Below are 72,089 nucleotides of genomic sequence, written 5' to 3'. Positions count from 1 at the left end.
GTGAGACGCGCGTCTCAGGCGCGGCTCGAGCCGCGCGGCAAACGCTTGCTTGTATGGCAAGCCAAAAGGGTCAGAATTACGCCTAGATTAAACGCGTTTGCATACAAAACGCCGTTTTTTACGGCGTTTAAAACGGTATTAGCGCCGTCAAATACGCCGTCCTTATAGCAGACGCCGTAAAAAACGCGCGTAAACCGTAAAAAACGCCGCAAAAAACGGCGTTTTAGTGTTTGTAAAAAGCGCCGCTTTTAACGCCGTCGGCTTGCCACAGGACGCCGTAAAAAACGCCGTTCTGAATGCACAAAAGCGCGCGTTATTTACGGCGTTTTCCTTGTATTATAATGAGCCACGCCCGCTGATTTCCACAGCCAGTAATAATGAACTGTTCTCACCCAATCAAAGACGAACAGAACCAGACCAGACTAATTTACCACAGATCGTTTAAGCGGAAGAAGTGCCTGTGAACTGATAGGAATATTAAGTAACTTTTTATATATTTTAATCGCTACAAACATTGAACATAGGCCGATTACACATCTTTATCCTACTTGAATGTAACTGTTAATTATTTAACAATTACAAACCCTAGTTTATATATCATTTACTACCCAAATACCTTTTATGTATATACATAAGTGCTGGTTCGAAATATTCAATTAGCTTTGAATCATTTAATTTCCAATACGAGAAATCATACATGATAACGGAAGTCGACCAGAGAGTGTGTAAAAGCTGTGCAGCTACAGAAGTTGGAGGCAATGGTCCTAGTCTTTTTGACCACTATACACCGCTACAACCGCTGGTTCGAGCCCCGCTCCAAACTGATTCTGGTATACAGGGGAGTTTATTTGCTGTTTAACAAACAAATATACGTTGAGGCATTGCTTCCACACATATCATTTTTTTCCGCTCTCATGATAATAATGAGTTGTTTAGTTAAAACGGCATATTTTCTCGTAATAACGAGATGTTACGTCCTTAAAACGACACATTTCTTTCTCAACAACATTTCATAAAAAACAGTATGATTTTCCAGTTATAGATTACATAATGTGAGCAAGCGAAGCGATTGTCCGAGCTGCTGTCGCCGTGGTCCTGACATAAAAGAGCATCTGCACGCTACTGAAATTCGAAGAATACACTGTTTTAAATGTATAGTAATATTTTTACTGTAACGTCATGCTTATTTGGATTAATGTCCAATCTTACTACAATATTCTATCCAATAACTGCATTCAGACCAAGAGGATATGACATGATCAAATCAAACCAGTTACAAAAAGAAAAAAAGAGAAGTGACAGTTTGATTCTATTATTATTACATCACTATTATTAATATTTCGTTCTGTCTGAAAAACGGAAAAACGAAAATGAAGCTATATTTTTCGTATTTTTTTGTTTGTGGATAAAAATGATCTTATGCATTTGTGCGTGAGCGGCCCTGAAACGCCACTTTTCAACTCAGCCTGTCTTCACTGTCTGTCCTAAAGCAGAATAAGAGTTCATCTGATACAGCTCTGCAATTTAGTCACATCGTTTCTTCATATTGTTTGGCTGTTGCGACTATATTTCTTGCAAATATAGATCTCATATAAAGAGCAACACTGCACTTCTAGGGTCGGTGGCGTCTGGGCTTCTTATCTGTATTGTCCTCGCCTCACACACACGCTCAGCGCAGCCTATTCCTTAAAGCCTGGAATATACCCCATGCCCAAAGATTCGATACGACGCACGGCTCGATTCAGGTAAAGATAGCAATGTATAGTCAATAATATATAATAATCGGACTAAAAATGGGCCTAACGCCGCCCACGCATGTGAAAGAAATATTAAAGAATAGTTTATTTGCTTATTTGTTTTTACCCACGAAAAAAACATCTATCTTAATTTAATTTTTCCGTTTCTCAAACAAAACGAAATAACAACAACAATAATAATAGTCTAATAATTATAAAATCAAACCGTTTGTCACTCAAATAAATAAAATATAAAAAAAAACATTTTTTTTAACAGCAGAGAGAAGTGCATGTGGGTGACATAAAACAATTGCATGTGCATGTCAGTGCTGCTATATTGTTAGCTAAAACTTTTTAAAGGCTCAAATGAAATAAAATAAAAATTTAAATAAAAATAAAACAAATCTATTAGATTAAAAACTTAAACTGAAAATAAAGATGCTGCCTCCACAACAAAATAAATTAAATAACTAAATTAAGTAAGTTCTAAACAACAACAAAAAATAAATAAATATTCTGTCAAATACAGAGTTTTAAACAGTATCTGCGCCGCAAAATACGTCGTTGTGATAACAAACGCCGTAAAAAACGTGCGAAAATACGCCAGTGACGCCGTATTTGACGGCGTTTTAGTGTGTATGAAAACGCCGTTTTTTACGCCGTTCATGTTGCCATATGACGGCGTAAAAAACGTCGTTTTGGTTGCACAGAGAACGCGTTACGGCGTTTTGCTAATAGTATAATGAGCCACGCCCACTGATTCCTACAGCCAGTACGTATGAACGGTTTTCCAATCGGCCAATTGTAATGCTGCTCATTAAAACTGCTCGGTCGGTGCCACATTATTTTATATTTGCCCGTTACATTTTTATTTTGAGCAAATCTGAGTCGTTATACTCTGTTCGTGTTTTCTGGATAATCGCAAATGTCAGTACAATTTAAATGAATTAAAGATTGTTTAAAGCAGTGGTTCTCAAAGTGTGGTGCGAGTAGCACTAGTGGTACTCAGGCTCCCTCTAGTGCTACGAAGAGGAATCACTAAATGAAACATTAATGAACGTTAATAAATTTTAATTTGATCTTTATTTGAGTAAAGTTGTTTTTTTTGGTTGTGTTGTTGTTGTTTTACATCTAAGTACAGTACAGTTTTTATTTCACTTTTGGTACAACACATTTTAATTCAATCATTTTTTTTCATTTACCAGTATGTAAGCACAGTACAGTGTTAATGCTCAAACTGTGTATTTACAATGTTGAAGTGGCTGACAACAATAAATAAAACTGCCTCGTGTAAAACTGTGCAGAGCTGTAGCTGAATAGTTAGGCCTACGCTGCTGAAATGTAATGTTGCTCATTATGGTGCTGCTTGGAGAGCCAAATATTTTCTGAAGTGGTTGGTATAAAAAGTTTGAGAACCACTGGTTTAAAGAAATGGTATAAAATGAATTCATGCTTTTTAAGAACTTCTCAGTAAAACATTTATTCTTTCCCCTTGTAGAGTCATCAAGGATCCAACTTATTATGCAATAAATTATGCAAAAAATATTTGGCAGAAGAGCTGGGCCAACAGATGAAACTGGTTCACTTTCATTAAATGGACAAAACATAGACCTAACCTTTTCAAGTTTGTTTAGAGTATGTCCCGTTATACATTATTACTTTCATGTTTTTATTTCTTGACTCCAAAAAAAATTAAAAAACTGTCCCCAAAACATACAAATTTTTTTTTGGGAAAGTTGGTCATGTTTTTACATTTTTATAGACCCAAATAAGTGCTGCTTGTGGCAATGACTTTAATAGTCATTATTTTAATATGTAAATATGTTAAGATGTTGTAGTAGTCATTTTAATTTTAGGTCATGTGAATCAATGTCTGTGTTTAGGTCTTCTGGAATGTTGGTGAAATAAAAGTGCCAAGTTTCCACACCAAATTTGTTTTCTGATTTATTATTTAACAGTCAAATACATTCAGATCTTGCCCCACAATTTTTAACAGAGCTGAAAGGAAAAAAAAAAAAAAGAAAAAAAAAAGGTGACGCTTATACCTTCCCAAATCCGAGAGATCCTTTTATTGCAAGGAGCATTAATTCCCTGAATTCCTCTTCTTCTGACACACCTCTTGGCAGGTAGAGAGTCAGGGCACAGGTTGAAGCATATGGAATCCTTCAGGTAGGCTCCTCTTGGTCATAACATTCCACTTGGCACTTTTGCTAAAAAGCAAATTATTAACCACCACCTCCCACAACTGGCCACAGGAGTTCAGCCCAGAAGTGAACTGCTGGATCATACTAGCCACTCAAAAAACAGTATCTAGATTACTCCAGTGAGTAATCACAAGGGTAATATACTAATATGAAATAAATGCTTCGTTAGTACAAAGAAGTACACAAGAGAAGTAAAAAGCATTATTTACATAATAAATAGGTATATAGTTTATCAACCAAATGTTACACTATGTCACGATTAACTCATGGAAATGAGAGGAGAAAGTTCAGATTTTAGTTTTGCTTTAAATAAGTTATAGGCTTAGCATTTAAAATAAATGTTGTTTGTAAATAATTGCAATATAATTTATTTTATGACATACAGTTAATTAAAACACGAGGAAGAGGGTTTTTCCTAATAGCAGGACCTTTGCAAATGTTTATTGAACTGAATCAATATAAGTAAGGTATTTTGAGTGAGTTTACTATTAATAGTAACTAAAATTGTAACTATTTTCTCATTTTGCTCTATTTTGACAAAAAGAGTCCAAACAAAGCCACAGCAGAACAATATCCTCTTCAAGCAACAGCAGCCTTTGGTATTAAATGATTCACTTTATTCCTCATTGAATGAATCAGCCATTTGAATTAATGATTTAATGTCTTACTCTAACCTCTCTTCTTTGAAAATTTACATTTGTGATTATAAAATTTGGCAAGGTAGTAGTAGCCTTAATTAAGAAGAAATTTAAAATGAGAAGAGTCTAACTTCAAATAGTCGCTAAAGAACATTTTTTGACTTACACAGAACTTTAAGGATAGATACATTTTAACAAAGACTGAAGTCAATCCAGAATAATAGCTATGTAATATACACAAATTTAAACTAATTTAAACTGCCTAACTAAATTAAAATCCTTGCCCTAAAAGGATCTCTTGGCTTTGGGAAGGTGTAGGCTAAGTGTTCTAAAACTTAATTAACATTTTAAAGTCACTAAGCCAGGGCTGTCCAATCCTGCTCCTGGAGGGACACTGTCCTGAGAGTTTAGCTCCAACCCCAATTAAACACACCTGATCCAACTAATCAAGGTTTTTAGACCTACAGGAAATTTCCAGGCAGTTGTGTTGTGGTAAGTTGGAGGTAAACTCTGCAGAACAGTGGCTATCCAGGACAGAGTTTGGACACCCCTGCACTAATTTTGTCATATTCAATAATCCTGAATGATTAAAGGGATGGTTCACCCAAAAATGAAAAATTCTCACATCATTTATTCTAAACCCTTCTATACAGGTTTTTATAGACCTGTATAAATTCCTTTGTTCTGCTCAACACAAGACATTTGAAATAATGTCATTTAACAAACAGATCTCATCCCCCTTTGACTGCCATAGTAGGACACATAAGTACTATGGAGGAATAAGATCTGTTTAGTTTGGTTTCTGACATTTTCAAATGTGTTGTGTTCAGCAGAACAAAGGAATTTTATGAGGGTTGAGAGTAAATGAGAGAATTTTCATTTTTGGACAAACTATACCTTTAAGTAAAATGTTACTGTTCATATCTTTGTAAACAAATCACTGAGTATTTAATGTGATTGACAGATGAAATAGAGGCGTTTAAACCCACCTGCCCAGCCCCTGCACCAAGGAATGCAAGAACTACAGAAGATGAGAGGAATGTTGGCTTTAATAACTCAAGTATACCTTTAGTATTTTATATAAAATGGATGTTCTTATGAAATATAAAAAATAATTTTTAATAATCCAAAAAACTATTTTTACATTTTTAAATGACAATTCCGGTAAATATTTTCTGGTGATGTACAAGTAAATCAGAGGACACTTAATGTGGGAAATAGAAACTTTTATTTTCAAGTTTCAAATGGTGAACATGCTATTGGTGATGTTTCTTTAAAATTTCACACCATCCTAAATGGTTAGTTCACCCAAAAATGAAATTTCTGTCATTAATTACTCACCCTCATAATGTACCAAACCTGTAAGACTTTCGTTAGTCCTCAGAACACAAATGATAGATATTTTAGATGAAATATGAGATTAATTCTAAACAAGATTCATAAAGAATTGAAGCTTCGTGAATTATTGTTCAGAGATCGTCCTTCACTAGATAGTTGAAAAAGTTGTTTTGTTTTTGCGCACCAAAACTATTCACGTCACTTAATAATATTAATGTTGAAACACTATCAATGGCTTTTAATACCCTTCTGGACCTCAAAAGATGCAGTACCGCTGCTGCTTATGTGGATCATCCTTGGATTTTACCAGAAATGTCTTAATTTGTGTTCTGAGGACAAACAAAGGTCTTACAGGTTTGGGGCAACATGAGGGTGAGTAATTAATGACAAATTTCATTTTTGGGTGAGCTAACCCTTTAACCATACTTAAATATTGTAACAGCTACTCAAAATATAACTTCAAGTGGATCTATCCACACCCACGACAAACCTCAGTGGTTGGCTCACCAAAAATTCAGTGTCCATATAATTAGTCAGTGGTGACCATAATCTGTGATTACAGAAATAACCATTTGTTTTTCTTTAATGTTGGGGATTCAGAGACATCAAAAGAGATAAAATGTTTTGAAGGACATCCACTCAGAGTTGTCCCCTTGAACCACCAAGTGGATTAATTTGTGCAACAAGTTGCTCTAAGGCAGCACTCTCCAATGTGAAGTCACTTTGAGGAACAGCTACTCCCTCTGGCCAGTCAAACACTGGTGCCTCCTGCAAGCTTGATTCTGCTGCCGGTGCCTGAAGAACAGGTTCATCTGCTGGTCCAGCTGTTCTGCCAAAGATCTCTTCCATTGCAGTGGTTCGCTGTCCTTGTTGTTCCAGGCAGCCTCGAACAAATATCTGCATGGGTGTCTGGTGTTGTTCTGTTCTCAGCCCATGGTTGTTCCACTGTTGAGTAAAGGCTGATAAACACCTGTTGATCCTCGGCACATAGACAAAGTGAAGAGCCCCATATGTGCATTTCTTTGTCTATGTCAGAGATACCTTCAGCTTCCAGGAAGTGAAAGAGATTGTAATATACGTTAGTCAATCCCCGCCACGTGTCACCCCAGAGCCTCTCAATTCTTTAGTTGTGAACGCTCCTGCCTCTTCTCTCTGAGCCCCTGAAAATGTTCAACATCACACAGACATCATGGTTTTCTCCTCCATGGTCTGTTCTGACCCTAGAAGGCATTACAGTGCTGCTGTGGTTGTTGTTTGAGGCATGCAGAAAGACTATGAGATGACTGTAGCCATCTATAACACCATGAATGACAATTCTCCATCTAAAACATAAGAGAAAAATGGCTTTTAAGTAAATAAATAAATATAAAAGAGACATTAAAAGACAAGTCAACTTTCAAAGTTCATAGTATTTATACTATGGAAGTCAATAGCTACCAGCATTCTTTTTAGTGTATTCTTTTGTGATCAAGGGAAGAAACTCATACAAGTGTTGAACAAATTAAGGGTGAGTAAATGTGACGAATTTCATTTGAGTGAACAATCCCTTTAACATTTGATTGTCATTTGCTGCAAAAACAGCCAAATCCAAACTTTTTTTTTCCAGAAACTCTTTAGTTTATGCAGTACTCACAAAACCCTGTCATTGCCACTGCAATGCTTTTCCTTAGCCTTAGAAGGGGCAGAATCATGAGGTTAATGTATCCCTTTTGCCAGTGACAATCTATGACAGGTTCATCCGTTCAATCATACACAATTTTATTTAGTTAAAAATCTCTTTGAAAGGATAAAAACTAGGGGTGTGCAATATTGACAAAATTACATCAATACTTTCTGAGGTTTTATTGTTAATGATAATTAGAGGATATCTTGCTGTGCGTGTTATTGTGCTGGTACCTTAACAAATAATATTTTCCATTTTCTTAAATTTAATTTGATTCAATTAGTCATAATAGGGTTGTTACCATGTGAATTAAAAAAAAAAAAAAAAAAAAAAAAATCTGATATCTACCTTATCCATTTGTGGTTGCCATCTAGGTGCCACAGGGAGTTTGGACCAGCAACACTGTACAACCTTCTGTGTGGTCTTTGTGACATGTCCCGTAGCGCTGCTGCAATTGGGTTAATTTGAACCAAGCTCCTGCGTACTCTGTGTCTTTGTACACGATTTCCACCTGCCCGTAACTGTGCCCTGACAGCCTCCGATCCCAGCTGGTCATTTCCATCCACAATGTCTGTGATCTACATCGGTTATTTCAGATTAAGTCAGAGAGCGATTCAAATGGAATCTCCTGGAACAAACATGTAAACATAAGTATTATTGCTTAAACTAATTTTGAACAATTCATTCTAAATGCTCTTTTCATGCATGACAAGTCATAAAAAGCTAATTCTAAAACCAAACTTACTTCCATGCGGCGTTTGACGGTAGCCAGAGACACTTGCAGAATCTCTGCTATTGAAGGAAGACTAAAACCACATGTCCTCAGAAAGGAAAGTTGCTCTCTGGTGATGCTGTAATGGGGTGCACCTCGATCAGAGTGGAGCCTGATAACTGGAACTGGCTGCAACAATAAATTATTGTAAATCTATGATCTGCTTTAGGCCACAATAGTTTATACAATATTAGGCCAAAAGAAAAAAAAAAAGGATATTAAAATGTACTAAGATTTTAAAAGATGAGACAATCTCATCAGAGATAATCTATTCAGAATGGCTAATGTAATAAATTCAGTTCACCATTTCAATTAATCTTCACTAAAAGTTAATATTGGATCTTTTATACTTAGAACCTGCTAGACAGACAATTTGAAAGCTATAGCTAGAAGGTTTAAAGAGAAGACAAATAGTTTAGAAATTACTTACCTTGTTGTCCATGCTGCCTATGCTTTTGTACCTCTGCTATATATTCATTGAGATCTTGGAGTAACTCGTCTGCTTCTGGTGCAGTGATCAGCCTTCCTCTCGCCCATTCAATGCTTCTCTACATTGTTTCTAGCCTTAAAAAAAAAGAAAGCCACTTATAAGTACTGAATTTTCAGGATGCAAAATGTTCAGCAATATAATAAAAGAGATAATTAAGAATAGAATAAGAACATTCAACTTAGTGCTAAAGACAGCACACAAATCCAAGGTTCAGAAACAGGGGTGTCTTAACTCAGTCGTAGAAGATCACTGTCCTGCAGAGTTTAGCTCAACTTGCAATACACCGGACTAGAAGTTTCCAGTATGCCGTTGAGGGCTTGATTAGCTGAATCAGGTGTGTTTAATTGCGGTTGGAGTGCAATTGTTCAGCTTCTGCTGACAACGCAAAATAAAGATTCTCCTGGCCATCTTCATATCAACCAACCAACCAATCGAGTGATTAAAATAACAATCGAACTCGGATGTAAACTAGTCTGGTCTGAGTCAGGTCATCATTGATTGGGTGAGAACAGTTCAATATTACTGGCTGTGGAAATCAGCGGGCGTGGCTCATTATACTACAAGGAAAACGCCGTAAATAACGCGCGCTTTTGTGCATTCAGAACGGCGTTTTTTACGGCGTCCTGTGGCAAGCCGACGGCGTTAAAAGCGGCGCTTTTTACAAACACTAAAACGCCGTTTTTTGCGGCGTTTTTTACGGTTTACGCGCGTTTTTTACGGCGTCTGCTATAAGGACGGCGTATTTGACGGCGCTAATACCGTTTTAAACGCCGTAAAAAACGGCGTTTTGTATGCAAACGCGTTTAATCTAGGCGTAATTCTGACCCTTTTGGCTTGCCATATGCTTGCTAGAAATAGAACCGACGCCTATTTTTACCGCAACACGCGCGCGTGTTGGAAGCTTTTCCAGGCTAAATATAATAGGAGAATGTGTTTAAATGTCATTTTGTACACAAATACATATGAATTCCTGATATTTTGATATTTGAAAGTCTATAGGTTGACATAAATTCAGATATAAATGTAATAAAAAAATAATAATAATAATTATCGATTTTCAAATATTGCACCTGTCAAACATAATCTATTTCGTCTTCAATACTGTTGACGGTGTCCTTTATCAGTAGGCGCGTAGGTGTAGGTGTGTAGAAAAAAGTATATATTGTTGTAATGAAGACATGAGCTATGAGGTGTATCTTGTGCAAGTTCTGCTACTCACTAAGCAAACTGAGAGGAGAACTAACGTGTATACGCTCGCCAGCCGTCTGGCCAAAATCCCATAGTATTCAGGCGTCAGACGTAAGATATGAGACGTCAGACGTCACGGTCACGTGTTGGAGCTGCGCTCAAACTGCGCGGCGGCGTGGCGGCGGCGTAGCAAAGAAAGGATTTTTTTTACTTTGCGTCTGGATAACGTACGCGTTGATAAGCGTCTGGATTATGGCAAGCCAAAAGGGTCAGAATTACGCCTAGATTAAACGCGTTTGCATACAAAACGCCGTTTTTTACGGCGTTTAAAACGGTATTAGCGCCGTCAAATACGCCGTCCTTATAGCAGACGCCGTAAAAAACGCGCGTAAACCGTAAAAAAACGCCGCAAAAAACGGCGTTTTAGTGTTTGTAAAAAGCGCCGCTTTTAACGCCATCGGCTTGCCACAGGACGCCGTAAAAAACGCCGTTCTGAATGCACAAAAGCGCGCGTTATTTACGGCGTTTTCCTTGTATTATAATGAGCCACGCCCGCTGATTTCCACAGCCAGTAATAATGAACTGTTCTCACCCAATCAAAGACGAACAGAACCAGACCAGACTAATTTACCACAGATCGTTTAAGCGGAAGAAGTGCCTGTGAACTGATAGGAATATTAAGTAACTTTTTATATATTTTAATCGCTACAAACATTGAACATAGGCCGATTACACATCTTTATCCTACTTGAATGTAACTGTTAATTATTTAACAATTACAAACCCTAGTTTATATATCATTTACTACCCAAATACCTTTTATGTATATACATAAGTGCTGGTTCGAAATATTCAATTAGCTTTGAATCATTTAATTTCCAATACGAGAAATCATACATGATAACGGAAGTCGACCAGAGAGTGTGTAAAAGCTGTGCAGCTACAGAAGTTGGAGGCAATGGTCCTAGTCTTTTTGACCACTATACACCGCTACAACCGCTGGTTCGAGCCCCGCTCCAAACTGATTCTGGTATACAGGGGAGTTTATTTGCTGTTTAACAAACAAATATACGTTGAGGCATTGCTTCCACACATATCATTTTTTTCCGCTCTCATGATAATAATGAGTTGTTTAGTTAAAACGGCATATTTTCTCGTAATAACGAGATGTTACGTCCTTAAAACGACACATTTCTTTCTCAACAACATTTCATAAAAAACAGTATGATTTTCCAGTTATAGATTACATAATGTGAGCAAGCGAAGCGATTGTCCGAGCTGCTGTCGCCGTGGTCCTGACATAAAAGAGCATCTGCACGCTACTGAAATTCGAAGAATACACTGTTTTAAATGTATAGTAATATTTTTACTGTAACGTCATGCTTATTTGGATTAATGTCCAATCTTACTACAATATTCTATCCAATAACTGCATTCAGACCAAGAGGATATGACATGATCAAATCAAACCAGTTACAAAAAGAAAAAAAGAGAAGTGACAGTTTGATTCTATTATTATTACATCACTATTATTAATATTTCGTTCTGTCTGAAAAACGGAAAAAACGAAAATGAAGCTATATTTTTCGTATTTTTTTGTTTGTGGATAAAAATGATCTTATGCATTTGTGCGTGAGCGGCCCTGAAACGCCACTTTTCAACTCAGCCTGTCTTCACTGTCTGTCCTAAAGCAGAATAAGAGTTCATCTGATACAGCTCTGCAATTTAGTCACATCGTTTCTTCATATTGTTTGGCTGTTGCGACTATATTTCTTGCAAATATAGATCTCATATAAAGAGCAACACTGCACTTCTAGGGTCGGTGGCGTCTGGGCTTCTTATCTGTATTGTCCTCGCCTCACACACACGCTCAGCGCAGCCTATTCCTTAAAGCCTGGAATATACCCCATGCCCAAAGATTCGATACGACGCACGGCTCGATTCAGGTAAAGATAGCAATGTATAGTCAATAATATATAATAATCGGACTAAAAATGGGCCTAACGCCGCCCACGCATGTGAAAGAAATATTAAAGAATAGTTTATTTGCTTATTTGTTTTTACCCACGAAAAAAACATCTATCTTAATTTAATTTTTCCGTTTCTCAAACAAAACGAAATAACAACAACAATAATAATAGTCTAATAATTATAAAATCAAACCGTTTGTCACTCAAATAAATAAAATATAAAAAAAAACATTTTTTTTAACAGCAGAGAGAAGTGCATGTGGGTGACATAAAACAATTGCATGTGCATGTCAGTGCTGCTATATTGTTAGCTAAAACTTTTTAAAGGCTCAAATGAAATAAAATAAAAATTTAAATAAAAATAAAACAAATCTATTAGATTAAAAACTTAAACTGAAAATAAAGATGCTGCCTCCACAACAAAATAAATTAAATAACTAAATTAAGTAAGTTCTAAACAACAACAAAAAATAAATAAATATTCTGTCAAATACAGAGTTTTAAACAGTATCTGCGCCGCAAAATACGTCGTTGTGATAACAAACGCCGTAAAAAACGTGCGAAAATACGCCAGTGACGCCGTATTTGACGGCGTTTTAGTGTGTATGAAAACGCCGTTTTTTACGCCGTTCATGTTGCCATATGACGGCGTAAAAAACGTCGTTTTGGTTGCACAGAGAACGCGTTACGGCGTTTTGCTAATAGTATAATGAGCCACGCCCACTGATTCCTACAGCCAGTACGTATGAACGGTTTTCCAATCGGCCAATTGTAATGCTGCTCATTAAAACTGCTCGGTCGGTGCCACATTATTTTATATTTGCCCGTTACATTTTTATTTTGAGCAAATCTGAGTCGTTATACTCTGTTCGTGTTTTCTGGATAATCGCAAATGTCAGTACAATTTAAATGAATTAAAGATTGTTTAAAGCAGTGGTTCTCAAAGTGTGGTGCGAGTAGCACTAGTGGTACTCAGGCTCCCTCTAGTGCTACGAAGAGGAATCACTAAATGAAACATTAATGAACGTTAATAAATTTTAATTTGATCTTTATTTGAGTAAAGTTGTTTTTTTTGGTTGTGTTGTTGTTGTTTTACATCTAAGTACAGTACAGTTTTTATTTCACTTTTGGTACAACACATTTTAATTCAATCATTTTTTTTCATTTACCAGTATGTAAGCACAGTACAGTGTTAATGCTCAAACTGTGTATTTACAATGTTGAAGTGGCTGACAACAATAAATAAAACTGCCTCGTGTAAAACTGTGCAGAGCTGTAGCTGAATAGTTAGGCCTACGCTGCTGAAATGTAATGTTGCTCATTATGGTGCTGCTTGGAGAGCCAAATATTTTCTGAAGTGGTTGGTATAAAAAGTTTGAGAACCACTGGTTTAAAGAAATGGTATAAAATGAATTCATGCTTTTTAAGAACTTCTCAGTAAAACATTTATTCTTTCCCCTTGTAGAGTCATCAAGGATCCAACTTATTATGCAATAAATTATGCAAAAAATATTTGGCAGAAGAGCTGGGCCAACAGATGAAACTGGTTCACTTTCATTAAATGGACAAAACATAGACCTAACCTTTTCAAGTTTGTTTAGAGTATGTCCCGTTATACATTATTACTTTCATGTTTTTATTTCTTGACTCCAAAAAAAAAATAAAAAACTGTCCCCAAAACATACAAATTTTTTTTTGGGAAAGTTGGTCATGTTTTTACATTTTTATAGACCCAAATAAGTGCTGCTTGTGGCAATGACTTTAATAGTCATTATTTTAATATGTAAATATGTTAAGATGTTGTAGTAGTCATTTTAATTTTAGGTCATGTGAATCAATGTCTGTGTTTAGGTCTTCTGGAATGTTGGTGAAATAAAAGTGCCAAGTTTCCACACCAAATTTGTTTTCTGATTTATTATTTAACAGTCAAATACATTCAGATCTTGCCCCACAATTTTTAACAGAGCTGAAAGGAAAAAAAAAAAAAAGAAAAAAAAAAGGTGACGCTTATACCTTCCCAAATCCGAGAGATCCTTTTATTGCAAGGAGCATTAATTCCCTGAATTCCTCTTCTTCTGACACACCTCTTGGCAGGTAGAGAGTCAGGGCACAGGTTGAAGCATATGGAATCCTTCAGGTAGGCTCCTCTTGGTCATAACATTCCACTTGGCACTTTTGCTAAAAAGCAAATTATTAACCACCACCTCCCACAACTGGCCACAGGAGTTCAGCCCAGAAGTGAACTGCTGGATCATACTAGCCACTCAAAAAACAGTATCTAGATTACTCCAGTGAGTAATCACAAGGGTAATATACTAATATGAAATAAATGCTTCGTTAGTACAAAGAAGTACACAAGAGAAGTAAAAAGCATTATTTACATAATAAATAGGTATATAGTTTATCAACCAAATGTTACACTATGTCACGATTAACTCATGGAAATGAGAGGAGAAAGTTCAGATTTTAGTTTTGCTTTAAATAAGTTATAGGCTTAGCATTTAAAATAAATGTTGTTTGTAAATAATTGCAATATAATTTATTTTATGACATACAGTTAATTAAAACACGAGGAAGAGGGTTTTTCCTAATAGCAGGACCTTTGCAAATGTTTATTGAACTGAATCAATATAAGTAAGGTATTTTGAGTGAGTTTACTATTAATAGTAACTAAAATTGTAACTATTTTCTCATTTTGCTCTATTTTGACAAAAAGAGTCCAAACAAAGCCACAGCAGAACAATATCCTCTTCAAGCAACAGCAGCCTTTGGTATTAAATGATTCACTTTATTCCTCATTGAATGAATCAGCCATTTGAATTAATGATTTAATGTCTTACTCTAACCTCTCTTCTTTGAAAATTTACATTTGTGATTATAAAATTTGGCAAGGTAGTAGTAGCCTTAATTAAGAAGAAATTTAAAATGAGAAGAGTCTAACTTCAAATAGTCGCTAAAGAACATTTTTTGACTTACACAGAACTTTAAGGATAGATACATTTTAACAAAGACTGAAGTCAATCCAGAATAATAGCTATGTAATATACACAAATTTAAACTAATTTAAACTGCCTAACTAAATTAAAATCCTTGCCCTAAAAGGATCTCTTGGCTTTGGGAAGGTGTAGGCTAAGTGTTCTAAAACTTAATTAACATTTTAAAGTCACTAAGCCAGGGCTGTCCAATCCTGCTCCTGGAGGGACACTGTCCTGAGAGTTTAGCTCCAACCCCAATTAAACACACCTGATCCAACTAATCAAGGTTTTTAGACCTACAGGAAATTTCCAGGCAGTTGTGTTGTGGTAAGTTGGAGGTAAACTCTGCAGAACAGTGGCTATCCAGGACAGAGTTTGGACACCCCTGCACTAATTTTGTCATATTCAATAATCCTGAATGATTAAAGGGATGGTTCACCCAAAAATGAAAAATTCTCACATCATTTATTCTAAACCCTTCTATACAGGTTTTTATAGACCTGTATAAATTCCTTTGTTCTGCTCAACACAAGACATTTGAAATAATGTCATTTAACAAACAGATCTCATCCCCCTTTGACTGCCATAGTAGGACACATAAGTACTATGGAGGAATAAGATCTGTTTAGTTTGGTTTCTGACATTTTCAAATGTGTTGTGTTCAGCAGAACAAAGGAATTTTATGAGGGTTGAGAGTAAATGAGAGAATTTTCATTTTTGGACAAACTATACCTTTAAGTAAAATGTTACTGTTCATATCTTTGTAAACAAATCACTGAGTATTTAATGTGATTGACAGATGAAATAGAGGCGTTTAAACCCACCTGCCCAGCCCCTGCACCAAGGAATGCAAGAACTACAGAAGATGAGAGGAATGTTGGCTTTAATAACTCAAGTATACCTTTAGTATTTTATATAAAATGGATGTTCTTATGAAATATAAAAAATAATTTTTAATAATCCAAAAAACTATTTTTACATTTTTAAATGACAATTCCGGTAAATATTTTCTGGTGATGTACAAGTAAATCAGAGGACACTTAATGTGGGAAATAGAAACTTTTATTTTCAAGTTTCAAATGGTGAACATGCTATTGGTGATGTTTCTTTAAAATTTCACACCATCCTAAATGGTTAGTTCACCCAAAAATGAAATTTCTGTCATTAATTACTCACCCTCATAATGTACCAAACCTGTAAGACTTTCGTTAGTCCTCAGAACACAAATGATAGATATTTTAGATGAAATATGAGATTAATTCTAAACAAGATTCATAAAGAATTGAAGCTTCGTGAATTATTGTTCAGAGATCGTCCTTCACTAGATAGTTGAAAAAGTTGTTTTGTTTTTGCGCACCAAAACTATTCACGTCACTTAATAATATTAATGTTGAAACACTATCAATGGCTTTTAATACCCTTCTGGACCTCAAAAGATGCAGTACCGTTGCTGCTTATGTGGATCATCCTTGGATTTTACCAGAAATGTCTTAATTTGTGTTCTGAGGACAAACAAAGGTCTTACAGGTTTGGGGCAACATGAGGGTGAGTAATTAATGACAAATTTCATTTTTGGGTGAGCTAACCCTTTAACCATACTTAAATATTGTAACAGCTACTCAAAATATAACTTCAAGTGGATCTATCCACACCCACGACAAACCTCAGTGGTTGGCTCACCAAAAATTCAGTGTCCATATAATTAGTCAGTGGTGACCATAATCTGTGATTACAGAAATAACCATTTGTTTTTCTTTAATGTTGGGGATTCAGAGACATCAAAAGAGATAAAATGTTTTGAAGGACATCCACTCAGAGTTGTCCCCTTGAACCACCAAGTGGATTAATTTGTGCAACAAGTTGCTCTAAGGCAGCACTCTCCAATGTGAAGTCACTTTGAGGAACAGCTACTCCCTCTGGCCAGTCAAACACTGGTGCCTCCTGCAAGCTTGATTCTGCTGCCGGTGCCTGAAGAACAGGTTCATCTGCTGGTCCAGCTGTTCTGCCAAAGATCTCTTCCATTGCAGTGGTTCGCTGTCCTTGTTGTTCCAGGCAGCCTCGAACAAATATCTGCATGGGTGTCTGGTGTTGTTCTGTTCTCAGCCCATGGTTGTTCCACTGTTGAGTAAAGGCTGATAAACACCTGTTGATCCTCGGCACATAGACAAAGTGAAGAGCCCCATATGTGCATTTCTTTGTCTATGTCAGAGATACCTTCAGCTTCCAGGAAGTGAAAGAGATTGTAATATACGTTAGTCAATCCCCGCCACGTGTCACCCCAGAGCCTCTCAATTCTTTAGTTGTGAACGCTCCTGCCTCTTCTCTCTGAGCCCCTGAAAATGTTCAACATCACACAGACATCATGGTTTTCTCCTCCATGGTCTGTTCTGACCCTAGAAGGCATTACAGTGCTGCTGTGGTTGTTGTTTGAGGCATGCAGAAAGACTATGAGATGACTGTAGCCATCTATAACACCATGAATGACAATTCTCCATCTAAAACATAAGAGAAAAATGGCTTTTAAGTAAATAAATAAATATAAAAGAGACATTAAAAGACAAGTCAACTTTCAAAGTTCATAGTATTTATACTATGGAAGTCAATAGCTACCAGCATTCTTTTTAGTGTATTCTTTTGTGATCAAGGGAAGAAACTCATACAAGTGTTGAACAAATTAAGGGTGAGTAAATGTGACGAATTTCATTTGAGTGAACAATCCCTTTAACATTTGATTGTCATTTGCTGCAAAAACAGCCAAATCCAAACTTTTTTTTTTTCCAGAAACTCTTTAGTTTATGCAGTACTCACAAAACCCTGTCATTGCCACTGCAATGCTTTTCCTTAGCCTTAGAAGGGGCAGAATCATGAGGTTAATGTATCCCTTTTGCCAGTGACAATCTATGACAGGTTCATCCGTTCAATCATACACAATTTTATTTAGTTAAAAATCTCTTTGAAAGGATAAAAACTAGGGGTGTGCAATATTGACAAAATTACATCAATACTTTCTGAGGTTTTATTGTTAATGATAATTAGAGGATATCTTGCTGTGCGTGTTATTGTGCTGGTACCTTAACAAATAATATTTTCCATTTTCTTAAATTTAATTTGATTCAATTAGTCATAATAGGGTTGTTACCATGTGAATTAAAAAAAAAAAAAAAAAAAAAAAAATCTGATATCTACCTTATCCATTTGTGGTTGCCATCTAGGTGCCACAGGGAGTTTGGACCAGCAACACTGTACAACCTTCTGTGTGGTCTTTGTGACATGTCCCGTAGCGCTGCTGCAATTGGGTTAATTTGAACCAAGCTCCTGCGTACTCTGTGTCTTTGTACACGATTTCCACCTGCCCGTAACTGTGCCCTGACAGCCTCCGATCCCAGCTGGTCATTTCCATCCACAATGTCTGTGATCTACATCGGTTATTTCAGATTAAGTCAGAGAGCGATTCAAATGGAATCTCCTGGAACAAACATGTAAACATAAGTATTATTGCTTAAACTAATTTTGAACAATTCATTCTAAATGCTCTTTTCATGCATGACAAGTCATAAAAAGCTAATTCTAAAACCAAACTTACTTCCATGCGGCGTTTGACGGTAGCCAGAGACACTTGCAGAATCTCTGCTATTGAAGGAAGACTAAAACCACATGTCCTCAGAAAGGAAAGTTGCTCTCTGGTGATGCTGTAATGGGGTGCACCTCGATCAGAGTGGAGCCTGATAACTGGAACTGGCTGCAACAATAAATTATTGTAAATCTATGATCTGCTTTAGGCCACAATAGTTTATACAATATTAGGCCAAAAGAAAAAAAAAAAGGATATTAAAATGTACTAAGATTTTAAAAGATGAGACAATCTCATCAGAGATAATCTATTCAGAATGGCTAATGTAATAAATTCAGTTCACCATTTCAATTAATCTTCACTAAAAGTTAATATTGGATCTTTTATACTTAGAACCTGCTAGACAGACAATTTGAAAGCTATAGCTAGAAGGTTTAAAGAGAAGACAAATAGTTTAGAAATTACTTACCTTGTTGTCCATGCTGCCTATGCTTTTGTACCTCTGCTATATATTCATTGAGATCTTGGAGTAACTCGTCTGCTTCTGGTGCAGTGATCAGCCTTCCTCTCGCCCATTCAATGCTTCTCTACATTGTTTCTAGCCTTAAAAAAAAAGAAAGCCACTTATAAGTACTGAATTTTCAGGATGCAAAATGTTCAGCAATATAATAAAAGAGATAATTAAGAATAGAATAAGAACATTCAACTTAGTGCTAAAGACAGCACACAAATCCAAGGTTCAGAAACAGGGGTGTCTTAACTCAGTCGTAGAAGATCACTGTCCTGCAGAGTTTAGCTCAACTTGCAATACACCGGACTAGAAGTTTCCAGTATGCCGTTGAGGGCTTGATTAGCTGAATCAGGTGTGTTTAATTGCGGTTGGAGTGCAATTGTTCAGCTTCTGCTGACAACGCAAAATAAAGATTCTCCTGGCCATCTTCATATCAACCAACCAACCAATCGAGTGATTAAAATAACAATCGAACTCGGATGTAAACTAGTCTGGTCTGAGTCAGGTCATCATTGATTGGGTGAGAACAGTTCAATATTACTGGCTGTGGAAATCAGCGGGCGTGGCTCATTATACTACAAGGAAAACGCCGTAAATAACGCGCGCTTTTGTGCATTCAGAACGGCGTTTTTTACGGCGTCCTGTGGCAAGCCGACGGCGTTAAAAGCGGCGCTTTTTACAAACACTAAAACGCCGTTTTTTGCGGCGTTTTTTACGGTTTACGCGCGTTTTTTACGGCGTCTGCTATAAGGACGGCGTATTTGACGGCGCTAATACCGTTTTAAACGCCGTAAAAAACGGCGTTTTGTATGCAAACGCGTTTAATCTAGGCGTAATTCTGACCCTTTTGGCTTGCCATACTGGATAAGCGTCTGGATAACGTACGTGTGCATAAGCGTCTGGATAACGTACGCGTGCATAAGCGTCTGGATAACGTACGCGTGGATAAGCGTCTGGATAACGTACGCATGGATGACGTACGTGTGAATAAGTACATTAATAATAATTTGGCTTTGTCCTATTTTGCCCTAAGGAAGGCTTTAAGGTAATGATAACAGCACCTAAAGTACACATCTGTCTCCTCAGTGGAATAGTCTGGGTCCAGGATATGCAGGTGCATATGAGCCCTGGCAGTTTTGGGACATAGCTGGGGGAGAACTTCTAATTAAAACAAGGGAACGAATAGAGAGCCCTTCATGGGCCCGGCCTTTGTCCAACAGCTTGTGTGAATTCTTTGCCCAAGTCGACTGGATACAGTGACTTTTTTTCTCTCTCTCTTCCCTATTACACATCTATTAAAATAGTTCACTTTTGATTTTTAATAGAAAAGTTGTCATTTCTATTTGTTTCTTTAAGTTAATTTTGAAATATGTTTGGAAAATTTTGGGTTTGGTAAATTCAAGTTTTTGATTTTTAAAGGAACGAGCAAGCTGCAGCTCGTTCAGACAGTAAGTTGAGCATGTTTGATCAATTTAGCCTTCTCAAACCAACAAGACTTACCTAAAATAAACAGACATAATAGGCCTACACTTCATGCATTTCACAGTATTACTTTAAACATTTAACTTAGGTAAATGAGCACTGTTAGGCGCATATTTGTGCGGAGAGTGAGCGCTTTGCAGGACATGGAGGAGCCAGCTTGCATTTTTTTTTTTTTTATGACAGTAAAAATTTAAAAATGCGCCGTCATTTTTGCTCATAAAGGTAAGAGTATGCATCATTCGGAACTCCAAAAGGTCTACTTGTACATGTGTGCACTCACAATATCAACAAAACCTTATGCTTTTGTAAAATAAGGAAAACAAACAGGATGCGATTTCTGTCTTCTTGGTCTTTATAGCAGGAACGCTTCTCCAACATGATAAATATATCTATAGAATGCTTTTTATGTTTTAAATTATTATTTTAAAACGAAATAATTCAAATCGAAAACAAAAACTGTTATATTGTGAAGTAAAAAAAAAGTCTATGGCATCCATCTTTCTTTTAACTTTTTTTTTAACTAACTCTGATCGATTCATGAGACATTCGTTTGCATTAAACTGTTCTGGGCCGGGTTTCCCGTTAACGATTGATCTTAGCGCTTAAGAGCGTTTTCTACGAGTAATTTTACGATCGTTCGTTATTGTTTCACGTGAATTTCCCAACTATGCACGTAAAGCAATCGCAAGTAGCCGTGCTTTAAGTGCTACTTAGGAGTCGCTGTCCGTTTGTCAAGTGCTGAAATCTCACTTTAGAATGGCTCGTAACAGTAGTACACGATTGCTTATTGATGTTAAACTAATGCTGCGTTCCAGACAGACAACTTGGATATAATAATTTTAATTAATTCTAATATCTACAGTACAATATTATATTATATATATAATGTTCTTTATATACAGTATAGAGAGAGAGAGACGTTATTGGTTTTCTGAACTTCAGCAAGTCGTTGACATACCCCCCACCCAGTCTTTGAAGCATTTCCCACATTATTTATTTTATTCGTTTCTTTTAATTATTATTTTCAGTCATTTAATTTAGATGTGTATTTCAATTTTTTAGATGTGTATTTCTTTTAATTAAATCATTTATAAATGTATAAAAAAAAATAAAGAAAACGAGTCATAATGTGTACAATAAAGCACAATCAAATCCTTATAATGATCATTTTTAATGAGCCGAAAAGAACACACGTCACACCGCTGTTTATCAATTTGCACTGGGTACCAATAGCTGCTGGCATGAAATTCAAGGCATTGATGTTTGCTTACAAAACTACCACTGGCTCTGCACCCATTTACCTAAGTTTGTTACTTCAGATTTATATGCCCTCTAGAAGCTTGTGTTCTGCAAGTGAACGTTGCTTGATTGTTCATCCCAAAGAAGCACAAAGTCACTTTTACGGACTTTTAAATTAAATGTTCCCTTCTGGTGGGATGAACTCCCCAACTCAATCCGAGCAGCTGAGTCCTTAGCCATCTTCAAGAATCGGCTTAAAATCCATCTCTTTCATCTTATATCTTTTCATGTATTATGCAATTATATCTGTATGTATGTATAAAGATATAAAGACCTCTAACACTACCTCTAACACTTCTTTTTATTTATTATATTAGTTAAAATCCCATGCTACGTGTACTGTGTTAACCTAACTGAGACTTATTATAGCACTTATATATCATTGCTCTTTTGTTGTTTTTGATTGCTTCCACTGTCCTCGTTTGTAAGTCGCTTTGGATGAAAGCGTCTGCTAAATGAATAAATGTAAAGGTAAATATAATCACATTTCGCTTGAATCAAGTTAAAGGTGTAAACTGCCGACTGTCCTGCATGTGACCGCATAAATCTGTCTTCTTACGATGCACTTAGGGCTTAACGATTAGGCTACTCCAGAGCACCCGTAGATCTACAATGATTTTCAAGTGCTACTTAAATTACGATGCTTTTGGGAAACAGACTGTGATATTAAGATCAGTATGATCGTTTTTACGAACTTCTTAGGCAAATGTATGATGCTACCTTAAATGTTCTTTAGGCTTTTGGGAAACTCAGCCCTGATTTTTTCAACATTCATTAAAATATTAATATTTATTTCGTGCTGAAAATATTGAAGAGGAAAATATAATTGATTCATGTGCAGTTACTGAACGAATTATCTCACTAAATGAATCATAAAAAGCGTAAAAAAAAAGACGTTTATTGTTTGTACATAGAAGTTTTTTGCATATATGTCCGGAACTGACTTGCTATGACAGACTCCCTGTGATGTGTGATCATAAGGCTTCAGTAGACATCAACACAAAAGAAGGCTACTATATAGTACCGACTTATTTTAATAGATATAATAATTGAAAATGAAAATGTGTCAAAACAGTTTCAAAAATGTTCAAATAGGCATATATAAACGTATTAATTAATTATCAATATATAGGCTATTAATTTGAACATGTAGAGTAGACTACAAGAAACTTCTGTTGTAATAAGCAGCTTTAAGACATAAAAAAAAACCTTAACTGTAAAATAATAATCATCTGCTGATCATACAATTATTTCGTTTTCAGAAATGAGGTCTAATGTATAGTGATCGTTTTTTCTTTAGAGACGTGTTGTATGAACTATTACCAGTAAGTTCATATGTGCTCAGATTAAAATTAGCCTATATTACTATTGTATTATTTTATTTAAGCTGTAACTGTGAATACATTTGGACACTCCATGTTAGTCACTGATTAGACTTACATGATTTAAAATGGATTTTTAGGTGATATTGCTTGAAAAGTGATTTATAATGAGCGCTAAAAAAAAAAAACTATGTAATGCAGTTTATTTTATTATCACGTGCTGACATAACCTGAGACTAAAAGCTGTGATATACATTTTGTCCACTAGAGAGAGCCAAATTATATGGACAAGGCCTATTTGAAAGTGAAAGTCCTGACATTTACCAAGTAACCCATCCTTGGAGCTGGTGCTCTGCATTTAACCCATCCAAGTGCACACACACAGCAGTGAGAAGTGAACACACACCCGGAGCAGTGGGCAGCTACAGATCCAGCGCTGGGGAGCAACTGGGGGTTCAGTGCCAGGGTATTGAGTTCAGTCCATGGGTATTGAGGGTGGAAGAGAGCGCTGTTCATTCACTCACTCCCACCTACAACTCCTGCCAGCACCGAGACTTGAACCGGATACCTTCTTGTAAGTAGTCCAAGTCTCTAACAATTAGGCCACAAACTTGTGCGAACTTCTATGTCAAAATCAAATTCTCCAGTCAAAAACCCTTACATGATCTATCAATATCAAACTTTGGCCTCAGATGACAAAACCTACAGTACAAATACACACACTACAATAGTTTAGCTTCCTTAAATATAATAAGTTATCTTTACTTAGTTGTTATACTTACTAGGTTTTATTAAGTTACAAAATTTGCTAATTTTAAGGCAAATAAAACAACATGCTGCAATGAGTAATTCTTTCTTAAAATATTCAAGTAGCTACAACAAAACCGATTACATTAATTCACCAGTGAGAGGCAGCAGTGCGCTAATGTGCAACAGGAACAAAACAACAGAAGAAGAAATAAGGACGGTGCGCATGCGCAGCAAGCAAAGTTTTGAAGCTGCGTCGAATTTGCTGAAACTGAGAAGTAAAAAGACTGTTTACATTTCACCTCTGGACAAAGAATGATTGATTACTTCTACACAATAATAATAAGGTAAGTAAAAAAAAAAATAGTGTGTGGTTGTATCTTTCTGTGTGCTGCTAATTTGAACTGACTAACATTAGCTCCTTGTCAGCACCAGTGTCAGCTAACGTAACAGGTAACGATCTTTGCTATTCTGCTATTAGAACAAAAACTATAGAAATACACAACTTGTGGCACATTTGGGTAAATGTAAAAACTTTTAAAGACTTTTTTTTATTTCATTTCTCAAATTGAAAAATGTTTTACTAGTTAAAAATTAAAGCATGTAAATTCTGAGGAACAATTCAAGAACATGCAAGAATATGTGCCATTTATTAATTGTTAACAGTAATCTTTTGCAAAATTTCCTCTATAATTTTATAACACTGTGAGGCTTTGGCCACTTTGTAGGTTAAAGTCATTTTTCAGTTTACAAATGTATTTTCATCATTTTAATGCAATCATAGTCATTACGTGATCAGACATAAGGTTTAAACTGAATGAGCTAGTTGTTTTGCAGTAATTATTTATTTGCTGTTTTAAAAACACCGAGTACTGTAACAGAAGAAATGCTGCTTTTGAATTGGTTTTATTACTGATGCCTCAAATAGAGATGTATAGAAAATTTATTTCTATTGTAAAAAATGCAAATATCAAGAAATGAATGTGTTCTTGTTCTACAATTCACAACATTAGTGGAACTTGATTTTATATGAAGAATTATTTTTCATATTTAGGAAAAAAGCTTGTGTCAGCTGTCTTCTCTGAGCAGCGGTCTTGTGATCACCGGTCTCAGTATAATAAAGGTGAGATATTTCAACAGCAGTAGAGCAGTTTTTGACTCAATCATGTGCTATGCTTTATTTGCAATTTCAAATAATTTATTGCAGTTCAAGAATACCTGTAACCGTATTTCCGTATTTGTAACTGTGTTTCTTTTCACATATCTAAGAGTACACTTCACATCCTAGAACCCATAAAATGTATGATGCTACCTTAAATGTTTAATAGTTTTATTATATTTATTAATAATATTTAAAATAAACAGCGCTTATTGACTTCAATGACTTCTTTATTGACACTTTGAAAAACATGTTTCTATTGTAATTTTTACATTTCTTAAACTTAGTTTTTCTTTTTAAACTAATTAAAAATGCAGATTTGACAGAACTACACACCCATCTGATGCCTACCTGTTTTAATTCATGATCCCCCCGGATACTTCTACAACTAACCCGCCTTGGTAAGTTCCCATAGTTAGTGACACCATTTTAGAAAACATGCCTGTGTATTTGCTGGTATATTACTGAGATACATTTATAAATATTAATGTTGATTACATACCTAGTTCAATCAAAAATGAAAAATGTGCCATTTAATCTCCCTCCTGTCAATCTATTCCATAAAAAACTGTGCATCTTCATGACACGAATGAAGATATTTATCCCAAATCTCTGACACCCAAGAAACCATCAAATCAATCCATATGAATGGAGCCAATTAATCTACTTTTTGGGCCAAACTGTTCAATGAATTGTAAGGAGCAATTTCAGTTATATTTCCACTTGAACTCTGTTAGGCATGGTCTGATGAACTGTTCTTGATCCAGAACTCTTATCTGAACACACTGAACGTGCTGTAGAAAGCCTAGATGGTAGTCACTGCTCAGGGTTGGTCGTTTGTTTTTGCCTAGCCACCAGTTTCTCTGCAGCTGGGCAACATGCTATTTGAGTTAAGTAAACTAGGTAATATTAAAATCAAAAGTAATATTTAATCTTTCGTAACGTGGGTGCTATTTACATCAGGTTCGATATCTTAACTATTGCATTACTAAGGCAACGACTGACACATTTATGTTGCATTCAAAAGAGCTCTGTTGACAGCCCAACAGTGAAAAATTAAACCATATCCATATTAGCACAGAATGGAATGGTTAAGCATTGAGAATTAAGAATGGTTTGGCCTGACATTGGAAAAGAGGCGCAAATCTTCGAAAGAGACATAATTGCTATATGATCACGTGTCTAAAATTTTGGGTAAATAGACATTCAGTTAAAGGACAGAAATTTATTTAACTGAAAATGTCTTTATTTGTGTTCTGAAAATAACTAAAAGTCATGGGTGAGTAAATGATGATGTGAATATAAATTTTGGGTGAACTAACCCAATGTTATGGCAGTGTAGGCAAGACAGAAAACACTGAAAACTGATCATCCACATTTCCATGCTAATATTGTTTTTATTTGGTTTTATACAGGTGTCTGATGCTGATGCAGTCTGGGCACTAGTATCTGTTGGCTTGCTGACTATCACTGACGATGAAGTACTTCTCCAAATCTTGACCCAGTGTCTTCTGCCATCATTGTTCAGGGTAGTACTGCAAAGAATAGTCTCCAGGGTCTGCCTCCAACATTTGCTTCCCGACCACCATGTGCTACGTTTGCATCACTGCTACATGTGGGTTACCCTGATACTGTGAAGAGCGCCTACAATATGATGCTTGACTTGGGACAGAAAAAAAAACATTGGCAACTTGTGTGGCCAACTCATTGCCGTATTTAAAATCATTGTACTGCTACCTCCATTGTTTAACATAACTAAAAGCAGATTGTTTTTGCTTTGTTTCAAAATTTTTGTAATACGAGTTAAAACTACATTGAAAAAAATATATCATCTTTAACTTTGAACTGTCACTACATTTGATTTAGGGTAATGTGTGTGAAGAATAGAACATTAAAGGCAATTGGTCAACTAGATTTCTGTTCAAGTAAATACAACTTAGAAATTCCAAGTTGCAGGAAATGTTTCTTGATTTAGCTAAATTTAAATTAGTTGTTTGAAATACGTACATAGTATAATGTACTTAATTTAGTTGTTGAAAATAGTAATTCTGAGTTACACGTTTACAACACTTATAAATAAACCTTTGTTAGTACAAATTACTATTCTTATTTCACTTGTTTTTTTCAAGGCAATCGGTTTGCATGCTTTTTTTTAAATAAGGTTTACTCATTATAATTTACAGTGCAGACAACCTCCCTGCTCAGTGCACACTAGTGAGATAAAATCAAAACACTGTAATTGTAATAAAGTACTGTTACTATACTGTACTACACTGTGTGATTCTTTCAGCTCTCTCTCCAGTGCTAGGATGCATTTTTAAAGCAGTCACCTGTGCTCCTGTTCATAATTTCCTGAGATGCTACTGAATGCTTGCTTATGGATAATTGTGTGTTATTTGAGTTCACACTGTGACAATAGAGTTAACTATTTGATGTGTTTGTGTTTTATGAATGAGACTTTGGAGAATGTATATATGAATTTTATAATTTATATTTTATAATTTTATAATTTCTAAACTACAAAATTATTAAAACATTACATGATTGAAGTGTTTACTCCTGGCCCATGGTCCATTGTTAATTTCAAATTTGGCCTTTGGATTTAACTATTAATGCATTAAGCCATTTTTCAATTTATGTTTTCTGGTGGACAAAACACTTAAACCTATACAAATGTTGTTTTTTTGGTTTATACTGTCCTTATCTTGGTGCCATTAGTTATATATGATGCTTACAAGAAAGCTGTGAATTGGTTGTTCCTGGTTGTTGTTTTACATGTGCACTTCTAAATAACATTGTAAGTTCATTGATTAGATATACTGCAGTGTAAATTAAATTTTACTCATATTTTCGTCAGCATTATGAAGATTATGAAATATTTGGGGATTTGGAGGAGCTAATTGTTATAACATGCAAGTTTTTCTTTCTTTTTGCTCCGAACAAAAAAACAAACAAACACTTAACTACAGCACTTAAGACATTTGACAAAATCACACACACAAATGGAAAAAAAAAAAGATATTAAAAATGACAAGGCGCTTGACGTCACGTAGCTTCTCACGCGAGAAGGGGGGCGACGAAAGTGTCGCGCTTCTTATCACACGTCTTTGGTCTATGGAAGGCCAAGAGGGTCAAATTCACGTGAATTTTAACGCGTCAACAACACGTTAAATACGTGTATTTCACGCGTAAACAACACGTATTTAACGCGTTAAATACGTGTTGTTTACGTGTTAAAAATCAGCGCGTACTTAACGTGTATTTAACGTGTATTTAACGTGTATTTCACGTGTTAAATACACGTGAAGTACACGTGAAGTACGCGTTAAAAATCAGTTTGAACGGGTCAATGTCATTGGCTGCTGAGGACTTGGGTCAAACCACTTCTGTGAGCTTAGAGGGGTGTACCATTCACAGACAGGCAACCATCATTTAACATGCTATAGATCAGCTTATTCAGCCTTATTATTTTGTCTTTTTTTTGTATAGACTATAGAAATAATATAATTTAATTGCAGTTTTATGAAATATTTATTTTTTTATAAATATTAATTAACATTTTTTGGTGATAGTATAATGTTTATAAAAGTTACAGTATTTTGTAATGAAACAGGACTTTTTGTTTAGCTCTTGACTCGCCAAAATATACTATTTAAATACTGTTGCTTTCTGAGTGCCATACACAAAAATACCAACTCATAACTCCACGAATATAGCAAGGAGAGTCAAAAGTTATAGTCTGAATCTACTGTGACGATCCAAGGGGCTGTAGTATTTTATTTTGCCCAGCAGGTGTCATGGGGTAACACTTTTTGTGTCTTTAGGTTAAGTGCTGTGATGCAGGTGTGGAAAATTGATTGTGATTAACCATGCTGCCTATAAGATGCTGGCTTTCTTACCCTCTGGAGGGAAGGAGATTGGGGCTTGGTCTTTGCTGGTCTTGCTGTTTGGTGGTCAGGCGGACTTTCTCACGCTCTCCAGTCCAAGGCTTGATGCTGTGTTTTTGTATCTTTATATTTTTTTTATGTTTTACCTCAATGTGGTTATGGCTGTTTTCTGATTAAAACACATATTTGTGCAAATTTGATTATGTTGTATGGACTCTCTATTCATGTTGCTACTCCTTGATCCAAGGGGGTGTAACACTACGTTCTGTCAAATGTTTAATAGAGCTCTCCAACTGATTCATGGGTTTAGGTATTATTTACATATGAAAGATCATCATGGATTGTTTTGATTTTGGACTCATTTCAATCTGGAGAATCGGCTGTAAATAATGATATGCCATTTTTCACAATCAGAGCATGTTTCATGAAGTTATAAAGGTAAATCCATATGTGTGTATTTGGAGTTTTTTTCTTGTTTTGTTATAATTCGATTACGAATATCTTCAAATCTGAATGACAGATTATTGTATAAATGGGCTCATTTTAATTGAGAGAATGTAACATTTTCCACGAGCTATGCATGTTTCATGAAGTTATGAATGGAAACGTAACCTATGTTATTTTCTCAGTTGAATGATTTCATGTGTGTGATAATATCGTAAGTAATATATTTAGATCAAGTGTACAAATTATGATGAATTTGAGCTCCTTTTAATCTGGAGAATTTTCTAAAAAAATGACTTTTTTTGCATGATCTAATGTTTCATGGAGTTATTAATAAAAGCGCAAAGGGAAACTAAAGTTATTTGTTGTGCTGTGCCTGTTGGGTTTTATGTGTTATAGCAATATATTTGGATCTCATCCATGGATTACAGTATCTCTGGGCTCATTTTAATTGGGATAATTTTCTGAAAATAATGATCTATGCATGATTCTTGAAGCTATGAATGAAAATGAAACGTGAAGTATCGAGCTGTTTTTCTTTGCAGCCTCAGTGCGCCAGTCTGCTTTCATGTGTCACAGCTCTATGAACGAAATCTTTCGATCTGATCATAGGATCTATGCATGTTTGGTGAAGTTAAGAGGCACGGGACTGAAACCTCTGATTTTTTTTTCTAAGATATATTACCTAAGTTTTTTTCTATGTGTTATATCTTTATGAAATATATATTTAGATCTAAATGATGTTTTATGGTGAGTTTCGACTGTGTTTAATCTGCAAATAGTGACTTGTCTTTTTTATGATATAGCCTATGCTTTTTCATGAAGTTATCAGTGGAAAGCCTACATGACAGCTAACATAGATTTTTGGCTAAACTACATGCTCTCTGTGCAGTTTTATGTGCATTATAAATTTATGAGGAAAATCTTTGGATATAAATGACAGAAAGTTTTGGGCTCTTTTAAAAAGGAGAATATAATCTAATTGCTGGTGCATAATTTTACACTGAAATCTTGTTTTATGAGGTTACAAGTGAAATGGTGACATAGGCCTATTATTATTATTATATGGGTCTGGGGTTGACTTCTTTTACAAAACTCGCTCTAGTTTATTCAAAGCCTCAAACAATTTCTCAATGGTGCGACTAAAAAAACTCTGAAGTCGCACCGGTGCAACGAGCCATTTAAGGGGAACCCCTCGAGCCGGGCTTCGATTGTTCAGATGTGGGCCGGGCCTCCAGTCTGTTTGACTTCTTCTTACTTTTATATTTTAAAAATGCTGAACAGTTCCGCGTTCAAATAATAGGCTTAAGAAGAAGATATTTTAATTTACTAATAAACTAGTGTTTTCTGAATCTGTATCACAAGAATGAAGTTGCTGTCACGGAACAGAGAGAGAGAGGGAGAGAGAGAGAACCCAGGAGGCTAATGGCAAGTTAATGCTCTTTTAGTAGAAATAAGGCAAAGCCGCAACGGCCAAAAAACAAAGGCAGAGTACAGGGATAATTCCTGGTCAAAACAATGGAGCCTAAAGTGGCTGGTCTGGGAAGCCTGTGATCAGCGAGACAGGGTACAGGTGAGGCAGGGGACCCCTCGTTACTCCTCACGGCAGATAACTGGGGGAGAACAAGACAGGCAACAAACAGTCCATACAAAACTCTCCAAACGACCTGACAAGACTAGACAGGACAGGACTTGACTAGACTAGACTAGACTAGACTAGACTAGACTAATGGTCTGTAGAAAAAGCACAAAAACGTCAGAAACATCTAAAGTGGTTAGTAATAATCTAACAGGGAATGGAAAGAGACAGAGCTAGAAATAGAGAGCCTAATGATAGGAGATAGAGAGCAGGTGAGCGGAAGAGAACGAGGAACAGCTGAAGATGATGAGAGTAGAGATAAGTGAGCGCAAAGGAAAAGAAAGAACCAGCAGATGGAGACCGAACTGGGATCATGACAATTGCAATCCCGACTCGTCATCTCCTCATTAGAAGCGCTTTTAGAGATAAGTACATCTTTATGGGTTATAATTATAATGAAAGAGTTTTTTTTTTTGTTAAGTAGTTATTTAAAGCTATATTTATGTATGTATGTATATATATATGTATATGTTTTCACTGAGTTTCGGTTAATTTTTTTACTCCTATTAAAGACAACACGGCAGAACGAGCAACTGTTTTGTTGATATTGTGTATACAGTTACGAATAATGTATTATTTTTACCTTTTATAAGCAAAAATGATGGTATATCCAAGAAAAAAATTGCAAGTGATCATGCTGCCGTCTCCCTGTTCTGAAGCATCTCCTCACAAATGATTGGATAGCTTACATTTATCTGGGTCTAACAAACACTGTCATATGCTTCAACTGTTTTATATCTATAGATTTTATTTTAGGCAAGTCGTGATGATTTGAGAAGGCTAAATTCATCAAACATATAGGCTCACTGTCTGCCGCTGGCAGCTTGGTCGTTACTTAAAAAAACCTAAAACTTATATTTAACAAACATAAAATGCTCCAAACGCTTTTCTAACTTAACTTAATAAAATATATTATATTAACAAAATATAATCACTTTTCTATTACATATAAAACTTAACTATTTTAATAGCTGATCCAATAAGTGTAAGCTGTTTAGGGACTGTTCACCTGTTCAAATCAGACAGGTTTGTCTGATTTGTCCCATTTTTTTTTCAGACACAGTGGAAGATCTGATAAGAATCAGTGTAGAGGGCCAAGTCTGGAAGATTTTGATGCTAGAGAGAGTGTGGCCAGCTGGATTAGCCAAGGCCAAAGATCAAGAAGGCCAAACTACAGGAGTTGTCCATCTGAGGGGCATGAGACTGCAGTGGAGGATAGTCCATAAGACATTGAGCCATGATATGTTCAGTTTGAAGCCCTTAAAACCTTAATTTAGATTTTCTTTTTATTTCATATATATTGAGATGTTTTAGGTTTAAATTTCACCTCAGTGAAACACTTTAAGCACCAAAACTTTTTCAGTAAGTTACCTTTCTTGTAGAAATGTACTTCAAATACATTATGTTAACCAGATTGTTAGTTAATCTTTTAGGCTACAAGTCAATATTGTTTATATGGACAGCGATCAAAAAAAAAAAGTGGACTTGTAAGAAAAAAGTTAGGCGCACTAGTGTAACAAGTGCAAAAAATTAGCCTAGAGCCCTGTTGTTTTATTCTACTTCATGAGACCTTTCAGATGACATATGTGTATCCAAGTTGTGTGATATTTTTATAAATATTAGAGTACATGGCAAAATGATGATTATTTTTTTTTTTCTCAGCACTATTTTGGAGTTGATCAACATGCTATATGCATTGTAATGCTCAGACTCTAAGCTTTCAAATGATTTCTATTTTTTTATTGATTTTAATTCAGCAGTTTGAAAAATATGATTAGTAATATTGATGCGTTGGGGGGGGGGGGGGTTGACGGTGGTAGCAGTAGAATACTTCTGTCCTGACCCTAGTACAAGTTTTCATTCTAATCCTGAAAGTCTTAAATGCTTATGTCTTATAACATCACCTGTGTCCCTAATTACTGATTGTCTGATGAGTGCATCGCTGAACAAAAAGTGCAGAATTGCTGAACAAAAAAAAGAGGTTTCAATAAATGCCACCTGCTTGGCGATAGCTGTAAATGTAAGCACAATAAAAGCTGTTGATTCCTGAGATGAGATGATTGTTTTCTAAAGACAGATATTGATTTCAATGGTTTGTATATCTTAAACCTGAATTGACTGCTTACCTCAATTGTAACTATTTCCCCCACACAAATGTTAATGCTCGATGCTAACTTAAGTCTTATACTATCACAAAACTTTTGAAACAGATACTTTAACTAAACTTATGTATGTCCTGAGATATTGAATATCAAATAAGATGGATATAAATAATTGATCTTGAACACTATATTTTTTCTTACATTTTGTCAGTTATTTCTCAGCAGGAGAATGTGCAAATATATATTTTTTAGTTACTGAAAGTCAGAGTTGAGCAGGAAGTAGTTACTAGTAATTTAGTTATTTTAATAATATTGGAAAATTTAAAATTCTCTCGATTAAAATGAGCCCAATTTTACAATAATCTGTCATTCAGATTTGAAGATATCAGTCATTGAATTATAACAAAACAAGAAAAAAACTCCAAATACACACATATGGTTTTACCTTTATAACTTCATGAAACATGCTCTGATTGTGAAAAATGGCATATCATTATTTACAGCCGATTCTCCAGATTGAAATGAGTCCAAAATCAAAACAATCCATGATGATCTTTCATATGTAAATAATACCTAAACCCATGAATCAGTTGGAGAGCTCTATTAAACATTTGACAGAACGTAGTGTTACACCCCCTTGGATCAAGGAGTAGCAACATGAATAGAGAGTCCATACAACATAATCAAATTTGCACAAATATGTGTTTTAATCAGAAAACAGCCATAACCACATTGAGGTAAAACAAATAAAAAATATAAAGATACAAAAACACAGCATCAAGCCTTGGACTGGAGAGCGTGAGAAAGTCCGCCTGACCACCAAACAGCAAGACCAGCAAAGACCAAGCCCCAATCTCCTTCCCTCCAGAGGGTAAGAAAGCCAGCATCTTATAGGCAGCATGGTTAATCACAATCAATTTTCCACACCTGCATCACAGCACTTAACCTAAAGACACAAAAAGTGTTACCCCATGACACCTGCTGGGCAAAATAAAATACTACAGCCCCTTGGATCGTCACAGTAGATTCAGACTATAACTTTTGACTCTCCTTGCTATATTCGTGGAGTTATGAGTTGGTATTTTTGTGTATGGCACTCAGAAAGCAACAGTATTTAAATAGTATATTTTGGCGAGTCAAGAGCTAAACAAAAAGTCCTGTTTCATTACAAAATACTGTAACTTTTATAAACATTATACTATCACCAAAAAATGTCAATTAATATTTATTAAAAAATAAATATTTCACAAAACTGCAATTAAATTATATTATTTCTATAGTCTATACAAAAAAAAGACAAAATAATAAGGCTGAATAAGCTGATCTATAGCATGTTAAATGATGGTTGCCTGTCTGTGAATGGTACACCCCTCTAAGCTCACAGAAGTGGTTTGACCCAAGTCCTCAGCAGCCAATGACATTGACCCGTTCAAACTGATTTTTAACGCGTACTTCACGTGTACTTCACGTGTATTTAACACGTGAAATACACGTTAAATACACGTTAAGTACGCGCTGATTTTTAACACGTAAACAACACGTATTTAACGCGTTAAATACGTGTTGTTTACGCGTGAAATACACGTATTTAACGTGTTGTTGACGCGTTAAAATTCACGTGAATTTGACCCTCTTGGCCTTCCATATTGGTCACGGCAAGGTACGCGACGATTGACACGATGATTGCTTAGTTTGCAAATCAAATGCATAAACCACACCCCATAATGAGCCGGGTCTGTCAACGGTCTTCCTCTACAGCAGCAGCGCGCCAGCACCGCGTCAGGCACGCTTCTGGTGTGTAAAGACGCAGAATCCGCCACGCTTCTGGGACGCTTCAGACACGCGGCGCTCACGCCACGCAGCCAGTGTGTCACCGGCCTGAGGGTTCAGGGACAGGTCACAGGAATCGCACTGTCTGGCACAGCATCACTGCTGAAAGTTGACGCGTCTTCATGGAAGACGGCAGCAAGTGCAGAGCCCCAACTCGACCGCAGCAGAGAAAGTGAGGTAAAATTGTTGACCTGCGAGACAAAGTTGTAGGCCTATGCAAGCTATTTAAGATTCAGTTAGCATACCACTCAACCACTAGCAACATGTCAGACATGTCAGAAATGTGCACCCAAATGAGCATGGCATAATGTGTGGAACTCCAGCTAAACAGTCACATCTTGACACTTAACGTTACTTTGCATCTCCTGCCGCAAGCTCTTTGTCTGCAACACGACAAGAGGCCATAACGGATAACATAATTTCGTTCATTTGTAAGGACATGAGACCGATCAGTATCGCGGATGGGGCAGGCTTCGGGTAGTTCTGTCAAGCAATGGATCCGAGGTTTGATTATTTAATGTCTCTTTGTATTATTTTGTTCTGTTATTGATGTAATGCACATCTTTGACAATATGCGCAACCAGATGTTCGAATAGTTTGAATATTCGTGTTTTTTAGAGGGAATATTCGAACGTCATTTTTAAGCAATTTTTACAGCCCTATTGTGCTGTGACGATTTGCAGCGCGTTTCGTTATATGCATGTGATGTGTTGATTTGTAGCGCGTTTTGTTATATGCATGTGTTGAGATGATTTGCAGCGTTTCTTAATATGCATGTCTTGTGGTGATTTGCAGCGCGTTTTGTTAAATGCATGTGTTGTGAGGATTTGCAACACTTGTGTTGTCAAACTAATGAAGATGTTTTCTTCATTTGCTGGTGTTTTTTCAGTTTGCATGTGTTTTCTTAAGCTGCAGCGTATTGAGCTTTCTCGGCCACCGTAGGTAGATTTCTCTGTTAATTTGAAAATGAATAAACTTGCAACATTTTATTTGATAAAATTATCTTCTAGATAGTTTGAAATAAGACTATTTTCTTTCATTATCTAACAGTTTAATGTATGTATTTTCATGTGGTTTTCTGCTATTTTATCTTCACAAATCTTTTTTTTTTGTCACTATTCATTTGTAACATTGCGTAAAAGCATGTGTGAGCTGTGTGGTTCTTTATCGTGAGGGCACATCACAACCATATACAGCTCTTTAACAGCAACAGAAAATCTTTAGAAGAAGTGAAGGATGTTGTAATGTATGTCAGATTGTTAATAAATTAAGAAGTCTTAAATGTAATTTTGTATTTACCATGCCAGAAGATGTATATTTTCCAAGATTTTGTTAATGAGAACATAGATTATGATGTGGATGAGAACCTGTGGCCAAATCCACAAGCAGTGAGGAACACTCCAGCTGACATTTTACTGTATGCCAACTGTAGTATTTTTTTCTTTATCTATTTTAAATTTTTTGGAAAACTTTTTTTTTGTGTGTGTAATTTTCACATTTTGTTTAATGATTCAACTCTGTACTTTTCTCTGTAGTCTATTACAATGAAACATAATGAAAGCTACATCATGTGTTTTGAACAAGAATATTTCTTGATTGTACTAACAACTACACAGTGAAACTATCTTGTGTGTGGGTGATCTTAAATAATGTTCATATGATATTTCATAATAAATTATATATATATATATATATATATATATATATATATATATATATATATATATATATATATATATATATATATATATATATATTTTTTTTTTAAACAAAAAAACAATGCTTCTGCAAATGCAAGACTTCTTCAAAGATATGAACGCAATATGCAAAGTTTTGAACACTGGATGGCCTGTGTTATAAATTATGACTGTTTTGAGTTTTGTGTCTAGAGTTTTGAAAAATTACATCAAGGTTCTGTTGTTAGTGCAAAAATTATTTTGAAAAAACTATAAATGCAAAAGCCATAATTGGTAATTGGAAATCGTGGTCTAATGGTTAGATAGTCGGACTCACAATCAAAGGGTTGTGAGTTCAAGTCTCGGGCCGGCAGGAATTGTAGGTGGGGGTCGTGCATGTATAGTTCTCTTTCCACCTTCAATATAATGACTGAGGTGCCCTTGAGCAAGGCATCGAACCCCCAACTGCTCCCTGGGCACCGCAGCATAAATGGCTGCCCACTGCTCCGGGGTTAAATGCAGGGCACGAATTCTGAGTATGGGTCACCATCCTTGGCTGAATGTCACGTCACTTTTCACTTTAATGCTCCACAGCTTCCGAATTATGGTAAAAGCCCCTGCTCACACAGGATGCTGCTGTTGTTACTGTGATGATAGTTGTGTTTTGTGTGTTTTGTATCTAATATGTTTGTGCTTTCACGCAACATTACAAATATGATAAAGAGTAGAGAATGCAGCAGATGCAACCAAGATTTGGTGAAGATAAAATAGCAGAAAGACATGAATGTCCAAAATTTAAACACCTTTAGGTAATGAAAGAAAATATTCTTGTTTATTTCAAACCACCTAGAAGATCATTTTATATTTTTATACTTTTATTTTTGAGATCAATAACTTCCACCAAAATACACAGTAAATCAGACAAAAAAGGAAAGCCTTCACAAATTGTGATAAACTTCACTGCTTTGGTTTACAAACCTTCCACAGGAAACAGCAGCTGACTGATTAACACACACAACATTAACTTTTTTTTTTTACAAACCACAGTTTTTCTCGTAGTTATTAGGTTACTTATGTAACCATGGTTCCCTGAGTAGGGAACAAGACACTGCGTCCTCTAGGGGTCGCTATGGGGAACAGTATACCCATGCCACCATGCTGAGGGGCGTGCAGGCCAGAATCATGGCGAGCACTAAGTACCGACTTTACCATTTCTATAGGAGATGCTCTCAAATGAGTGGGGAGCTTGACCTACCACATGTTCTAATGCTAGAACAGCTAGCAGTAATGTACTAAGCTGAGGGAGCAATACACGCAGTTCTCAATGAGACGGGGCTCAACCTTCAGCATGATCGTTAGAATCAGAAGGGTAAGTGTACTGCAAGCTAGCCAAAAACTCAGCAAGAGAGGCGGAGGGAGGGTCCAGTTCACCTGATGCTGCTGAGAGAGCAGGGCAGCTTCTCTTCAACAGGTGGCATCTTCTCATAACCATTCTCATGCATCCCATCGATGTTGGCATAGCTATTTATGCTGGAATCTGTGGATGTGGGATGAGAATGGATTTTATTTTTTATTAAAAAAAAATTCAGCTGGAGTGCAGCAAAATGTGGTTATCTGACATCTGTCAAAAAACTGCAGACATACCCACACTATACATTTCTTATATAAACAAAAGGAAATTATTAATAGGGAGAAATTTCCTGTCAGATCCTTTCCATGTTCTCACCACGGCGCAATGCACAGCATACATTCAGCTCCCTCGGCTCGGGAGCAAAACACACTCCGCCCAATCGCTAGATTAAACGTTGCATGCAAAAAAATTTGTAAGTGAGATAGAGGCTAAAGCCGAAAGTTTGGTTTAAGCTGGTTTAAGCTGGAAGTGCCTGGTCTCCCAGCCTGACCAGCTAAGACCAGCCATCCAGCTTAGGCTGGTTTTCTTAAGTTATTTTATTCTATTTTATTTAATAAAAATGTTTATCAGGGGTTTTGAAGCATTTAAAATGTCACACGCTGGTGATGCCTGTAGACTAAATTTCTGAAAACAAAACCAGGGACATTTCTTAGTTTATTGGTCAAACATCTCACTTGTGATCATTTACCAATTAAAAAACAGGGACAATATATTTCTCTATGTTTTATTTTTTTAATTGTTGTGGTTTCCATATATTAATATCATAATGAATAATTACAATGATGTTTGAGGATCAGATGTACCCCAGTTTATTAATATTCAAAATTGACCAAAAATCACACTTTGAAAAATAAATAGTAAATATTGCAATTAGTAAACAGACTTTACCAAAAAAGCATTAAAAATAGCAATATATTTAATGAAAATAAAATAAATACACAATAAAAAGAACAATTATTAATTAAAACTGTATTTTACATTTTCATGGACTGAGTATAAAGTAATTACAAACTTTCAAGTTATGTTCATGCTTTTGGAAATAGATCTTGATTTTCCCTAATCAGGTTTATTGTTTTGCATTTTAGGCCCATTTTGACCACATAATTTATAACTTCAAACCCCTGCTTCTTCTATCCATAATGTTGTCTTCTACGGTGAAAAATATGTAACATAAATTTACGATGTGCCAAACCTGCTTTTAAATGTTACTCAAATCAAAAGAGAAAGCAGAGCAATCATTTGATTTCATGCTTATTGATGGCACCTGGTGGCAGAGGCTGGTACTGCACTATGACGCTAGCCTTCCTTTTGTCCTCTCGTGATGCCTCTTGGGAGAATTTTTTTTTTTTTGAAGACTTAAAAAACCTTTTTGAAGAGACAAAATGCCAATCGTAGCCCTTACACAGAAAATGTATTTCCTAATCAATATATTAAATAATTTAACGGTATATATTGAAAATATACAGAATAAAATAATGTTAATATAAAAATATGTAGCAATATATTTACTTATATATCATATTGTATTTAATTTTATATCCAGCAAGAAACTTCATAACATGTAGATATAAATGGGATAAGAGATGGTACAGTGTGTGTATAAATATACTTGGGAAGTAGTGGCCTATTGGTTAGAGAGTTTGACTCCTAAGGTTGTGGGTTCGAGCCACAGGCTGGCAATAACATGACTGAGGTACCCTTGAGCAAGGCACTGCTCCCCAGGTGCCGCAGCATGTCTGCCCACTGCTTTGGGTGTGTGTTGTACATTACATTACATTATACATATTTCATAGATAGCTAAGATAGCACAAGCACACCTGCATGTACTTGATACTATCACTGTGCTGAAGAGTTCAAATTCATCACTTTAAATTGAATTGATTACAAAATAGATTAAGGATGATAAAACATTTTAAGTTAATGTACACAGCATATATGTGAAACCAGAGAGAGAGGAAGAGAAAGGGAGAGAGCAGAGCCCCAGCGAAGAGAGATCGCCAGACAAGAAAATAAACTGTTACAATCTTCTTTTATCCGTTCCATGTGACTAAAACCCAAAAGTGGACATGAAACTGACTGATCAGCAGAGGTGGGTAGAGTACCCAAAAACTTTACTCAAGTAAAAGTAAAAGTAATTCTAGAAATATTTACTCAAGTAAAAGTAAAAGTACTAGTCTTGAATAGTTACTTGAGTAAGAGTAAAAGAGTATCGGATAAAAAATCTACTCAAGTAGTTAGTTACTAGTTACTTTGGGTCATATATACGGAGCCTTTTTTATATAGATATATAGACAAAAAATGTAAGTAATGTATGTGTGTGTGTGTATAAATGTATATATTTCATCAGCCTTTAATCCAATTTATGTAATTTATTATAAAACCCTGTCTGTTTATTTAAGTAACAAATATAGGTATCATGCCATAACATATTTTTAATACGACTGACTTTATTTTAAATGTGAATTTAACATTGAAAGTTAATGTGATATAAATATTGCTACTAATCTTTCATTGTTCAGAAAGAGAGCAAATAACATTTACATTAAACATAATTTTCACTGACAGTCTAGATTTCATTCACTCTCAGAAACTACCATTAAAATCACTGAAACTGTTAACACTGTGAAATCAATATCTTAATTATAGATTCGTACACACATCTGCACTTTGTTGTTTCTGACGAGAGAATTCGGCAGAAAGAGGTATTCAGTCAGTGAGCGAGTGAAGGAAGCACCGGCATTTCAGCGATGACTCATCGGAACACCTCTGATTGGCCATTGCATTCAAAAGCTCAACAGAACCGTGTGTGATTGGTTAATGCGCAGCGCTGTAAAAACGCGTCTGTCTCTGGCTCAGCGCCAGCAAGCGATCACAGATCTAAATTTAGCAGCTGATGATATGACTTGCTGAACCTACTCGCACTGGTGTGATTGTATTAAAATTAATAAAATCTTAACCGGCTATTCTTTGTGTTTTGGAAGCTGCATTCAACCTGTTACAAGCCACACACGTACAACAAACTAATGTCACAGTGGTATCGTGTACTGTAATCGAATGTAGCCCAAGTTATTACCTGTTAAACAGTAGACAGCACACGCGTTCATCTAATAAGGATCTCCACCGCAAGCAAATAATAGCCTTTGCAGATTAGCTTTCAATTCAGTGCAGTTCCATAGCCACGTTTTCAACGCTGCTGGTATTCTTAAACGTTACAACTCTGAGTGAACCGCTTCAGAGCTCAGCGCGTGCAGCATGGAACTGAACGACTCAATCAAACTGATTCATGAACCAATTCACTCGTTTGCCGACTGGTTTGATCAAGCCTTTGAACAGAGTTGACTCAAAAGAATGAATCATTCGCGAATGGGCATCGCTCATTGTGCAGAGAAAAGTAGACGGCGCGTTTGGAATAAACTGAAGCATTTATTGCATTAAGATAAAGTAACGAGAGGGGCGTCGCCCACAGTAACGAAGTAAAAGTACAGATTTTTCCCAAAAAATGTACTCAAGTAAGAGTATAAAGTACCCATCTTTAAATATACTCCGAAAAGTATTCGTTACCCCGAAAAATTACTCAAGTAAATGTAACGAAGTAAATGTAACTCGTTACTACCCACCTCTGCTGATCAGCATAGCAAAGCTTTAACCGGTGTGACAATTAACAGACCCCCCGATGTCACATGTTGGCTTACTGTCCTAGATCAAATCAACAATCAACACTTCTGTGCATTTAGAAATTCTAAATGATTCTTTTGTTACAGAAGATAGGTTTGAGACAGGAAAGCAGAAGTTTTTGATCATTTCCAATCTTACACTGTACTATAGTACTTACAGTTTTAATGCATTATGAATGCAAAAAGTACCCATTTTTTAATTATCTGAAGGGAATTGTCTCACATAAAAATAAAAAAATAGAGAAAAATGTAGTTGTTGTTGTACAGGTAGTATTGGATAATTTCCATTCTTTGTAAAGAGAGAGGAAGTGGCAAGAATATGGTTCTGAACATCATACTTTTTGGGAAGTGTACATATGTTAAAACTGATTAAAATGATCAAGACTAATTGTTCATTGGTAATGCACAAACGGGTGTTTAAAACATGCTAATTTTCACTTCAATAGTTTGCGTAGATGCTTTCATCGGGGAGATCCTGTTTGAATGTGTATACAGGGTTAATGATGCAGGTATTCTCAGGCTTTGACTGAAGCTGCTGGCTTTTCACTGCAATTGCAGACACATTGGCATAAATGTCCTGATCTTGGCTTGTTACCTGAAATGCATTGATTAATGAGCTGTGAACTTACTCTTCTCTTACTTATCTCACAACAGGCACAATACAAACAGAAATGAAACCCTTTTTTTAATCAAATAATTTTAATAATATATACAGGTGCATCTCAATAAATTAGAATGTCATGGAAAAGTTCATTTCAGTAATACAACTCAAACTGTGAAACTCATGTATTAAATTCAATGCACACAGACTGAAGTAGTTTAAATCTCTGGTTCATTTAATTGTGATGATTCTGGTTCACATTTAACAAAAACCCACCAATTCACTCTCAACAAAGACAATAAAAAACATTTTTAGTAAATTGTTGGCCTTCTGGAAAGTATGTTAATGTACTATACATGTACTCGATACTGGGTAGGGGCTCCTTTTGCTTAAATTACTGCCTCAATTCGGCGTGGCATGGAGATGATCAGTTTGTGGCACTGCTGAGGTGGTGTGGAAGCCCAGGTTTCTCTGACAGTGACCTTCAGCTCATCTGCATTTTTTTGGTCTCTTGTTTCTCATCCTCCTCTTGACAATAGCCCAAAGATTCTCTCTGGGGTTCAGGTTTGGTGAGTTTTCTGGCCAGTCAAGCACACCAACACCATGGTCATTCAACCAACTTTTGGTGCTTTGTGGCAATGTGGGCAGGTGCCAAATCCTGGTGGAAAATGAAATCAGCATCTTCAAAAACCTGGTCAGCTGAAGGAAGCATGAAGTCCTTCAACATTTCTTGGTAAACGGGTGCAGTGACTTTGGTTTTCAAAAAACACAATGGACCAACACCAGCAGATGACATGGCACCCCAAATCATCACAGACTGTGGAAACATAACACTGGACTTCAAGCTACTTGGGCTATGAGCTTCTCCACCCTTCCACCTGACCCTTGGTTTCCAAATGAAATACAAATCTTGCTCTCATCTGAAAAGAGGATTTTGGACCACTGGGCAACAGTCCAGTTCTTCTTCTCCTTAGCCCAGGTAAGACACCTCTGACATTGTCTGTGGTTCAGGAGTGGCTTAACAAGAGGAATACCACAACTGTAGCCAAATTCCTTTACACATCTGTATGCCTTGACTACATTCTCAGTCCATTCCTTGTGAAGTTCACTCAAATTCTTGAATACATTTTCCTTGACAATCCTCACAAGGCTGCAGTTCTTTCTGTTCGTTGTGCATCTTTTTCTTTCACAGGTTCCCTTCCACTCAACTTTCTGTTAACATGCTTGGATACAGCACTCTGTGAACAGCCAGTTTCTTTGGCAATGAATGTTTGTGGCTTACCCTCCTTGTGAAGGGTGTCAATGATTGTCTTCTGGTCAGATCAGGAGTCTTCCCCATGATTGTATAGCCTAATGAACCAAACTGAGACCATTTTGAAGCCTCAGGAAACCTTTGCTGGTGTTTTCAGTTGATTGGCGTGTCACCACATTCTAATTTGTTGACTTTTTTTTTTTAATGTGAGCCAGAATCATGACAATTAAAAGAACAAAAGACTTAAACTACTTCAATATGTGTACATTGAATTTATTTAATACATAAATTTCACAATTTGAGTTGAATTACTGAAATAAATGAACTTTTCCACAACATTCTTATTTATTGACATGCAACTGTACACACACACACACACATTTCATGAAAATAATATGGCAGAAAAACATACTTACACTTTTGATTGGTTCTTTATACCTGCATAAACCAAGACAAGAAAACTTTATCTCAAATAATGTATAAAATATTTAAATTAAAAAATGTAGCAAGATCCTACCTTCTGTAAAACATAATAATAAGAAGTGCAAATATAAGCAACAATAAAAAGGCCAAAAGTGAGAGGAAAGCAGTGAAGGTTATGCCTGCAAAAACAAAGACACAGCATTAAAAGTTGTTACTGTTACTGTTAAAAAGTTTATAAAATGTAACTTAAATATTGAGGAATGGGTCATAATGAATGTAATCAACAACAACAAAAACCTAAAAGATTCAAATTTGGTGTGAACAAGAAACTAACTGTTAAGAAATCTAAACTTGTTGAAAAAGTGTTCTAATTTGAGACATGGGCCAAAGTGAAGTGTAACTGATGAAACTCTTCAGTCTCAAGCTCAGACACACCTGGGACAGTGATCTGCTGGTTTGTGGAGTTCATTGCACCGTATCGATTATGTGCCTCACAAATGTATTCCCCAGTGTTATTTTGTGCCGCAGTGAAGGAAAACACATGTGAGACGTTCAGTTCTTCTTCTACACCTGCTCTCTTCAGGAACCACCTGTGGATCGCAGGAGGGTTGGCATTACTTTGACAGGTGAGGGTCACATTATTACCAAGCCAGACCGAGCCTGAGACAGAGATCCATGTTTTCTTTGGTGGATCTGTGGGCAAAAAATTAAAGAGAGTGTGTAATTTCAAACAAAACAAAAAAAGCTACAAACTTTGTTGGGTTAAAATCTCACACTCCACACTGAGGATGACGGTCTTGTGGCTGAGCAGGGGTCTGTCATCTCTGTGTAGAGGATGAATGGAAACACAGTTCACTTTCAGCTCATGATGGTGGAACGACGGGATGAATTTCAAGATGGCAGAAACACTCTGAGTCCCATCAGCGTTCATCTGTGTCCTCTGTGTTACATCACCACCTAATGCAGGAGCCCAGTTTACATTTGGAGGCTGACTGGGACAGGGAGCTGGAGCAGTGCAGGTCAGATTCACCTCCTCACCCTCCCTGAGCACTGGCACAGTTACATCCGGCTCAGCCAAGGAATCTATTTGAGAGGAGAATGTAATGGTATTAATTCATAGAAATATTATTTCCAAGCTTGACGTTGACTAGTTGCTGGTCCTAATCAAAGCTAAATCTGTTAAAATAGCTAGAATAAAATGGCTTAAAAAGTGAAAAGTTCAAGCTTATATGGGTCATTATACGAAAACATGCCATTTTGTGTCCCTCATAAGAAAAGCTCTGTAAATCCTAATAATTAACTTTCCATAATACGTCTCATAATATAAGAATAAATACATTTCTGTTTCTTTTGTTTTTAAAGGATTTTAATCACATTTTTGTGCAAAGCATCTTGCAGAAATGTTGAAAATGGCCTGTCCCTCAGTATGATTTTTCTACTTTTACTTGCTATCGAGGTCAAAAAAGCAAACTGTTCTAAAAAAAAAACATATACAGAAAAAGAACAAAAAAAACCATATACTTGTATAAAGCCTTAAGTGTCAGTTCAGTAGTCATGAATGTATTTTATTCTTAATGTGTCAAGAAAAAAAAAATAATAATTTAGTCGGGTCACTAGGGTCTCATCAACCCTGTTACTTTTTATGAAAACACCTCTTTAAAGATAATGGACTGTTCCAAAAGTTGCATCAGGTCCAGGAAGTGACATCATATGCCTTTCATGAAGTTGATGGTAGAAGACAAGTAAGTGTTCTCTTCTTTTAATGAATTTTCTTTGAGTTTATGTTATGTCTGTAAGACAGGGACACGCTCATTGTGTCAGCCCTGTTACCAGAAAAGCATACGATAAAAAGTTATTTGTACATATTTAAAAATATACATATATAACAACATTTAAGCCTCTCATTAAGGCACGTAATATGGTGTCATTACCTATTGCTCATGGTTAGTAATGGCCGCCAATAACCTTTTTCGTCAACCCTTGTCAATCCTGTTACCGCCTGGAATGGTAACAGGGTTGATGCAAGTATGTTTTTGTGTGTCTTACCCATGTTGTATACCCAAGAAGGGTTGAATCAAGGGCAACTGGACTTGGTACCTCCATATTTGAAGATATTTCCTCTCATCCAAGGGGTTTCTTCAGTTCTAAATGACTGATGTGGAGTGCCAGGTATTTAACCTCTGTGGGGTTGTCACCCCTGAGCCAACCCTTCTTGGATAACTATGACCTGGATGACTGAGCATTTGAACACAGGTGCATTGGGTTTTATAAATGTGCTTTATAAACCAAAAGTCATTATTATTTTTATTATGAGAAGTCAATAAATTAACAAGGTTGCTGTTTTATGTATTTTTATTTGATTTTGTTAGGATGCCTCTTTCTGCAGCTGAGAAACAGCGCAGATACAGACAACATAGAGATGCTGATCCTGAGAGAAGAGAAGCATATTTAGGAAAAGAGAGGGCAAAATGGAGAAAGGACAGTGACACGGGAAAAAGCAGTCAGTTAGTGAACTAAATGACAGAGAAAGGAGAGCCAAGCGGCGGAACTAGAGAGCAGCACAAGTGAAAAGCAGAACAACCAAAACAGCAAGTGCAGCAATCATAGATCAGTGCATGATGCCACCTCTAAATCCAGAACCAGGTGTAGAGCCAGCACCAGGTCCCTCAAGGTTAGAGATAGAGTAAATAGCCCTAACCTTTTGTTCAATGTTTAAACAAAAGATCCTTTGCCTGTGCCTCAATAAAAAAGTATTTACTGTTATTTCAGCATCTTGTCCTGGTTTGCCGTAACAGAAGACCGGACCAAGACCGATCGGCACAAGCATGAGCCTCACAGACCCCTTCCAGGACCTGGTTGACGCTTTGCATCGCACCTTCACCACTCCTCCGGCATCCCCATCACCTGCGAGCACTTCCGCTGACAACACCACCACTTCCTCACCAGCTGTGCATGCCATTCCCATGGCCAAGCCGGCGCCCTTCTCTGGTTCGGCGGAGGATTGCAGCGGATTCCTGCTCCAATGCTCACTGGTCCTGGAGATGCAACCGCACTTGTACCCCGCTGAACAATCGAAAGTGGCCTTTCTGATGTCTCCCCAGAACCAGCTAGCGAGTCAATGATCATCGACTCATACCGACTCACTGCTGCTGAACAGCAAAAACAGCTGGCCCAGAATCTCTGCCTTTACTGTGCATCTCTAGGGCATATCAACTCTGTATGCCCCGTCCGTCCTCCTTGTCGCATGGTGAGTGCCATTCTCCCTTCGAAGTATCAAATTAAACCACTCACCACTATATTGATACTTACTGCCGCTGACAAATCTCTTCCAGTTTCCGCCCTCCTCGATTCTGGGTCAACCGGCAACTTCATCTCCGGCGACCTCTGCTGTCAGCTCAAACTCATTACCACGGCAATGCCGTCAGCCTACCAGGTCCATAAAATAACAGGTAAACCACTGAGTCGAAGATGTATTCGTCACAGTGTTGGTCCAATAACCCTCCAAACCAGGCTACTTCATAAGGAGGAGATCCATCTGCTGGTTCTGAAGGAATCCACTACTGACGTCATCCTAGGGTGCCCGTGGTTGGAGCAGCATAACCCAGTCAGCTCGCGGAAGACGGGCAAAGTCCTGGAGTTGGGCGAATCCTGTTTCCAGGACTGTATTACTGGATTCCCTGTTCCAGCCAAATTCTCCCCAGAACCTCTACCCGTCTGTACCACATCCATCGAGGGCCCTGTAGAAAAGCAATCCATTACCATTTCAACCTGTTACGCCCCCTTCAGTGATGTATTCTGCCCCAAACGGGCCTCCAAGCTGGCTCCACACCGGCCATGGGATTATGCCATCGATCTGCATCCGGGTGTGTCAGTGCCTAAAGGAAGGATCTACACCCTTTCCATCCCAGAAGAGATGGCCATGGAGGACTACATCAAGGAGGCTCTGGTGCAAGGCTACATCCGTCCATCTACCTCCCCTGCTGCCTCAAGCCTTTTCTTCGTGGACAAGAAGGATGGAGGCTTGCGGCCCTGCATTGATTACCATGCCCTCAACAACATCACTGTAAAATGTAAACTGTATACTCTTCCTCTCGTCCCAGCTGCCCTGGAACATCTACGTGGTGCCACTGCATTTGCCGAGTTGGACCTCCGCAGCACTTACAACCTCATCAGGATACGTGAGGGGGACGAGTGGAAGATAGCTTTTATCACCCCTACTGGATACTATGAATACCTGGTGATGCCGTATGGACTAGTCAACGCCCCCTCCGTATTCCAGGATTTCATTCATGAGCTGCTCCGGGACTCATTCCACAAGTTCGTCCTCGTCTACATTGATGACATCCTCATTTACTCGCGGAGCTTAGCGGAACATCATTGCAACGTTGCGGTGGTCCTGCAATGCCTGAGGGCCTTCCACCTATACCTCAAGGCCAAGAAATGCTCCTTCCATCAGCCCAGTGCAGTTCCTTGGGTAAACAATGACAGCAGGGGCATCCGGATGGACAAGGGGAAGGTGGGCACTGTCAGGAACTGGCCCACTCCTACCACCATCAAAGAACTCCAACGATTCCTCGGCTTTGCTAATTTCTACCGGTGTTTCATCCAGAACTACAGCTCCATCACCAACCCACTCACCAGTCTCCTCCGTAATAAGCCCAAGTCTCTGTCCTGGACCCCTGCTGCCACGGAGGCCTTCAACTCTCTCAAAGAGGCTTTCACGCACAGAACTCCCTACGACAGCCTACCACCGGACACACTCCAATCCAGTGCGTGCTTGGCTACCAACCACCGCTCTTCCCTTGGTCAGGAGAGCCCTCGGACATCCCATCAATTGACTACTGATTCCGAGAGCGCGAGAGGGTCTGGGACGTGGCCCACCACCAACTGCAACGGGCCCTACGTAGGGGCAGGATGACAGCCGACCTTCGCCGCTCTGACGCTCCTGCATACCAACCTGGACAAAAGATCTGGCTGTCAACCCGTGACATCCGCCTGCGCCTACCATGCCACAAGCTAAGTCCCAGGTTCATTGGCCCGTTCACCATCACCGAGCAGATCAATCCCGTCACCTTCAAACTCCACCCGTCACCTGAGTACCGATACTGTAACAGACATGCCAAGTTCCATCACCAACCAATCACAGTGCACTCCCTCACCTGAGTACAAATCACTCCCACCTGCTCCTCATCCACCTGCAATCACCAATTCACATAAATACCACACATATGCACCCAGTCAGTGTCCGGTCTCGTTTGCAACAAGGTCTAAGATGCATGCTTACTCTAAGGACTACACTATCTCTCTACTTACCCCTCTCCAGCGATCTCCAGTGTCTCCAAGTCTCCATTGTGCGTGTGTGTGTGTGTCCACTACCTCCAGTGTCTTGAGTTCTCCACCAACGGATCCCATCATCACCACTACCTCCAGCACCATCACCTCACAGTGCACTACCTGCTCCTCTGCTTGTGCCTCAATTAAAACGTGTTTACTGTTATTTCAGCATCCTGTCCTGGTTTGCCGTAACATATGCAGCGTTGTGGCATATGCCATAGCTGTGCATGAGGGGTTTTTCACAGCTCTAGACTTATTTGTTCATCAATGACGTCATCAGCAACTAGCTGACTTCGACTCGACTTTAATCACATAAAAGTCCACTTTAAAAAATCAGTAGTCGTTCAACCCCTAATATTGATATTCTCTAAACTGTAAGAGCAGTTGTGACAGATGTTTAATAGTAACTTTATTGCATGTTTGCATTAAAACCTAAATTAAAGGTTTAAATTAACTGGTCAAAATGACTAGAAATTTTAAGAAAGTTTTTTTTTTTGTATTATTACAATATTATATGTTTTTTATCCCATGGTGAGAACAAGCTTCTATACTTTTTAGATACAGATTCAGCAGTAGTTAAAAATATAGTGGACAGTAGTGATGATTGCAACACATTGCATTTCAGTTTCTCAGAGGCAGTTTGCATTGGAAAGCCAAAATTTGAATATCCTGATCTACATCTTCCAGCTACTCACCCAAACTACTGTAACTTGTTAACATATTGTAACATAATAAATGAACAATTAACTCTTGAATAGACAAAATCAAATGCTGCAACTGACCCCATAACAATTAATGCTTGTGACAATTATTAAAATATAATTAAAATCATTCTTAAATATAATTTAGCATTTTTGTGTTGTTCAAAGACAGGGTCTTCAATAAGTGAAACTGGCTGTATAAAAACAAAGTATACTAAATAATAATAATAATAAATAATTGGTGACGTATTAGAATACATTTGAACTAGAAAATATTAACTGAATCAAAACCAAGACACTAAAATGTAATAATAGCCTATGACTGTTAACTTTTGTAAAAGTTTACTAAACTAAGGCCAGCTGCATAAACATAGCCACTGTGAAAATACTGTGTCTTTAAGAACTAGTTTGACTTAAGTGAACCAATATTGTAATCAGTCTTATTTTTCAGATACAAATTAGACAATTATGAAACTGACTTTATAAGTGTGTGTGTGTGTGCCGGTGTGCATGACGCATGTATGCGTGTGTGAAAAAGAGAAGCCGTGAGATAAAGAAATAAGTCAATTTCTGACTGATTGTTTAGTGTAGCCTTTGACACTGTAGACCATGAAGTCCTTATTGTTCAACTTGAACGGTTGATTTGTAGTATGTACAGTAGTACCTATGTAACCAATAGGAGCTTTTCGGTTCCCCTGGGGGAATTTTCATCTTCGCCTGCCTCTCTTACATGTGGGATCCCTCATGGATACAGGCCAGTTTGCATGTTAACACAATCTCTTAATTTACATTTATATTTACATTTAGTCTTTTAGCAGATGCTTTAATCCAAAGCAACTTACAAATGAGGACAATGGAAGCAATCAAAATCAACAAAAGAGCAATGATAAACAAGAGCTATAACAAGACTCAGTTAGCTTAAATGCAGTACATGTAGCAAGGGCTTTTAAATAGTATATATATATATATATATATATATATATTTATATATATATATATATATATATATATATATATATATATATATAATAAATAAAAAGAAAACAGAATAGAAAAACAATAGAGCAAGCTAGGGTTATAGGTCTTTTTTTTGCTTTGGTAATAATAAATGAAAATAAAACGGAATACAAAAAGATTAGAAAGCTAGTGAATTTTCTTTTTTTTAAGAAAACAAGCAACAGACTTTGCTTCTTTGGGATGGCACAATCAAGCGATGTTCACTTGCAGAACGCATGCTTCTAAAGGGAACTTAAAAGGATGCTCCACCCCAAAATTCTAGACTGCCAAGTAAATAAAACTGTCAAGGTCCAAAAAATTATGAAAAGCTTAATCAGAATAGTTCATTTGCCATCAGTGGTTCAACCGTAACATTATGACGTGGCCAGAATCCTACGTGAAGAAATCAAAAATAATGACTTTATTCAACAATTCGTCTTCTCTGTGTCTCTTTTCATCAGCAACATTTTGGAGAATATGAGCTGAACGCAGGCAGTGTACACTCTTCTGTGTAAGCCGCAAGGATCACAAACTGTAAACCTAAAGCCGCCCACTCTTTAATGACCAACAACTGGTCAACAACCTGAATTAGTTTTACTGCTGCTTTGAAAGATAATGGGGCAGTCCTGATACCCCTGTAACAACAGCCTTCAGCTTGAATATTTAACACCTCATTGGAGATATGCCGTGTGCCAGACTGCTTCAAGACCTCCACCTAAAAAATCAGGATGACAGGTCTTCATGACTACAGATCTGTCACCCTGACATCTAATGAAGTGCTTGGATCGCCTTGTGTTGTCCCGCATCAAATCCATCACAGACCTTCTCCTGGACCCCCTGCAGTTTGTCTACAGAGCCAACAGGTCTGTAGATGACGCAGTTAACATGGTCCTCCACTTTATCCTCCAGCACCTGGGCTCCTGAGGAACCTATGCCAGGATCCTGTTTGTGGACTTCAGCTCTGCGTTCAATACAATCATACCAGCTCTGCATTTGGGACAAGCTCTGCCAGATGAATGTGCCTGATTGCACTTGTAGGTGGATCACAGACTTCCTGTCTGACAGGAAGCAGCATGTGAGAATAGGAAAACATGTTTCTGACCTCTGAACCATTAGTACTGGCTCCTGTCAAGGCTGTGTTCTTTCTCCTTCTCCTCTTCTCCCTGTACACCAACAGCTGTACCTCCAGTCACGAGTCTGTAAAACTACTGAAGTTTGTGGATGACACTACACTCAGTGGGCTCATCTCTGATGGGGAAACTGAGGACTCTGTACACTTCCAGGACACAATCATCACCCAGGACCAGAGGTGGGTAGAGTACCCAAAAACTTTACTCAAGTAAAAGTAAAAGTAATTCTAGAAATATTTACTCAAGTAAAAGTAAAAGTACTAGTCTTGAATAGTTACTTGAGTAAGAGTAAAAGAGTATCGGATAAAAAATCTACTCAAGTAGTTAGTTACTAGTTACTTTGGGTCATATATACGGAGCCTTTTTTTATATAGATATATAGACAAAAAATGTATGTAATGTATGTGTGTGTGTATAAATGTATATATTTCATCAGCCTTTAATCCAATTTATGTAATTTATTATAAAACCCTGTCTGTTTATTTAAGTAACAAATATAGGTGTCATGCCATAACATATTTTTAATACGACTGACTTTATTTTAAATGTGAATTTAACATTGAAAATTAATGTGATATAAATATTGCTACTAATCTTTCATTGTTCAGAAAGAGAGCAAATAACATTTACATTATTAAACATAATTTTCACTGACAGTCTAGATTTCATTCACTCTCAGAAACTACCATTAAAATCACTGAAACTGTTAACACTGTGAAATCAATATCTTAATTATAGATTCGTACACACATCTGCACTTTGTTGTTTCTGACGAGAGAATTCGGCAGAAAGAGGTATTCAGTAAGTGAGCGAGTGAAGGAAGCACCGGCATTTCAGCGATGACTCATCGGAACACCTCTGATTGGCCATTGCATTCAAAAGCTCAACAGAACCGTGTGTGATTGGTTAATGCGCAGCGCTGTAAAAACGCGTCTGTCTCTGGCTCAGCGCCAGCAAGCGATCACAGATCTGAATTTAGCAGCTGATGATATGACTTGCTGAACGTACTCGCACTGGTGTGATTGTATTAAAATGAATAAAATCTTAATCGGCTATTCTTTGTCTTTTGGAAGCTGCATTCAACCTGTTATAAGCCACACACGTACAACAAACTAATGTCACAGTGGTATCATGTACTGTAATCGAATGTAGCCCAAGTTATTACCTGTTAAACAGTAGACAGCACACGCGTTCATCTAATAAGGATCTCCATCGCAAGCAAATAATAGCCTTTGCAGATTAGCTTTCAATTCAGTGCAGTTCCATAGCCCCGTTTTCAACGCTGCTAATATTCTTAAACGTTACAACTCTGAGTGAACCGCTTCAGAGCTCAGCGCGTGCAGCATGGAACTGAACGACTCAATCAAACTGATTCATGAACCAATTCACTCGTTTGCCAATTGGTTTGATCAAGCCTTTGAACAGAGTTGACTCAAAAGAATGAATCATTCGCGAATGGGCATCGCTCATTGTCCAGAGAAAAGTAGACGGCGCGTTTGGAATAAACTGAAGCATTTATTGCATTAAGATAAAGTAACGAGAGGGGCGTCGCCCACAGTAACGAAGTAAAAGTACAGATTTTTCCCAAAAAATGTACTCAAGTAAGAGTATAAAGTACCCATCTTTAAATATACTCCGAAAAGTATTCGTTACCCCGAAAAATTACTCAAGTAAATGTAACGAAGTAAATGTAACTCGTTACTACCCACCTCTGCCCAGGACCTAAAGTGAGAGTTCAACATCAGCTCTCGAATTAAAAAATAAAACACAGCAGAGGATGTACTTCCTGAGGCAGCTGAAGTTTAACCTGTTAAAGACAATGACAGTTTACTTCTACACTTTCTTCACTGAGTCCATTCTCAACACCTCCATCATCATCTGGTATGCTGCGGTCACTGCTAAGGAGAAATGACGACTACAACGTGTCACCTGTTTTGCTGAGAAAGTAATCAGATTTAACCTCCCATCTCTTCAGGACCTGTACACTTCCAGGACCCTGAAGCTGGTGGTTAAGATTGGGGCTGACACTTCTCACCCTGGACACAATCTTTTGAAGCACTCCCATCTGCCAGAAGACTGCGGTCCATCAGGACCAGGACCTCACAGCACAGGACCTCACGTTTCTTTCCATCCGCAACTGTCCTTATCAACAATCCCCATGACCCATCAGGGCTTCTTACTCACGCCCGTGGACAGTACACTTCACATGAAAATAAATAAATACAAATAAACACCTTACAAACATACAAGTTGTTTCACACGTGTTACATTAACACACAACTCAGGCTGCTATATTCTCACACCTCAGACTGTAAGCATCTGCACTTTACATATTCTGCACAAATGTAGAGTTAAAGCTGCAGTGTGTAGATTTTCTCACTCACCCCTCCCTTTAGAGAAGTTAAAGTGGCTGACACAATTAAATATGTCATTGGTAAAGAAAGCAGAGAGCATTGAGATTTCTTTACAAATGTAAATTAAGGAATTATATTTACTTTATTCAATAAATCTATGTTATTGCTAATGTTAATGTACTTGTTCATCATTGTGTCAGTGTTTTATTCGCAAGAACAACAAAATGATGAAACGCGGTCTGTAAAGCCATTTGCCCGTTTAAGACTACTGTAAAAACATAGTGGCGACTTCAATGTAAGGGGACCCGCGGTGTTTGTAGATATAAATTGCTCAATCTAAGATAATAAAAACATAATGGCTCATTAAGTAAGGTCTTTATATACCTCAGAAAACAGTTATGTATATTATATTGCATTTCTGTAAATAGATATCGGTACAATATGGGAATACATTTGTACTCTAATGTAAAGATGGACCATGTAACATAGACTGAAGTGAATTCTGGAGGATAAAGAGCTGCTATTCTTATTTTGTTGAGAAATTTTACAGAAGATTGTTAATGCTTCTTCTTAGTGTTGTGTAATGAGTGATACAGTGTGCTTGCTGGCTGACGGCTTTGCTAGTCTTAAAGAATAATGATTTGACTGAAGAATGGGTGTTTTGGTAGTTTTAGTGCATTCTGAATGTGTAATTAACTGCTTAGCTAAAAGTTGTTTAGGAGAACTGTGAGAAATGTTTTAAAAAGTAAGTTAATATTGAGCAATGGGTCCTAGAGACTGTAAAAAAAAAAAAAAAAAAACCTTGATCGAATTTTTGTAGACCTACTTGTATATCTAGCTTATCAATTGTGCCTTGTCATACCTCTTGACATTTTTCAAAGTTTTGAGGCCATGAACAACAATTGGTGCTGATAATGTCTTGGTTTATTATCGAAACATTTGCTCTGTCTTACCTGACACATTTATATTCACAGCTGTTGTTTCAGTCGTGTTGAAGGTGGTAGATTGAATCCTGAAGAAGTAGCGATCTGAATGCTGGCTGTTGAGGTTTCTCATGACAGAAGTGCAGTTCTTCTTTCGTAGGTCACCCAGCACCTTCACCACGGGTTCCTTCTGACGGTGAGCGTTGGTGAAATTAACTTTATCATAGAGATTCCACAGAGATCCTCGTCTCCATGTAACTGTCGAACTCTCAAGAATGTTTTCTCTCTCCTTTGAAATGTTGAATAGGCAGGGAATCAGAAGACAAGAGCCACTGGTGCTGTTCAGGGTTTTGGGGTACGATACTTTCAGAACTGACTGACACCAAGCAGCTGGAATACAAATGTGCTATAATTAGACTTAATAATAACTAAAAAAATATATAACACATTCACACACACACACACACACACACACACACACACACACACACACACACACACACACACACACACACTCATATGAATTTACTGTATGTTTGTGTGTTTAAAATTAATATATAAAATTAACTTTCTGTTTGTCAAACTTTGATATGTAAACAAGAAATAAATTTACCAACCTGATAGAATAGAGCTGAATACAAGAAGATCTGCAGCAAACATTCTGAGAGTCATCAGAATTGAGCTGTGTTTTTAGAAACAAGTTTAAATGTACATGATATAAGCATAATTTGTTGTCTGTCCTGACAGTTGCAACAATTTACAATTAAATAATTTCTGATTCAAAACAAATGTAATGGTTTACCTCAAGAAGTTTTTCATGAGCAGCCCAGATACACCAAGAGTGACCTGTTGTTTCAGTTGAGGTGGAGTCACAGTGTCTCACCGGAAACTGTAGTTCAACTTCTGCCCATTACAACCAATACAGTTCACTTTTACAGCAACAGAACATTTTACGAAGAAGTGAAAGAAATTGAGGTCATTGTTAGATTGAGATTAGATTACATGTTGCAACAGTCCTGATATTCTGTGAAACTTCCCCTTTCGCAATACACAGAAAAAAAGGTCAAGTTTGGTATGACACAAAGGTCATAACCTAATAAATGAATAAAACATAAATAATAAATTAAACAGATTTTTTTTTTTTTTTTTGAGGTTAATCCTTTTAAAGCTGTCCAGGAGTCTGAACAGCAAATCAGACAAAAGTGAGCAGCCTTTTCTTCATTGGTATAAAATTCTGCACAGGAAACAACAGTTCTTTTAACATGCTGAGGCAACAAACTTGAAAACAGGCAAAAACAGAGACAGTACACAAACTGCAGTTTCTCTCATAGCTACCACTAAACAACTAACACATTCACGAGTTCACACTAACATATAATATGGTAGAGCAATTAGTAGCATTTTTGGCATGTTGTCCACAGGAAGGGCTCTTAGCTCAAGATAGAACCCAGAGAACCCAGAGATCCCCCCCCCCCCCAATTATATATGTATACCCAAATTGTGCTTGTTAAGGTGATTAGCTGACAAGCTCCAGCTGGGCCAGACTGATTGATTATCTGATCGTGCTCCTCCTGAACCTTGTTAATAAAATATCATTTACTGAGTGAAATTTAGCAAAAAGAAGTGAAATTTAAAGAGGTCTTATAATGCTTTTTAAATTTTTTCTTTCTCTTTGGAGTGTTACAAGCTCTTGGTGCATAAAGATGATATGTAAAGTTGCAAAGACCAAAGTCTCAAATCCAAAGGGATATTCTTTAAAAGTATAGAATTGTCCACACCCCCTAAAACAAGCCCCCACACCTCTGCATCACAATGTGGGAAGATTTGCAAAACGCCCTCCAAATGTCCAGCAAAGAAAGAAGGCATAACTTTTATTCTTGCTGTTGCCTCCGGTACCTTTTCGTGGAGAAGCTGTGTGTTTCATTGTGAAAGTGAAACTACTTTGTTTGGCCTTCCAAATGAGAACAATATCCGTTTTGTCATGCCTAGAGCAGATCTGTGCTGGGCGCTGAGGAAATACATCAACTTCACACTGTGGACCACCCAGATCGGCCTTCACTGTGGATGAAGTGGAGTCCAGCCCGGTGTCATCACATGTGGTTGCCACAACCACTGGCCACTCCTTTATTCTTTTTTATTTATTTTTATATATCTGAGGAACAGACCATCTTTGAAGACCTCTTTATACTGTAGCTAAGGATGGAGATGTGACCAGATTTGTGGACTATGGACATTCACAAGACATCAAAACATGTACAAATGCAGGTGATAAGACAATATATAGGACTACAACTACCTCCCACTGAAGAGTTTGTTTAGGAGAGTCTTATTTTAATCAAGCATTTTCCATATTATAGGTCAGTGGAAGAGGTGTTTGTGGAGGGGAGTGGTCAGCAGCAAGGGAGACCTACTAAAGATCAGCCAGCAAGGTAGACGAGGAGGGATTGTGTGTGCATAAATGTCTATATGTGTTTGTGTGTGTGTGTGTATGTGTGTGTGTGTGTGTGCATGTGCGTATGTGTCTGTATGTGTGTGTGCATGTGCATATGTGTCTGTATGTGTGTATATTTGTCTGTATGTGTGTGTCTGTATGTGTGTGTGCATGTGCATATGTGTCTGTATGTGTATATGTGTCTGTATGTGTTTGTGGCTTATTTGGATGGAAATTAAGATTGGATGCACCAATTTCTAAAGGAAATGTACATTTCAGTTGAAAAGAAAATCATAATTTAATAGAAGAACTACTTTTTTTTCCATTTTCCATTGTGGTACACTAGCTGTTGCCATATGGCAACAATTTCCTAAATACCCCCCAAAAATCTGTTTTGATTTGTATAATTGAAGTTATTTCATGTAGGCTACTATAAACGTATTTAAAAATATATTTAACGTTTAGAATATAATACATTCAATAAAAGCCCCTTTCCTCAAATCTTGCCCTGGAGGTCCAATGCACTGCAGAGTTTAGCTCCCACCCTGATGAAAGTCTCCTGCCTGTGATTTTCTAATCACAAAGACATTGATTGGCATTGATTAGCATGCTCAGGTGTGTTTGATTAGGGTTAGAGCTAAACTCTGCAGGAAAGTGGGTATTAATAGCACAGGCAATTTATTCCATGCAAGTGTATAGTCAATTATAAATGTATGGGGAAATATTGTACAGTAATTCCTATTGAGGTATTCTGATCTTTAACATAAAAATTATTAAAAACTTCTTTGGCCTAAAAAAAAAAATCAATGTTTAAATGTACTGACAGGCTTAAAAAATCAACTGACAGGCTTAAACTTTCACAATTTAAATAGAAGCGAGGATAAAAATTATAAGTTCTGCAATTAAGCATATCCCCATTATCTGTGTGTGAAAAAAAACAAACAAACAAACCAATTACAATCAAACAAATGAATGAAATATAAATGTGAATCAAAACTTTAATTTATGTAGGTAGGTTATAATCTTTATATTATTCTAGCATGTCTCGTCTGTAGTGTCAGTAGATGTCGCTCAACAACAGACTGGGAGCTGAACCAGCGCTGGAGCAGTGACTAAAATAAGCTAATGTGAGTGATTTATTTATTACGGTACAGTAATATAACGTAAGATGTAAAGGTTAACGGTTATTTAAAAGGGTTGAGCCTTTCATTATGTCCTGTCCCGACGACGTCCTGTTTTAAAAGTAACTTATAAAGGAAATCATGTCGAGACAATCCAAGGGTAGTCGATACACGAAGTGTCCATGTTACGGACTATTTTGATAATATTTATATGAACGTGCCTTCCTATTGACTCTTATGTGCTTTTTTGAGTTTGTTCTGTCCACATCAGCAAATGATCACCAATCGAAACAGTTTCTGTAAGTCAAGTAGCCTGCAGAAGAACAGACAGAAGTTGTGAATGATTTACAGTGGTGACGAATTGTGCTTTCTTGCAGTTTTCATTCCAGAAATAAAATTGAAACCATTTTTGCTTTGTTTGTTAAAGAACTGGAACTGTGAACGTTGAGTGGTGTTTTTGTATGGAATGGTTTACACCACAGGGTGGCAGTATGTGGTCAATGGGGCAAAAGCCATTTTCCTTAAAGAGTTGAATAAATAATTAAATAACGGAAAAAACAACACATTTAAGAAATAAAATAAATTTAATTCACAATCACATATATAATAAGATATGGTAGCCTATATACTAGAAAATATGATTATATTTAGTCTTCCACCCAAACCACAACAACAGCAGTCTATATGTTTGTTTGCTCTTCTAAACAAAGCCTGCCTTGTTCTCTTTGTATCAGTGTATTCTGGACTTTGCTTCATTGATTTCCCTTGATCCAGCTGGTACTGTGGCACAGCTTCGATTAGTGCTCCTCTCTGAACAACTGCCAGTGTAAAAGTGTTGTAGGTAAGACTCAATAATACTGCTAATATATCAATTATACAGCTTGGTTTTTATGTATAGTGTATGTTATTTTGAATTGGACCCATTTGATACATTAGATTCAGTTTGCTCAGTGTTCTAACAAGTTTAGTTCTGTTGCTAACCCTTGTGAAAAATAATTACACTTTAACATAATTTTAAAAAGTACTTTTTATAGAAATAATACTTTAAAAGAATGCACTTAAATGTTAACTGAATGCCATGCTTTATAATTAATTAATTAATTTACAGTTAAGTAAAAATGCATTATAGTGTAAGTTTAAATTAAATGCAGTTCCTTGAAATTTAAATATTTTTTGACCCATTTAAATACATATTTGTAATTTCATAATTCTACTGTCCTTTAAATGTGGTTAAAGTGCCAAATGTACTGACAAACATTTATGATAACTAAAATATATGCATTCCTACTGAAACTTTCTAAAATAAATGTAAAACTACTGTTAAAATTAAAAATAAGTACTTTACGCATACTTTGCTATTTTAGTTAACACATCAAAATAAGTGTACTTCAAAGTCTTAAAAAAGATGATTAAACCTGAGGTTAATAATGTTCTTTAAAATACATTTTTAAAGTGCCCCTATTATGGGTAATGAAAGGTTCATATTTTGGTTTTGCGAGTCCCCAACAACAGGCCGGCATGCATGCAAGGTCAAAAACACTTTTATTGTTTTATAATATGCATTTATTGTTACCTTACTTGTTCAACGACTCACAAATGTTTAATCAAATTTTTCCAAACTCCTCCTTTGCATGATTGGTCCATTGGTCTCATTTTAAGTTCATCATGTCTGTAATGACTAATAAAGCAGTTTGTGAGCAGTGCTACTTTTTGTACAGTGTTAATGGGGAAACATATATTTTTACCGCTGAATTGACATTTTCATTCAGACCAGGCCCGGCTGCAGGATGAAATGACTGAGGGGCATGTGAAATTGTTAAGGGGGCTTAACTTTATTACACCATCAATGATTAATACACACTGAGATCTCACTTTTGCAACGACATATTTTTAAATGCAGCGCTCCCTAAAACACTCCATATGCAACTGCAGGTAACCAGAGCTGAAACTGAATTGCTGATAAGAACACACGTTCAGATATTTGCTCGACGGACACCGAATGGCGCGGGGTTGGATAAAACCACGCCCCTTGCTTTAAATTTAAACAACTGTATTTTCCATGTGACTTAATACCCACATCAGGAGATCACACAGTCGACAAAAGATAAGCCAGCGTCATTTATTATGAATAATTAACCCTCTCACACTTAAGTTAAAAATATTCTAACTGACTCCCGAGAGTAAGATTTTTCAAACTTACTTACCATGTCATCAACTATCCTATATTCCGATTCTCAAATATGTGTAAGTGAGTGTGTTTGGTCATTTAAAAATCTTTATAACAATAGAGTAAACTTTATAGTTAGCATACTTCCACTGTGTTTATCTGATATGAAAAACACACGTCGGCAAATTATATTTGAATATTTTAGATAGTTTTTGCTGCTTTCACATACTCCAAATGTAGGCTATTGTTTTACCAGTGCTTATGTGTAGCCTATTTAAACGTATGCAATCTAAAATAAACAATATTAGGTTGAAAACACTGCATAGTTGTGATATGACAGCGCTGAGCTCGTCCGTCTCGGGCTCAGTGCCAACCAACGCGAAAGACGTTTGAATCTGGCAGTAACGAGTCACAACACTGAACATTCTAAATCCCATGGGGATAAGGTTAAATTATTATTTAACTCAAAAGGTTGAACATTTTATTTTTAACCATGAATACAAAAATGAAACAGAGGGGGCACAAGTCAGATCTGAGGGGGCATTGCCTCCTTTTGCCCCCTTGTGACGCCGGGCCTGATTCAGACCAACACGAAACGTATGCTAATGTTTCATGTTGACGTCAACATGAAACGGCTTGGGATTCGTTTTAAAAAACGTCTGGTTTCAATGATTCAGAGTCGACTCTTTCTTTTTAGAGACAATATCTTTATACACAGTGCACTTTCAGATTTAAAACTTTGCAGGCTGTTTTCATTCACTTAGAGCTGTGTTACACACTGCATGAAAAGTAATTTTCAAAAATCCATAATAGGGGCACTTTAAATTGACGTCATTACAAAGTGCACTTTTTAAAATTGTCTACTTGTGTTAAATATAGTCATAAATTTGCACTCTCTTTATGCACTTAAACTGCCTTTTATTTAACTAATATCATATTGTCTGCATGTTTATTAAGTGCACAGTCACTACAATTGAGCACACTTCTTTTTAGCATGTGTGTGAGCATAAATACAACATTTCATATCAAATACTCTGTCATTTTTAATAGTGTTGTTCTTTCAGAGAATGTCTGAGAGACAGGGACTGAGGGCAGACTCCACCCACTTCACTTTAGATGGAGCCCCATTTCGGATCCTCGGAGGCTCCATCCATTACTTTCGGGTCCCCAGGGCATACTGGAGAGACCGGCTGCTCAAACTCAAGGCCTGCGGTCTCAATACTCTCACCACGTAAGACCACAACACATTTTTATTTTCCCATCAGAATCTTCTTGAATGTGAGTCATATTTGTCATGTCTTGTCTGTCAGGTACGTCCCGTGGAATCTACATGAACCAGAGAGAGGAGTTTATCTTTTTCAGGAGGAGCTGGATCTTGAGTAAGGGATATTGCTTTGTTTGTTTATTTATTTAGATGTAATTTATTAATGATATTTCTGAACTATAGTATAAGAAGAAGAGTTTTATGTGAGCCGAGGAAAATATTAATAGGTAAATGCATCTTAGAGATGCTAGAGGTGTTGCCTGTGTTCTGGGGGATTACTGCACCAAATCAGTCTTTCATATATGACTTGTAAATTGTATGTAAGGTGGATTCTTGCTTCAATATAAGTGTTTCTTTCTGGGTTTTTAAAACCCCACAATAACACTAATGGTCAAAAGTTTCAAATAATTACCTTTTTTTCACAGTTTTAAAATAAATATTCTTTGCTCACCAAGGATGCATTTATTTGGTCAAAATACAGTAAAACATTAGTATTGTGAAATATTGAAAAAAAAATTATTGTATTTTTTTACAGTATGTAATTTGGTAACAAAGCTGTATTTTCACCAGCCAAACAGTTCTTTTAAATGATAGTAATATTTCAGAACATAACTGTTTAATGTGTATGAACTGCAGTGAAATTTGCCTCAAGAATAAACATTTCATATCACATCCCATTTTAACAAATCTTTGCATACTTCAAGGGCCTACATTCGTCTAGCAGGGGAATTAGGACTTTGGGTGATTCTGCGTCCGGGGCCGTACATATGTGCCGAGTGGGATTTGGGTGGGTTACCAAGGTTAGTGTCTCACCTGTTATGAAAACGTAAATTTGTTTCTTTTCTTTAGTCTCTTTTAATAAAATATATTTCTTTTTTGCTTACCTTTTTTAATCAGCTGGCTGCTGCAGGATAAGAAAATGAAATTAAGAACGACCTACTCTGGTTTCACAAGTGCTGTGAACTCGTACTTTGATAAACTCATTCCGAGAGTCACACCACTCCAGGTCAAATATGTGTTATTTGTTTCGTTTTTCGTTTTAAGTTTTTATTTGGTTGGTTTTGGTCTTGAATTCGTCCCCACTGCTCTCCCTGCAGTATAAGAATGGAGGCCCTATTATTGCTGTTCAAGTAGAGAATGAATATGGTTCATATGCAAAGGATGAGCAATACATGTCATTCATCAAAGAGGTATGACATGAAATTAAATAATCATTTACTCTGCATTATGGTGAGCCAGTTCTCACAAAGTTTGTTCTCATAATCAACAGGCGTTACTGTCCCGGGGAATCTCCGAGCTTCTCCTCACATCAGACAACCATGACGGGATGAAGTGTGGAGGGGTAGATGGAGGTACAGTAGCATTCATATATCCTTCATGGAGTGTCTCCACTGCTTGTTAATAATCTGATAACTCAACAGTATGAATACAAGGGAAATAATCGAATTGCATTTACACTACTTTTAAAAAAATGTTTTAGAAAGAAGTATCCTATGCTGGCTAAGGCTGCATCATTTGATCAAAATACAGATAAAACAGTAATATTGGGAAATATTATTAAAATTTTGAAAAAACATTTTCAAAAATTGAAATATCAAATGAAATATTATACTAATATTTCAAACTTTTTGAACATTAGTGTAGGTAAGTAAAGTTCTTTTACCATAGATTATATCTGATTGTCATCTCCTTTAAAAGTCTTGCAGACAGTGAACCTACAGAAACTGACGTTTGGTGATGTACAGCATTTAGCAGAATTGCAGGTCAGTAACAATTTTAGAATGTTTTCAAATCTGTCCGTATTTACAATTTATTTAGTTAAATGACTACAGTGTTAAAATACCAACAGCTGTATTTTTTTAGCACGGATATCTACTAAATCTGCGATATATCCTGCAACTCTTATACTGTACTTTCTGAAGATGAAGTATGATTAAGAAATATGGGTTAAGACAAGGACATCCCTACTTGTTTGTAAAATAAACTTTACATAAATGCAGCCTACTACAAAAAGACAGCCCAAAGTAGGGTAGAGTGGTACCACTTATTTTGTTTTTGATACGATACCGATACTTTTAAAGACCAGTATCATTGATATCGATACTGATACAATACTTTTAAATTACAAAATTTGTTCAATTATTTAATTACTAAGAGTAAAATGGGTAATAATACCCACTTAACATTATATTTCAAATGCATTTTAATGTTCAGTATATTCTTTAAATACAACTTATTAGGTTACTTTGTTTGTTTACACGTGGTTAAAATATGTTTACTGTAAGTGGTGACCATGGAAATCTGCAAATATATAGTTGAACTAAGTCACTTTAGTAAAATCATGATTCAGCTTCATAAGGGACTGTCAGATTGATACTCCCATCTCTAGTATAAAAGAGATTTGAACATGTTCTTGGCTGCAGCCACAGAAGCCGCTGATGGTGATGGAATACTGGTCTGGCTGGTTTGATGTCTGGGGGGAACCTCATCATGTTTTCTCTGCGCCAGGTAAAGAATCTTCCTCATCATGCTTCAAAGTGAGAATGTGGACATTGACACAGATGAACAGACCAAATAGAATGGACACTTTGTTTCTAAGCTTAATTTTGCTTGATACAATGCCATAATATATATGAATGTATAAAAAAGCAATCCATTTACCTTGCGCAAATTGCCTTTCCTTTTGTCAGTATACACTCACTGGCCACTTTATTAGGAACACCTTGGTAGTACTGGGTTGGACCCCCTTTGGCCTTCAGAACTGCCTTAATTCTTCATGGCATAGATTCAATAAGGTGTTGGAAACATTCCTCAGAGATTTTGGTCCATATTGACATGAGAGCATTTGAGTAAAGTGAACTCATTGTCATGTTCAAGAAACCAGTCTGAGATGATCTGATCTTTGTGATATATGGTGCATTATCCTTCTGGAAGTAGCCATCAGAAGATATGTTCACTGTAGTCATAAAGGGATGGAAATGGTCAGCAACAACACTCAGGTAGGCTGTGACATTTAAACAATGATCAATTGGTACTAAGGGGCCCAAAGTGTGCCAAGAAAATGTCTTCCACATCATTACACCACCACCACCAGCCTAAACCGTTGAGACAGGGCAGGATGGATCCATGCTTTTGTGTTCTTTACCCCAAACTCTGACCCTACCATTTGAATGTCGCAGCAGAAATCGAGACTCATCAGACCAGGTAACGTTTTTCCAATCTTCTATTGTCCAATTTTGGTGGCCCTATGTGAACTGTAGCCTCAGTTTCCTGTTCTTAGCTGACAGGAGCGGCACCCGGTGTGGTCTTCTGCTGCTGCAGCTCATCTGCTTCAGGGTTCGACATGTTGTGTGTTCAGAGATGGTATTCTGCATACCTTGGCTGTAACAAATAGTTATTTGAGTTACTGTTGACTTTCTATCATCTATAACCAGTCTGCCCATTCTCCTCTGACCTCTGACATCAACAAGGCATTTTCATCCACACACTGGATATTTTCTCTTTTTCGGACCATTCTCTTTAAACACTAGAGATGGTTGTGTGTGAAAATCCCAGTAGATCAGCAGTTTTTGAAATACTCAGACCAGGCCGTCTGGCACCAACAACCATTCCACATTCAAAGGCACTTAAATCCCCTTTATTCCTCATTCTGATGCTCGGTTTGAACTTGAGCAAGTCGTTTTCACCACATCTAGATGCCTAAATGCATTTAGTGGCTTATTAGCAATTTGTGCTACCAAGCAATTGAACAGGTGTACCTTATAAAGTGGCCGGTGAGTGTATATTCTAATGTCTGATAAGTTCTCTCTGCTTTGACATGTATTGTGTCTGGATCTCTTCTCTTATGACAGAAATGATCTCTATAGTGCGAGAGCTTCTGGATCGTGGCATCTCCATCAATTTCTACATGTTTCATGGAGGAACCAGCTTTGGATTCATGAACGGAGCTTTGGACTTGGGAACCTACAAACCACAGACGAGCAGCTACGGTTCAGTAGTTTTAATATTTATGACCACTGAGACAATGTACAGTTTGTAGACTCTAAGATTTGTTTTTGAAGGAAGTTAATTATTTTATTCCACAAGTAATATTAAGTAATAACATTTCATAACATTGCCCATTGTGATCAAACAAATGCAGCATAAAAACATTTTTTAAATATTTTTTGAATGGTAGTGTATATGTGCTTGTATTAAACTTAAACATCGTCCCCTCCGCATCTCTCTTAGATTATGATGCTCCACTCACTGAAAGCGGTGATTATACAACCAAGTATCATCTCTTGAGGAGCCTGCTGAGCACCTACAGCAGTATGTTTCTGCAATGTTGTCCCTGATTACAGAATCTGATGTTTTAAAAATGTGTTCATGGAGCTGAAGCTCTCTGTACCTCTGTCCTGGTCTTTTCACATCTGTCTGTCTGTGTTTATGAAAGATGAGCCGATATCAGAGCCGCCAGCTGTGCAGAGCAGAAGAGCATATGAGCCGCTGACAGTCACTCATTATATTTCACTATGGGAGAGTCTTCAGTGTGCAGAAACTGTAAGAACAGTGTATCCCACTATTACTTTTTAAAGCACTTCTTTTGTTTCCTCAAAAATGGAACACAAACGAAGATTTTTGTTTGAAAATTCTCTCATAATTTTGTCTGTCCATTGAAAGTACACATAACCAACATTTTCCAAGCTTTCAAACGTTCATAAAGACATTGTAAAAGTATAGACGGAGCAAGCAGTCAAGTCTTCTGAAGTGAAACAATCACTTTATATGATGAACAGATTTAATTTAGGCTTTTATTCACATGTAAGCATTGATCAACATGAGCTCACCAAATATTGTAAACAAGCTAATCTGTGCTAGTTTGGCATCAAATATACACATTTCATCTTCTGTATAATCAAAACTGACCTAGTATTCATGTTTTTATCAATAAATATCCTTTTTTACTAGAATATGTATGTATGAAAATGTGTAATGGAAATGTAGGGAAGAATAATTGGTTTGCGAATACTGCTTCATGTTGAAAGCGAGAACACATTTGGCAAGATATGTTCCCAAAATGACCAAAAACCATTTATCCAATAGCTTTTCAGAGCTGATGATCCTGTTAACATGGAGAGCCTTCCTGTGAACCACAACAATGGTCAGTCCTATGGATACACTCTCTATCAGACTGACATTTATTCAGGTGGAGATCTCAACTCAAGGAACCATGTTCGTGACAGAGCTCTAGTAAGACCTTTTCCAGGTTATTATGGATGACAATAAAGAAAAAATTAAATCAAGGAGAGAATTCTAATTCTTTCTTTTTTTTTTTTTTTTTTTTTAAAGGTGTTTATTGACCGGGAACTCATTGGTGTTTTAGATTATAGAACACAGAAAGTTAAAATACCTCAAAGTAAGGTAAGTATGATGCATTTCTGCTTTATTAAAGGGATAGTTCACCCCAAAATTCTGTCATTTACTCCCCCTCATGTCGTTCCAAACCTGTATGAGTTGCTTTCTTCTTGGTGGTTCCCTTTGACTTCCATAGTAGGAAAATAAATACTATGTAAGTCAATGGGAACCACTAACTCATTCAGGTTTGGAACGACATAAGGGTGAGTAAATGATGAAAATTTTTATTTTTGGGTGAACTATCCCTTTAAGGTTTTACATAAGGGTAATTAAACTAAACAAAAACATGTTTTTGAACATTCTTTTTCTAAATATATGAATATTGTACTAATCTTGTACCAATTATTTTATGTTTAATTATTGTGCATTTCCCTAATTTCTGTTCACAGAGTGAGAGGACCTTGAGTTTGCTTGTTGAGAACTGTGGACGAGTGAACTATGGTCCAGCTCTTGACAACCAACAGAAAGGTGTAGTAAAAACGATCATATATTGTCATGGCTTAATTGCATCTCACTATACTATAGTAATAGATATGAGCAGGAGTATAGTGACCATAACAGCATACTCATTCATTTTTATTTTGATCCATGCAGGGCTTGTTGGTGATATAACTCTGGATAATGTACCTCTAAAAAAGTTCACAATGCACTGTTTGGATATGAAGACCAGTTTCATTAACAGGTTCATTCTGAGTATTTTTCACTGTGTTGTGTATCTACAGTGCTATACTGGTTCTGGTAACTTCAGCTGCAGTAAATAATGGCATAACTGGTTTATCTGGGGGTTAAGAACTGGTGTTTTAAAACCAAAGGACAAAACTGAAAGAAACAATTCACCCGGAAATGAAATTACAATTTACTCGTCTTTGCCCATTGGAACAGATTTGGAGAAATTGAGCATTACTTCATTTATTCACCAGTGGATCCTCTGCAGTGAATGGGTGCCGTCAGAATAAGAGTCCAAACAGCTGATAGAAACATCACAATAATCCACAAGGAATCCACACCACTGTACTCCAGTCCATCAGTTAATGTCTAGTTAAATGAAAAACTGTGTGTTTGTGAGAAATAAAGCCACCATTAAGGCATTTTAACTTGGCATACAAGTCCATAATCCACAATAACACTTCCTCCAGTGAAAAAGTCCATCCTTTGTTGTCCTCTCACATCAAAATCCACCCAAATATAATTTTTTTTCAGAACTGATTTGGACTATTTCACTTGTAAACAGTGATTTTATCATTTATAATCATATTTCTCTCCTGAAACAATATTATGGTTTGAGACCTTTTATTTTCGCTGGAAGCAACCCTTTCAAGTTAAAAATCTTAATGATGTCGATTACAGACTCTCATTTTGTGGATTATATACCTTATTTGTGGGTTATTGTGATGTTTTTTATCAGCTGTTTGGACTCCATTCTGATGGCACCCATTCACTGCAGAGGATCCATTGTTGTGGAAGTGTGTAATGCTATATTTCTTCAAATGTGTTCTGATGAAGAAACAAACTCTCCATATTCCATATTGAATCTCTTCATTCTTCTTAGACTGCAGTCTCAGAAATGGACGTCTGTTGGTACAAAGCCCACCTACCCTGCGTTTTTCAGAGGATCCCTGGTAGTGGATCAGCCCACAGATACTTTTTTGAAGCTGCCAGTGAGTATTCAGCAGATTTCTACACCGTTTTATTTCTGTTTGCTCACATTTGGTTTTCTTCCTTGACTGACATGTTTGCTCGTAGCCTTAGAATACAGAAGACACACAATCTGTTCTGTATTGTTGACAGAATTGGAATAAAGGAGTGGTTTTTGTGAACGGGCATAATCTTGGACGCCACTGGTCAGTTGGTCCTCAGAAAGCCCTCTATCTTCCTGGTCCCTGGCTCAGGAGTGGAGATAATGAGGTAATGATATGTAAACGTAGTGAAGTATGACATGTCTAAACTAGTTCTAGAAAATGTATTCTGCATTAATCAATATAAATTCTGTATTCCATTTAAATCCTTTCCTTTTGTTTCCTTTTCAATCTTTTAGATTGTTGTTTTTGAGGAACTCAAAGCTGCGGAAACAATCAGTTTTGCTGAAAATCTTGAATATGGCAAGACCGTCGACGTATCTACACAACTGTTTTGCACCCTCATATGAAACACACCTGCAGCGTAACAATGAATCTCAGGCTTACATCCATCAAAACAGATTTGAACTTGAATTACTTAAAGCAAGACATCACAAGTAAAGAGTACAGATTTAGCAAAGGACTTCCCCATTTGATTAATCAATTCAAATAAAGACAGCTGTTTTGTATTACAGGTTTTCTGAACTATGTTTGAATAAGCACCTAAGACATTATCGGATTAAATATGTACAAATTTGCAAACCTTTCCAGAATAGTATTCTTAACTCTGGATAAAGCCAGATTTTGGATATCTCTGTCTATAACTCTGTGTATCAGAAAATACTATGAAAAGCAGAAAAAAAAATCACTTTGAACTTAGAACTTTAAACTTATGTACAAAGAAAAACCCTCTGTAAAAACCTTTATAATTTAAAGGGTAAGTTCACCCAAAGTGAAAATTCTGTCAGTAATTACTCACCCTCATGCCGCTCCAAACCTATCTTCGGAACACAAATTAAGATATTTTTGATGAAATCAAAACATAAACTTAACTCATAAAATGTTATATTTAAAGTGGTCCATTTTGGCAGGACACTAAAAAACGTAGCCTTTAAACATTGTACCATAATTTAGACTACAGATAAAGTAAAAGTAATCTGTAATAAAATAGATATTTAAATTTGAATTTCAGATGTTTTCTTTCCTGTAGTTTGATTAGAAGACATGTTTTGGAAGCAAACTAGTCCCCCTCCATTCATGTATGTATGAATAAATAAAACTGGCCATTGCATGAAAGTTGTAGTGACTTGTCTTATAAAATTACACCTGTACCACCTGTATTAACTTGTCATGTATCATATAGATAAGCACAACGTATATTACATGCAACAGTATTCTCTACAATAGAAGAGCATGCTAGACATAATACACTCCCATAAGAGTGCTGATTTGCTCTGTCAGATCACTCTTAACTGTTAAGACAACAGTCAAAGACACATTCCACTAACTGATGCTGGTACACGGTATGACAGAGGAGACCTGTTCTTTTCAAAGTATGTTTTTGGTGATGATTATGGAAGTGTGCTTGCATTTAATCTAATGTTTTCATCTGATTAAAAGGGGCAATGAAGGATCTGAGGGTTCTTAGCAGCCACCTGTATGTGTTGCTTTGAGAGAGCAAGCATACATTTGTGTTGTGTTTTTTTTTTACTCATTTATTCCTCCTTCTTTGATAACCATTTAACAATTATTCCATTTAATCATATGATTATTTCTAATAATACATTTTAACCATTTATATTTTTTTTTACGGTTGTGTGGTTTCATGAGATATTTGTCTTCACAAGTAAAAAGATTGTCTCTATTTCAAGGTTTTTAATGACACCGGCTGTGTTTGTGAAGCAGTTATTTTCCATTGATTGTGGTATGATAACACTTGATGGATTTGTACTGAGCATTGAAATATACACAACTAAGATTATTCAATAAACTGCTCCTTTATATCATCATTACTTGTCTCCTACTTCTGCTCTTCTTTGGCTTTCCTCAGTCAGTTTCTTGGCTGATAAAGACTGTACTGTTAACTGGTTTTTGGGAATTAGACAACTTTGCCGAGTAGTTGTTCTGTTACCAGAAAAAAAAAAAAAAAAGATATTTTCTCACAGGATATTTTCTCACAGGATCTAGTGCCAGATCTTATATTTCTTATATTTTTTAAATCAAAATACCTTATGGTTAACTTATATGTTTAACAACCTTGTTTTGACTGCCAAAAGTAGTTTTCAAAAAGCCTTATAAATATAAAATATAATTTGAGAGAAAGTAAAGATTCTTTACACTACATTACACAGCATGAGTAAGTGTTTCAAGCTTTCAGTGGCTGTCTGTTTCTATGAAAACCAGTGGTGTCAAAAGTATTGGTATTCATTACTCAAGTAGAAGTATAGATACTACGGTTTAAAAAGACTTTTGTAGAAGTTGAAGTATTAACTCAAGCTTTTTACTCAAGTAAAAGTGTAAAAGTACTGGTTTAAAAAACTACTTAAAGTATAAAAGTAAAAGTAATGTAAGGGAAAAAATGCCATTAAGAACAAAAGCTTGGGCCGTGCCACAAGGGCCTATTGTGCACTACCCCACCTCCTCAAAAAAAC

At 36.7% G+C, this 72,089-nt stretch overlaps 2 protein-coding genes and 2 long non-coding RNA genes across 12 annotated transcripts; 2 read left to right on the top strand and 2 right to left on the bottom strand.

The window, feature by feature from the left end:
- Window positions 1–7,053: 7,053 nt before the first annotated feature.
- On the bottom strand, window positions 7,054–19,424 carry LOC127977154 (uncharacterized). 8 transcript variants are annotated; one of them, XR_008158131.1, is made up of 5 exons: window positions 19,307–19,383; window positions 8,782–8,915; window positions 8,325–8,480; window positions 7,928–8,207; window positions 7,056–7,238 (listed from the first exon to the last, which is right to left on the bottom strand). It is a non-coding gene; the product is annotated as an uncharacterized LOC127977154 (long non-coding RNA). The 8 variants fall into 8 exon arrangements; XR_008158129.1 differs by lacking the exon at window positions 19,307–19,383 and adding an exon at window positions 9,074–9,151; XR_008158132.1 differs by lacking the exons at window positions 7,056–7,238; window positions 7,928–8,207; window positions 8,325–8,480; window positions 8,782–8,915 and adding exons at window positions 16,021–17,469; window positions 18,161–18,440; window positions 18,558–18,713; window positions 19,015–19,148 and having other exon boundaries at window positions 19,307–19,401.
- Window positions 19,425–22,350: 2,926 nt separating this feature from the next.
- LOC127977155 (uncharacterized) lies at window positions 22,351–27,333 on the top strand. The gene is made up of 4 exons (XR_008158133.1): window positions 22,351–24,253; window positions 24,961–25,029; window positions 25,383–25,466; window positions 26,481–27,333. It is a non-coding gene; the product is annotated as an uncharacterized LOC127977155 (long non-coding RNA).
- A 14,574-nt stretch (window positions 27,334–41,907) lies between these two features.
- LOC127977153 (sialic acid-binding Ig-like lectin 13) lies at window positions 41,908–56,737 on the bottom strand. The gene is made up of 8 exons (XM_052581858.1): window positions 56,245–56,737; window positions 56,060–56,124; window positions 55,473–55,832; window positions 44,779–45,087; window positions 44,440–44,697; window positions 44,099–44,183; window positions 43,998–44,019; window positions 41,908–42,323 (listed from the first exon to the last, which is right to left on the bottom strand). Exons 1-8 carry the CDS (start codon window positions 56,259–56,261, stop codon window positions 42,168–42,170), a joined length of 1,272 nt encoding a protein of 423 aa, XP_052437818.1. The 5' UTR covers window positions 56,262–56,737; the 3' UTR covers window positions 41,908–42,167.
- Window positions 56,738–58,849: 2,112 nt separating this feature from the next.
- Window positions 58,850–71,447, top strand: glb1l2 (galactosidase beta 1 like 2). 2 transcript variants are annotated; one of them, XM_052582886.1, is made up of 20 exons: window positions 58,850–59,000; window positions 59,729–59,835; window positions 62,226–62,392; window positions 62,472–62,540; window positions 63,130–63,225; window positions 63,323–63,431; window positions 63,523–63,615; window positions 63,696–63,777; window positions 64,124–64,188; window positions 64,849–64,933; window positions 66,277–66,414; window positions 66,656–66,736; window positions 66,861–66,967; window positions 67,511–67,657; window positions 67,757–67,828; window positions 68,212–68,290; window positions 68,417–68,504; window positions 69,372–69,480; window positions 69,611–69,727; window positions 69,858–71,447. In XM_052582886.1, the coding sequence occupies exons 3-20, from the start codon at window positions 62,229–62,231 to the stop codon at window positions 69,966–69,968; spliced, it is 1,812 nt and encodes a 603-aa protein (XP_052438846.1). In that variant the 5' UTR covers window positions 58,850–59,000; window positions 59,729–59,835; window positions 62,226–62,228; the 3' UTR covers window positions 69,969–71,447. The 2 variants fall into 2 exon arrangements, with proteins under 2 accessions (XP_052438846.1, XP_052438847.1); XM_052582887.1 differs by having other exon boundaries at window positions 62,212–62,392.
- Window positions 71,448–72,089: the final 642 nt, after the last annotated feature.

The sequence above is a fragment of the Carassius gibelio genome, chromosome B18 (genome assembly GCF_023724105.1).
Source record: "Carassius gibelio isolate Cgi1373 ecotype wild population from Czech Republic chromosome B18, carGib1.2-hapl.c, whole genome shotgun sequence".
Classification (NCBI taxonomy): domain Eukaryota; kingdom Metazoa; phylum Chordata; class Actinopteri; order Cypriniformes; family Cyprinidae; genus Carassius; species Carassius gibelio.
This window is presented reverse-complemented; position numbering and strand designations above follow the sequence as displayed.

Excerpts from the sequence above, each read along its gene's own strand:
- LOC127977153 (XM_052581858.1), bottom strand. Across the intron at positions 55,833-56,059 it reads ATTCAGCTCTATTCTATCAG|CTGCTTGGTGTCAGTCAGTT; the intron begins GTTGGTAAATTT and ends TTTGTATTCCAG. Across the intron at positions 44,184-44,439 it reads CCAGCAGATCACTGTCCCAG|GCATAACCTTCACTGCTTTC; the intron begins GTGTGTCTGAGC and ends TTGTTTTTGCAG.
- glb1l2 (XM_052582886.1), top strand. The coding sequence starts at position 62,229 with ATGTCTGAGAGACAGGGACTGAGGGCAGACTCCACCCACTTCACTTTA. Across the intron at positions 63,226-63,322 it reads GATTTGGGTGGGTTACCAAG|CTGGCTGCTGCAGGATAAGA; the intron begins GTTAGTGTCTCA and ends TTTTTTAATCAG. Across the intron at positions 68,291-68,416 it reads TCTTGACAACCAACAGAAAG|GGCTTGTTGGTGATATAACT; the intron begins GTGTAGTAAAAA and ends TGATCCATGCAG.